The 72,089-nt window shown below is 35.7% G+C and overlaps 5 protein-coding genes, 2 long non-coding RNA genes and 1 pseudogene across 7 annotated transcripts; 3 read left to right on the top strand and 5 right to left on the bottom strand.

Annotated features, from left to right (window-relative positions):
- The first annotated feature begins 4,029 nt into the window (after positions 1–4,029).
- Positions 4,030–5,894, top strand: LOC112743064 (sugar transport protein 14-like; annotated as a pseudogene).
- A 79-nt stretch (positions 5,895–5,973) lies between these two features.
- LOC112743063 (sugar transport protein 14-like) lies at positions 5,974–6,968 on the bottom strand. Its single transcript, XM_072215926.1, has 2 exons — positions 6,642–6,968; positions 5,974–6,204 (listed from the first exon to the last, which is right to left on the bottom strand). Exons 1-2 carry the CDS (start codon positions 6,966–6,968, stop codon positions 5,974–5,976), a joined length of 558 nt encoding a protein of 185 aa, XP_072072027.1.
- Positions 6,969–16,001: 9,033 nt separating this feature from the next.
- Positions 16,002–17,840, top strand: LOC112743895 (uncharacterized). The gene is made up of 3 exons (XR_011871207.1): positions 16,002–16,085; positions 16,726–17,495; positions 17,735–17,840. It is a non-coding gene; the product is annotated as an uncharacterized lncRNA (long non-coding RNA).
- A 21,156-nt stretch (positions 17,841–38,996) lies between these two features.
- Positions 38,997–39,485, top strand: LOC140178698 (sucrose transport protein SUC1-like). The gene has a single exon (XM_072215925.1). It carries the CDS (start codon positions 38,997–38,999, stop codon positions 39,483–39,485), a length of 489 nt encoding a protein of 162 aa, XP_072072026.1.
- Positions 39,486–47,274: 7,789 nt separating this feature from the next.
- Positions 47,275–49,972, bottom strand: LOC140178335 (uncharacterized). The gene is made up of 3 exons (XR_011871206.1): positions 49,469–49,972; positions 49,274–49,353; positions 47,275–49,171 (listed from the first exon to the last, which is right to left on the bottom strand). It is a non-coding gene; the product is annotated as an uncharacterized lncRNA (long non-coding RNA).
- Positions 49,973–52,272: 2,300 nt separating this feature from the next.
- Positions 52,273–52,782, bottom strand: LOC112743061 (sucrose transport protein SUC7-like). The gene has a single exon (XM_025792287.1). The coding sequence runs from the start codon at positions 52,780–52,782 to the stop codon at positions 52,273–52,275; it is 510 nt and encodes a 169-aa protein (XP_025648072.1).
- A 12,101-nt stretch (positions 52,783–64,883) lies between these two features.
- LOC112743059 (sucrose transport protein SUC1-like) lies at positions 64,884–66,209 on the bottom strand. Its single transcript, XM_025792286.1, has 2 exons — positions 66,116–66,209; positions 64,884–65,731 (listed from the first exon to the last, which is right to left on the bottom strand). Exons 1-2 carry the CDS (start codon positions 66,207–66,209, stop codon positions 64,884–64,886), a joined length of 942 nt encoding a protein of 313 aa, XP_025648071.1.
- An 812-nt stretch (positions 66,210–67,021) lies between these two features.
- LOC112743058 (putative sucrose transport protein SUC6) lies at positions 67,022–67,519 on the bottom strand. The gene has a single exon (XM_025792285.1). It carries the CDS (start codon positions 67,517–67,519, stop codon positions 67,022–67,024), a length of 498 nt encoding a protein of 165 aa, XP_025648070.1.
- Positions 67,520–72,089: the final 4,570 nt, after the last annotated feature.

Here is a 72,089-nt window from a genome sequence, read left to right as displayed (position 1 = left end):
CTCATAGCCAAAAGGGTGAGAATTCATAGTAAAAGAGAAAATAAAAGCAAAAACTAACAAGAAGCAAAGAGAACAAAATCCTATAACTAACAAAAACTAACAATCAAACCAAAAAAAATCAAGCTATTCACAATATGTACAATAGCCAATAACATAGCACCATTGCAATTCCCCGGCAATGGCACCATAAATTTGATAGCAAGAATTGTGTTGGTTAGGAATTTTTCAATGAAATCTCGTTGCAAGCATAGCTCCAAACCAACTAACAACTCTCACATCAAATTTAGTTTTGGTTTTGTCACATGTACAAACCCCAATAAAAATTTAACCGAAGTATTTAAACCTCGGATCGTCTCACAAGGAATTGCAATGAAGTGGTCAATTATTGGTTATGAAGGAATATGGGGGTTTGATTTGTAAAAGGGACGAGAAATTAAATGGGCAAGAAAATTAAATCAAGTACGCAATTAAAAAAAGCAATCAATAAAGAGAGACATTTATGGCAAAGATTGATAATATAGGCTTTCTATCCTAGTCATACAATGATTAATTCATCCTATTTAGTCAACTCCGGCAAATGGAAGAAGGTATCATGTCATCTTCACATAGGAAGAACGTCATACAAGACTAGTTAATCATATCACAATAATAAACAAGAATTTATCCTATTACGTCATCCCCGACGATGGAAGAAAGTATCATATTATCCTCACACTCGAAGAAAGTCTAATAAGACTAGCTAATCTCAATCCAAAAGTCCTAATCAACTTACTAATTGAATTAGCAAAAAATTAGCGTCATTGGAAACAATATTAGCTAACAACTCTATATCACCAACATAGATTGGGTTTTCATGACTCAAGATTGCCTAATTACTCTTTCCAAGCCAAGAATGCTCAAAGAGCTACTCTAACATCCAACCAAACATTTTGTCAAACACTTGGAAGGCATAAAAGAAAAGCATGGTAAATGTGCAAGAAATAGTAAAATCTACCAACTACCAATTGCAAGAAAAGTAAATTCACAACTCAAATCAACAATAAAAGAGACATCAAACATCAAATTTCATTAAAGGAGATTCAAGTCCAACATGAGTACATGAACATAAAAAAGGCATGAAAGTAAAATTAACAAGAGAACCAAGAAGAATTGAAGCATTAGAACAAGAAATTTTAAAGGAAACAAGATGAAATCAAGTAATCAAATGTAGATCTAAGAGAAATTAACCTAATACTAACCTAATTCTAGAGAGAAGATGGAGCTTCTCTCTCTAGAAAACTAACTAAAGGCTCATCATGACTAAGTGCTCCCTCCTTTGTCCAAACTTGAATCATGCATGAAATAGCCTCAGGAATGAGTTGGATTTGGGCCTAGGCAGCTCAGAAATCGCCCCCAACATTTTCACTTTAATGAGGTCACGTGCGAGTATCGACGCGTATATGTGGGTCACGCGTACGCATCGCTTGGCATTTTTCCATCCACGCGTACACGTCGTGTACGAGTACGCGTTGCCATGCGACTTCATATCTACGCGTGCGCGTCCATGAATGCACACCAAATCCTTATTTTTTCATGAGTTCTCCACTTTGTATGCTTTCCTCTTCACTCCTTTGATCCATTCCTAGCTCTTTTCAACCTGAATTCACTAACAAACACATCAAGGCATCTAGTGGAATCAAAGGTGAATAAAAATTACCAATTTAAGGACCTAAAAAGCATGTTTTTACACTTAAGCACAAATTCAAGGAGAATTACAAAAGCATGCTATTTCATTGAATAAATGTGGCAAAAGGTGATAAAATCCCCCCAAATTAAGCAGAGGATAAACCACAAAATTGGGGTTTATCAAACCTCCCCACACTTAAACTAAGCATGTCCTCATGCTAAACTCAAGAAAGAGACAAAGGGTATCAACATTTATTCAATGTAAACTACCTAGATGCAACTTATCTAAATGAAACTATCTATATGAATGCAATCACTTGGTCAAAACAAATCACTTCCAAGGAAACATATGTAAGCATAAGGGCTAAAGCACTAGGAATCAATTCAAACCAAACCAAACCCACAATTGTATTGAATTATCAAAAAGATTTTACAAACTTGCATGAAGAAGAATGATCATGGTGAAAACATGTAATTGAGCAATCGAACCCTCACTGGATGTGTATCCGCTCTAGTCACTCAAGTGTTTAGGGTTGTATCACTCAATTCTCCCCTAATCATGCTTTCCAAGATTTGTTTTTTATCTAACAATCAACAATTATTCAATGCATGCATACAAATATCATGAGGGCTTTTCCATAGGTTGTAATGGGGTTAGGGTCAAGGTAGGGTCATATATGGTTAAGTGGACTAGAATTTGAATCTTTGATTAACCTAAACTTCTCACCTAACCTATATAACGACCTATACAATTTAGAAGCTAACCTAACTACCTATTCTTCAGTTTTCTACACACTCATGCATTCTCTTTTGGATTACAACTCATATGCATTGATTCTTATTGAGCTTTACCCGGGGCATTTTGTCCCCTTCTTATTGCTTTTCTTTTTCTTTCTTTTTTTTTTTGATATATATAATTTTTTCTTTATTTTGTATTTTTTTTTTTGCAATAAAGTATATACAAAAGTATCAATACATATGGTTTTACATTTAATGCATGTGTATGTACCCAATTCCCAAAATTTTGACAAAAAATGCAAAGATACACTTTCATCCCAACCAATATTCCCAACTCTCCCAAACTTGAATGATAAGCACTCTCACTAGCCTAAGCTAATCAAAGATCCAAACAAGGGACATATATTATTTTTTACTTAAGGCTTGTAATGTGCTAACATTAAGAACAAATGGGTTAAGCATAGGCTCAAAATTGGTTACAATGGAAGACAAAATGTAGGCTATTTGGATAAGTGAGCTATTTGAAACAATGGCCTCAATCATATAAGTGCATGTATACACAAAATAATAGACATATAGAATCCAACAAATCAAAGATTACAATTATAGAAAGAGAATAATGCACACAAGAATGAAAATAAGTGGTTATATGATGTAACCACACCATTAGGCTCAAATCTCACATGCTTGTGTTCTTAGCTCAAAAACATGATCTACAATGTGTATAATTCAAACAAGTTTTAAAAATTTTTTTAATCAATTGGGGTGCCTAAAGATGAATTTCTTAGAAAATATCATGATTTTGACTAAGCTTAATATATATACATATGCAATGCAACCAAAAATCCTAAAAGACCTAAAAATGAGATGCAAAAGTATTGGGATTAGAAATTTGTCACCCAACAAATTGCCGAGTGGTCGGACGACCTCCCCACACTTAAAAGTTTGCACCGTCCTCGGTGCATTCAAAGAGGAGCAAGGGGTATGGTAACTTTCCTAGTTGCCACCTTCAGCTGGTGGGTCAACCGGTTGCTGCGTGTTCTTCTCCGGCATCCATTTTTGCTTATGGGGACTCCTCCATAAAAAATAGAAAGGAGAATAGTAAGAAAAATAAATGCAAAAGTAAGGAAGCGTAAATTGTTGGGATGAGGTAAAAAACACTAGAATGGAGTGAGTGAATTATTGTGACATTAATGAAAAATAGGTGTGTGGGTCCTAGATTGCATGCGGTTTAGAACTCATACCCTAGTATTTAAAAGCTATGTCACAATTATACAAAAGAAAGCATTCGCTTCACTCATTCTAGTGTGCTTGAGATACTTCAAAAGACTTGTAAGTTAAGATAAGCAAACAATTAATGAAGAAGCATGAAAGCATCCAAGCAATTAATCAAGCAATTGTGAAATGGATAACAGATAGACATTGGTTGATGTGTAAGTAAACTTAGTGAACAAAATGGTATATGAAACTTACACAACACTCAATGACACATATTGAAGTTGTTGCAACACCTAAGTGACATAAGGGTGGAAGACATGGGTGCTATGGAACTTAGAAAAAGAGACGTAAGAGTTAAAATCAATCACATAGCAGGCATGGTCCACAAAGCTTGAAAAGCTCAAAAATATGTCACCAGGTAAGCTTTTGATTCGATTTTACAATTCCAAAATCTCAATGCATGAAATAGGTGATGTTCAATCCTAAACAAGCACCCTAAAAAAATGCATTCATAATGTACAATTGCCTAACAATGGATGATGAATGCATGGTGGCCAAAACATGCAATTCAAAAGAGTTAAGAAGTTTAAAGGCAATGTAACATGTATTTGGTATTCACAAATGTTGAACATGAAAACTCAAAACCAAGTACCTAAATGTGTCCTCAACAAAGAAATCCAACAATGAAAATTAAAAACAATGATGTTAAAAGAACATCTCATCAATAATCAGCAGCAAGAAACAGTAACAAGATTAATAATCCAACACTTATAATGAAAAATAGAAAAATAACAAAATTAAACTAAATAACTACTAATCAACTAACTAAAAGAAATGGTTATAGGTGGTGTTTAGTAGTGTTGGATGATGGTTGAAGAGGAGAAAGAATAGAAGAAAAGAAAGAAGAAGGCAAGAAATGGAAAGAAGAGAAGAAAAGAAGAAGGTTGATGCAGGGCAATCCACACGTACGCGTAGAGGGACGTGTGCGCGTGGTGAGGTTAAATGGAATCGACGCGTACGCGTAGGTCACGTGTACGCGTGGTGTGTTATTCAGAAAAAATGACGCGCACGCGTACGCGTGGGTAGAGTTGTGCCTCAGGCACAAAGTTGGCATGAGGTGGGGGGCATAGCTCTCGGTTTCATGTATGGAGGGGTGAAACTTCTGAATTCACGTTCCTTCAGAGATTCCCGTTGCCAAACTCAATGCAACTGCAGAGAACATTGCAATGCTCATCATTGGCAGGGTCCTTCTTGGAGGAGGCATTGGCTTTGGCAACCAAGCTGTACCCTTGTATCTTTCTGAAATGGCTCCGGCAAGGAATCGAGGAGCAGTCAACAGACTCTTCTTTCAGTTCACAACCTGTTTTGGAATCTTGGTTGCAAACCTCATCAACTATTTTACTGACGAAATACATCCCCATGGATGGAAAATCTCGATGGGCTTGGCGGCTATTCCGGCACTTCTGATGCTTGTTAGAGGTATTTTCTGTGCCGAGACACCTAACAGTCTTGTGGAACAAAGAAGGTTCGAAGAGGCAAGAAAAGTATTGGAGAAAGTAAAAGGGACTAAGAATGTTGATGCCGAATATCAAGATCTTGTTGAAGCCAGTGAAGAAGCACAGGCTATCACTAGCCCCTTTAGGACACTCCTGAAGAGGAAGTACAGACAGACCCCAACTTGTGATAGGAGCCTTGGGATTCCGACATTCCAGCAGCTAACTGGCAATAACTCCATCCTCTTTTATGCTCCTGTCATTTTCCAGAGTATTGGGTTTGTTTCTAATGCTCACTGTTTTCATCTTTTATCACCAATGGAGCTCTCCTCGTCACCACAGTCATCTCAATGTTTTTAGTCGACAAGTTTGGTAGAAGGAAATTCTTTCTGGAAGCTGCTTTTGAAATGATAATAAGTATTATTGTTTGTTTATGCTGCTGTCCTAGTTGTTTATGCTGATTAATTGCTTATTGGACCCTCTGGTTTGATCGATTTTCATATTGCTACTGTAGCTTTGGCTCTGGATTTTGGACATGGCAAAGAACTTTCTAAAAGCGTCAGTTACTTTCTTGTTATTGTGATATTCTTATTTGTGTTAGCTTATGGAAGATCTTGGGGTCCACTAAGATGGTTGGTTCCTAGAGAGCTCTTCTCATTGGAGATAAGATCAGTGGTTTACAATGTTCTACAATGTTCTTCCAAAACCAGTGGTTTTCAAAGAGGAGATAAATTTCCTCAAGTGGAACTTGCTTTGTTTTCGGCAAGAGGAAGAAGATAAACATACTTATGAAGATAATTAAGCCAACAAACAGCAAGAAGATCCCATATTTGAGGTGGCAAAGTGACATGAGAAACAACTATGCCACAAGTGCAGTGAAGATCGTGTTGACACACACCACTATACTCTGTGCTACTGATCTTATCTTCAATGGGAAGAGCTCTCTAGGAACCAACCATCCTAGTGGACCCCAAGATCTTCCATAAGCTAACACAAATAAGAATATCACAATAATAAGAAAGTAACTGACGCTTTTAGAAAGTTCTTTGCCATGTCCGAAATTCAGAGCCAAAGCTACAGCAGTAGCAATCTGAAAATCAACCAAACCAGAGGTCCAATAAGCAATTAATCAGCATAAACAACTAGGACAACAGCATAAACAAGCAATAATACTTACCATGCAGCATATCATTTCAAAACCAGAAAGAACTTCCTTCTACTAAACTTGTCGACTAAAAACATTGAGATGACTGTGGCGACGAGGAGAGTTCCATTGGTGATAAAAGATGAAAACAATGACGCATTAGAACCAAACCCAATACTCTAGAAAATGAGAGGAGCATAAAAGAGGATGGAGTTATTGCCAGTTAGCTGCTGGAATGCCGGAACCCCAAGGCTCCTATCACAAGTTGGGGTCTATACTTCCTCTTCAGGAGTGTCCTAAAGGTGCTAGTAACAGCATGTGCTTCTTCACTGGCTTCAACAAAGATCTTGATATTCGGCATCAACATTTTTAGTCTCTCTTACTTTCTCCAATACTTTTCTTGCCTCGTCGAACCTTCCTTGTTCCACAAGACTGTTAGGTATTTCGGCACAGAAAATACTTCCAACAAGCATCAGAAGTCCCGGAATAGCTGACAAGCCCAGCAAGATTCTTCGTCCATGGGGATGTATTTCGTCAGTAAAATAGTTGATGAGGTTTGCAACCAAGATTCCAAAACAGGTTGTGAACTGAAAGAGTTGGTTGACTGCTACTCGAATCCTTGCTAGAGCCATTTCAGAAAGATACAAGGGTACAACTTGGTTGCCAAAGCCAATGCCTCCTCCAAGAAGGACCCTGCCAATGATGAGCATTGCAATGTTCTATGCAGCTGCATTGAGTTTGGCAACTTAGTCGGGAATCTCTGAAGGAACGTGGCCAAGAAACCTAGCACGCTTCCCACTGCCATGAAGAATGCGAAGAGCGTGTTTGCTTGTCGGATTTTTTGTTGGTTCGCTGACGACAAGGTCACCAAAGAAGGCTCAACTGGGGACCTGGATCATGTTGATTGACGTGTCCAACATCAAGAACCCAATCATAAAGATGGCTGTGGTGTGTGGCCGAGGTTCCGTATAGGAGAGGGAGTCTTAAAAGGCGTAGCCGATGTCTGCGGAGAAGCTAATCATCAAAAGAGCTCTGGTGAGGGTAACGGCACCGGCAAGGATAAAAGGACGGTGGCGCCTGAGTTTACAAGTGCATCGTCTACTCTAGTAACGGAGGATGGGCTCGAGAACCAAGCTGAAAATGGGGCCGCCGAGCTAGACGAGAGAGATCCATCTTATCAGGTACTCCGAAAATCTAGTAGGTAGATATTAGCATTGATAGCTCTACAGCCGAGACAAAGTAGATTCCGCGGCGATGATGGCCACCATGACTAGCTTACAGACTAGTAGGGGTGGAAACAGGCCAGGCCAGGCCAGGCCAGGCTTTGCTCTTAACAGGCCTGACCTGTCATACAGTTGATTGGCCTGAGCCTGGCCTGCAGCCTGTTATAGGCTCTTTATAAAGTACTAGGCCTGGCCTGTTATTCAGCCTGGCCTGGCCTGAAGCCTGTTAAAAGGCTTGCTAATTTTTTTTTACAAAAATAAAAATATTATTTAAAAAATTATTTTTTAATAAAAATAGTTATATGTAATATGTCATATATTTAATATTTGTAAAAAATTTTAAACTTTTAACATATTTAAAATATATAAAAATATTTATAATAAAATATAATAAATTTAAAATATCTCATACTTTTATTAATAATAAATAATTATTTATATATTTAACTATATTTTAACAGGCCCAGGCAGGCCTGACAAGCCTATAAGGCTAATTAGTAAGCCTGGGCCTGGCCTATTAATGTATTAAGGCTTTTAAAAGAGCCTGGGCCTGTACCTATTTTATAACAGGCCAGGCCAGGCCAGGCCAAACACAGGCCAGGCTGCAGGCCCCTGGCAGGCCGCCTGGCCTTTTTCCACCCCTACAGACTAGGCTTGGTTGCACCGGTGGTGACCCCAATTCCAGCTGCGCCGGTAGAGACCCTTATTCCGGCTGCGCCGGTGCAGACTCCGATACCAATTGCGCCAGTGAGCTCATGACTATGTAGTGTTACATTCGAGGGACGGAAAAAGTGATTGACAGATAGCGCATTAGAGGGATGCTAAGAGAGCGTTCAAGGGATGGAAAGTGTGTTTGACGGAGAGAGACAGAGGTGTTCGTGTTCTTCTTGTAAAACACTAATTGGATGGGAAAGGAGGTATACGGTGGTAACCTAAGGATGCAGCGTATAACATCAGTGTGTGGTATAGAGCTCAGGGTCTTTTGATAAATTGGGTGTTTATGGGTGTTATGTCTTTGGGTGTGGATCCCATTGGGTGTGCGCTTGGTAGCTCCAAGAACGTTTGGAAAATTCTCAATTTTATCCTTGATGGTGGCTTTTCATTCTCCATAGCAGTAAGCACGCTTCCTACTACCATAAAGAATGAGAAGAACACGTTTGCTAGTCTAGTTTTCGGTTCGTCAGTAGCGGCAAAGTCCCCAAAGAATGAGATATCTACTTGTCCTGGGTGCAGGACAGAGCCACACCTATCAAGAATAGTAGAAGAAGATGCAACCTTTCAAGTTTGGACGGAACTCATCGCACACTTCTGTTAGCCATTGCTATTTTCTAAATTTAATATATCCATTGACAAAATTAAACATCCAAATTTAATTGGCAAAAAGAGCAAAACAGAGTAAGCATAGTCCAAGAATCTATTGATGTCATCCCTAAACTCTTGGATATGTCTGGGTAAACTCATCCAATTCTTGGGAAAACCTAATTGTTCATAGTGATATTATTATTAAACTAAGAATCTAGGTAGCAAAAATAATGTAATTTTTATGTCCGCTAACAACACCTTAAAAGAATATTAATAGATGAATGAATTCTATTAATAATTTAAAGATAGGCAAATATTTCATCAAAAGAACAATATACATAAAAAAAAGTGCAAAAGAATAATATAAACATATAAAAGCAAATAAGTATAAGATAGAAATATCTTACGAGATCATGACGCAACAATTTGTTATATATGCACAATTTGCATTTAGTGTTCACCAAAGATCCGTAAATATTTTTTATCAATCTCCTTTAAGAGAAAAAACAAACAAACACCAATATTAACAATTAATAATAACTAACTATATTAGAATAAAACAGCAATACCTAATGATAGTAGTTTGTTTTAAGAGGACAAGAAAAAATAATTAGCATAAATTCTTTTGGAGCAGCTTGATTTTTTAGCCAAAAAACAAGAAGGAATAATCAACATAAATTTTTAGAAAACTTAATATTTAAAATAAAAGAATAATTTACCTAACATAAATAGTATACTTAACATACTGAATGTAAATCAAAAAAAGAAAAAGGAGAGAATGACTCACAAAGTATAATTTTGTAGATATACACTTACATTATCTACTATAAATGTAGACAGCTTAAATTAGTGGTAATTGTAAAATATAATTCCTTGATAAGATTCAAAGTTATCAATGACGAACTAATTAACAATTTTGGTGTAATACAATGGTCCTAATCCTAAAATTATAGCTATGACAATGACGTTTGTTAATGACAAAATGGATTAAATTGTTCCATTGCTAATAATCATTGCACGTTAGAAATTAACAAGTTTAGCACAATTCATTTAGCAACAACCAGAATCTATGAAACAGAAATCAGAATTGTAACAAACAAGAAACATAATTAAATCATTCAAAGACAGTAAATTTTCTGTTATTATTTGCTATTTCATTTTTAGAATTTTAGGAATAAAAAAGTGAGAATAGTTGTTTTCTAATTTTATCACCTATTTTTAATTTTTCTTCACAAAATTTTGAAAATAGAACGCCAAAGATAAAAATAAGAAACAAACACAAAAATCAAACTGGATATAATGTTGACTTCATCAAAACCAATAAGGTTGGAATACGATTTCACACGACAAAGAAGCATTCTCTTATAGAAGAGGAGGGTGGTCCTATCTAGCTAGTGACTTCTTAAACTGATATTTTATTTTTTCTAAAGGTAAATATTTAAAAAGTATATTTTGAATTAGTCTTTAATAAATTTTAACATATTTTAGTTTTTAATAAACTTTCATTACTTTACAAATTTAAAAAATTATTTTTATTATATTATAAATTTTATTATAATATAATTAGATTCCTGCAAATATTATTATAAAATACATTAATTTTTTCTATAAAGAGATTATTTCATCTCAAGAATCTTTAAAGTAATAAAAGTTTGTTGAGTATGCTTTAAAACTATCTAAGTAATTAGAGACTTTGTTGGTTTCTGTTGCGTGAAAAAAATGAGCAACAAAATTATTCATAGAGATAAGTAAATGGATATGAGAGCATGAAAAATATCGGTTTAATTTTTAGGTAGGGTTGGAAATGGTATTCTCTGTTTCTTAAATCTTAAGGTATTATTTTTTTCAAAAAAAAATTGATATTTGTAATGGTCATTTCTCACCTGGATAGGCTTGGGATCAAATGAAACAACCACTCCAGCAATCTGTGATCCTTTGAAAAAAGAAACATATAATTAAATAATATTAGTTATAACTGATTTTTGTTATATTAAACTAACTTCGTTATACTTAGTTAACAAAAAGATTTGGATATATAATATTATTTTACTTTCTTTTTTTTAGATTATTCAATGTATTTAATATTAATATTATTTTTTTAATAAATATAGATAAATTAAAAAGACAATCATATTTATTTTGCATATAATGATTTTTTTAGTTCTTTTTTATATAATAGTATTTAAATATAGCATGAACATATCGTTTTAAAAATATCTTTATAATATATTATTGAGATTTATTTTTACTATATCATTTTAAATAAGAAAAACTAAAGAAAAAAAATCTGGTGGTAAATGTTAAATAGATCTCTATAATTAAAAATAATTTTTTTCTCATTCTTTTTAAATTTTTTGTTTCTTTGCTTTTGTTTTTCTACTTATTTATAATATATTAAAGGTGAAACTAAATATTATTATCTTGAAAAACTAATACATAATATAAGTAAAAAATATTGCACATACATCTTAATAGTAAAGTTGACATATTTTTTTTTATTCAATATTTCCTTCGTTCATCTTTAATTTACTAATAATATTAGGATCATTTTCGTTTCGTTTACTTTTTTTAATTATCATAGGGTATAAAAGAAATTAATAATAATACTTATTAAAATCTAAATTAAAAGATAATTATTCTAAATAGTTTCTAAAAAATCACAACAAAAAATTTCATATGTGCTCATTTGTTTCTTTCATAAGAATTACCATTATTTTTGAAAATGTTAAACTAAATTTTATCATAAAACAAAATAAGAGAAAAGATTTAAAAACAAAAGAATATTAATTTAGCACAATTATGATTCTAAAATTTTTTATCTAATCAAATTATAAGTAGCATAAGTAGTTATCCTTAACTTACAAGTGTAAGCAATTAGTTAATATAATTTAACGATAATAGATTTAATATTAATATTAATTTTTTTATTAAATGGTTTCTTATACAAAAAAAAATAATTTATTATAGCTTTACAAAATTTGCAAGTCTATAATTCTAGGGTTTTTTTTTTAATTTGACTTCTGATGTCTTTCACCTAAAGATGTTAATTAATAACTTAATATTTTAATTTTCTTAATAAATATTCTTCACCAATAATGTTAACGATGCACAAAATTTATTATTTATTTTTTCTATAACCCCTTATTATTTATTTATTGTCAATTTCTAAGTTATTTCTTGACAAATTATACCCATAAAACTATCCATATCACTATTCTATATCATAATTTAGTTAACAAAAATTATGAAATTAGTTTTTTTCCAAAGACTTGTCATTAATTAATTAATTAAAAAATATTTCAATAAATTTATTTCTTTAGTTAATGAATATGAGATAAAATTAATTTATTGTGAAATTATATATTACCCTTAAAAATTTAGCGCAATAAATTTAATACTTATACTTTGAAATGTGTTTAGTCGATAAAACTAAAATATAAGTAATATTGTTTTTGCACAAATTTTTGTTAATACTATTACAGAGCAACTAAATTTAACTTATACTAATATTAAAATTGTCCTATTTATTGTTCTATTAATTTAAAGAAAAAATATATTTTTTTAACTCATTTTACATTCGATTAATTAAATTAAAAATATATTGTGACAATTCCAGTTAATATATCATATTTATTTTTTTCTAATAAAACAAATTAATAACACTTGCCTTACTAGTAGAGTATCATTTTCTATTAAGCAACTTTTTTTATTAAGCAAATATGTAAGCTCATTTTTTAGAAAAGAATAGAAATCTTACAACAAAATCAACAGCTTAACTCACTGAGTGATACAGTTTTAATATATATCTACTTAAACTAGCTTGAAGCTACTTTGAATAAAAAAGACATTTCAAGTCAAATAAACTATCCAAAGGATGTAACGGTTGCATGTCTACCATACAATTTCTTTGTGAATATCCACAAAAAAAATTTTTCTTAAATCTAGACCATTTGTATTTTTTTATATTAAATCTGGTTGGTTACAAACAATAAAATAGTCATATTTCAAAGAGTACACGAGAACAGGTGAAAAGCTTCCTATATTATAATTATACTTTTCATGTGTGGTTTCAAGAATTGAGATTCCTACCAGACAATTTTTTATTAATTTCTTCTAGTTCATAGTATCAAACACTTTGATTATTTATACAGTAGTTAAAAAAATTAAATCAAGAATTAATTACAAAATTGTTTATTCAAGTATGCTTTTTAAATAATTAAATATTATAAATGCTTTTTTATTGTACTCGATATTGTGTAAAAAATAAAAAAAAAAAGGTTGATAAACACTCATAAATTAAAATATATATGCGGTAGGTGAATGATGAATGTAATTTTTTATCATAGTCATATAGGTATTGACTATTAATGAAATAAATTAAGGAAAATTCAATCCACACATGAGTGGACAATTGGGTAAAGACAAAACAAATTACTAAGAGTTAGCAATTTGAGGTAACATAAAATGCAATAATAGATGCAAGCCTAGCTTAAATTGAGACAAACTCAAAGAGAAAGAAAAACAAAAAAGGGTTAAAAAAGTTCATAAAAAAAGGAGATTAAAAAAATTAAAAAAGAAAGGAAAAGAAAGTTGGATTACCTGTGGTCCAGGGAAGCCACCGGTGGCCAGGTCTTTCTGTAACAGTATATTCTTGCTCAATACCATACCTGCCACCAAATTGTTACTCATTTTTATTAGTAGATATATTATTTTATTCAACTTTTTTATATTTCTTGTCACTTAGTCGAGCAATTAGTAGATATATTATTTTATTCAAGTTATCCAATTTCTTTATGCCTTTAGATCCTTTGCTTTTTCGTTTCTAGTTATTCGTGAAACCTGTTGAACTATCTCTTAAAATCATATATGGGGTCTTTCATCATTGTAATTGTCGAGGAGAATTTTTTAACTTAATCTGTATAAGGATCCATCAACTTTATCTTACTGAATGAGGATCATATCTTATTTGAAAGACATCCCTTTATGGACCTTGTCATAAAAAGATGTTGAAAGTTTTTATTGGGATTGCTACTATAATTAGTCAGACATCCCTTTATGGACCTTGTCATAAAAAGATGTTAAAAACCAATATAATCTTCTATTTCATTTACGTAGCATTTTTTATTATTAAAATTTTTTTCAGCACAATAATAAGCCATATCTAAAGAATGGAGTTTAATTAATAGTTTCTATTACTTTTTCATAAATTGAATTCCCATTCAAAAACCAATCTGCTTTTCTATGTTATTTACCTTGCAATTTGAGAAACACATTTTAGATATGGCTTTAGATATAGCTTCTCCAAGGTTGAAAATCATTTTGCACCATAATTATACATGGTTAAAGAATGAAGTTTAATTAATAGTTTTTTGTCCTTTGTACACCATTCTATAACTCGCGTTAACTATTATGAATAGGCTTCCCAAGCATCACACAAATGAGAAATAAACTCTAAAGAAAAGTGATATTTTGGATTACTTGACTATATCAATAGTCGTTGTCAATATGTAAATAGTCCTTGTAAATTAGAAACTCCCATTTAGGAGGTTAGTTGTATTTAATATAATGTCAAATTTGTGTTAACTTATAATCCATCACGTAAAAAATAAGTTCTAACATCAATTTCTCTGTGTTCCAATTTTGTAAGGTATTACTCATCATGGATTATGTTTAAGACATATATTTTCATACACCATAACATAATATTATAAATCATATATAATATAAGTCTCATTCAAAATATATTCACGATAATACATTGTTTTTTGGATATCATTGCACATAAGCAAGTCTTCTGATCCCCAAATATAAAACATCTTTCAAAACAAATAGTCTATGGTTAAACAAATACAATCAATATTAAATAGCTTTGTCAACTTTAGTTAATACTTAATTATCCGCCTCAGATGTTTGAGACTTTAGTTTTTTCCCTCCCTTTCGGGTGAACCTATTTGTTGAAAGCTGGCATTCTTCATCAACAACCGAACCATACTTCAAACTGCCGGCAATTCTTTTAGCTGGTGTTTTGTATTTGAGGCTTTCAACACAGTCTTCCATAGAATCCTACACAAAGACATGCATGACAGTTCATTTAGAATAATTTCAAAACCTAAATCACGTTTTTTTATATATTCAAAACATGTGCATATACTTACCACAGTAAGCTGAGGATCATTATCATTCTTAAGATTAACAACATGTCCGGACATCTCCAGCGTGTTGCTACCTCTATTCTCCTATTTAAAGTGAAACCCTACTCGTAATTAGATATTAATGTACATTTTGATAAAAAAATATAATTGTATGGTCTGGAAAAACATCAACTTATTAAAGTGGAATAGGTATACACGTACAGTGATGTTCATAGATGTGCTAACGTCCATTTGCTGAGGCTTGTTCTTTGCAACTGTTTCTTCATCATCACACACTTTCATGACTGTGTAAATCTGATCATAGTGTTTTATGTTACCACTTTTCACATTGATTTTGAAAAGCACCATTCTATCCATCATGTTGTCTAGACTTTTAGGGTATTCATCCTCTTTAGCATCCTGAAATCCCAATCAATAATTAGATGTATTTGTGTGTATATAATTTATAATATTTTGAAAAACAAAATTATAACTTTAATCCCTAATAGTATAAGGATTTGGTGTGCTATATACATCCTCTTCTACAATTTTTTCAGCTGCTTTCCCACACAGCTGGTTGGTTTCTCTGTCCCACAACAACAATGTAATGCTTCCGGTACCATCAAAGACCATGACCTCAACCTTATATCTGTTGTTTCACGTGATAATAGCAATAATAGTTTTAGTACAGAGATCACAAATATCAAGTAAAATGAAGATGCTAATTGTTAATAATCACTCAAATTAAGAACACACACCTGAGTGCTGCACAACCATGGGTGTGGCCACACTTTGCACATTCGTACCTATTCCCAATAGGAGTTTCCACTTTTTTTGGACATCGCCTGCATGCTTTATAAAACCAATCATCCTTCCCAGCATTGATTGAGACAATAGTACCTGCAATCCAGGTTGGCCCCTCCTGGGAAGCATTACACACATTAAGACCTTTTACCTAATAGCTCATCTGATTTTTGAAACAGCATTAAAATTCATAATTACAATAACTTTTACCTCAACAGACTTTAAAACTTGTTCGATCGTTTTCACAATAGCCGTGCCATTGTTGAGCTCATCAGTCCCAACCCATGAACTTTGGGTCGATTGATGGCTAATCCTCACTGAAGTTGACTCAGAGCCGCTCATTAGGCTGCAATTCACGTGTTAAATGGTTAGACAACATACTGTTACCAAACCAAATCTCTGTGTGTTACCAAACCAAATCTGTGTGTGTTTGAATTATTTTCAGAATGTTTATATATTGATCTATCTTTTAAATAGTATATTCGACATTTTAATGTGACTTAATTATCTAGGCAGCATTAGTTTAAAGGAATGTAAACTAAATCCAATGCATAACCACTGAAAAGTTGAAGCTGGAACATTTTTGCATTTTTTTCAAATTTGAAAGGATAATTTTGGATGCTCAATCATTTTGTATATTTGGTTTGACAAAATATCTGTTAATAGTTAAAAGATAACCTTTTTTAACTGGTTATCTTATTTTGGAAGAACTTTATGGGAACTAAATATTCTTTTTCATTTTGTTCAACAAAAAAATGCGTTACATTATTAGAAAATTTTATTTTAAAATATTCTTTTTTTCATTTTGTTCAACAAAAAAATGTGTTACATGAATATAAAATTATATTTTAAAAGGTAAATTTGATAAGCTAGTAGCTTCGAATAAAAGGCTGCAGAATCTAAGCTTTTGATAACCTACCCTTGAAAACAATGTTATATGACCACAAAACATTCAACTTCTTTTTAAAATGTACTGACCTTTTTTTGAATGACATAACTTCTTTTAGTTCTGGGTTGACATGGACCTTGGACAGTTCAAAGTGGCTCTGCACTGAAGTTTTGCCATTCCATCTGGTTGCTTTAAAATATTGGAGGATCACAATAAGTGGTTCAAGTCGATCTTCATCAAGGTGAGGGAGTATCTGGTCAACAGTTTCGCCAAAGAGAGTACAACTTAACCTGTTCTTCCTGTCATCAGCCCCAGGAATTCAAGCTTACTATATAAATAAAAAAACCAAATAAACAACATACATCTCTTAATAAAAACACATAGAACTTACTCCAAGTCTTCCACAATAACAACCAAGCGCTTAGTCTCTATTCCCTTGCTAGTTACTAATTCTCTTGGATCTTCCTTTCCAACAATTTCTCCAATTATATCTACAAAACAATAAGACACACACTTTTAGATATGGCTTTTCAAGTGGTTATAAATTTCAAACATGTCTATATATCATTACATATAGTATTAGACTCACCAAACAGTTCAAGATCCTCTACTTTCTCGACTGTATGCATCTCTGCAAGGTTCCTAAATCGAAATGCTTCCAAAGGAAAAGTTGGATTCTCTATATGTTCAACCCTTGTTCTATGTGAAAACACAAGTACCCACCTACTAACACCGTTTTTTTTTTTGGTCATGTTGTCAACAACTATGAAGTTACTCATAGTATACATGTGGAACTCAAGAATAACACTAATGTATTTCTTTGCCAGTGATCTTGGTATGGTTGCATAAATCCTGCCACCCTGTGACAACGAAGTGAATACTTAAAGAGTGAGTATATCTTTAACATGTTTAAGTCACAACAATGACATATAAAGCACAGTTATGTTTTTGTAATAAATGCTCCTACCTGTTTATCTTGAAGTACCATTTCGATGGAGCCAATCTCGTTGACATTGAACTTGTTTGGAGTTGTCCACACCCTTATTACAAATACTTTGAAATTCCATGCAAGTTTTTTGGCGTTCACATCTGATACTAAATCAAAATGTTCATCCATTGCGTTTCAGGTCTCCTACCAGGTTGAGAAGTAGTGGAGAGTTTCAGGTCTCCCGCCAGGATTGTTTAATGACAAAAAGTGGATATTTGAATTATATATATGACTGGTTTACTTCATGTGCATTGTAATGTCAAATTTACCCATTGTATGTTGCTTAAATTTCTTACTTACCCTGCATGCCACTTGTCATTCAAGAAACTGCTACACGTGTCGAGCATAGAACCATTACTTGTCTCCTATTATATATTAATAGATGTAGGATATTCTATTAATTGTTTAATTTTGATTTTATGATAAAATTATAAAATTAAATAAAAAAAATTTTTAGATTTAAATAGGATATTTTAAATATTAAAAACAAAAAATATGATTACGTCTAAATATATGAGATTAATTTAGTATTTTATCCTTTTATATAATTAGATAAAAATTTAAGTATAATTAATTTCTCTTAAAGTTGTTAGATGAAATCGTTAAATAATTTGATTAATTTAGTTAAATTTTTATCTAACGATTTTTAATTATTAATTTTACGTCAAATTGACAAATTGATTACACTTGAATCTATATTTTAAAGGCTTTAAGAAGCTGTTTATTCCACTAATAGCACTTCGATTTTTTTTTTTTTTTTTGGACTTGTGTTTGTCTTATTTCGTTCACTTCAAATAATATAATGCAAATGGCGGGGTTGAGATAATGAGATATATATTCCATATTCTATATTTAGCAAGATTCTCTTTTCTGTAGGTTCTAGCTAAATGATGATAATTGATCATGGACTAACAGCACGCTAACCCACCAAGAAACAAAAGCACCGACATGATAGTGATTTGATATTAACAAGTGAACTGAAGGATATTAAGCTGCGTTTGTTTATAAGAATAGGACATCACAAGATACTAAAAATAGAATAGGATAAGATATTAATAGATAGAGATATAAAATTTTGTGTTTTTATATTTTATTTAGTGATAAACTAAAATAAATTATAAAAATTTAATTTATTTTATTTTTTTTATTTAAAAAATTTGAGATGAAAAATATAATAATAAAAAATATAATTATAAAAAATTAACAAGAATAAAAATAATAAAAAAAATAAAAAATAAGTTGTATCTTTTGTTAATGTCTCCGTATCCTTCCTGTAATAATAGACACAAAATACACTAATTCAATGTTTCTGGACATATTATTTCTATTTATGTCTCATCTGTCAAACACAATTTTATGTCTCCATCTTAATCTAATCCTTTAATAAAATAACACATGTAAGTGTATGTTAATATTCAAATCGACAGATATCCATATCATGAAATCATTTATTATTATTATTACTGTTGTGTCCAGATCCCCTCAAATAAAGCAAGTTGGTTTCATTGGTAGTAAAGCTTATTAGAGATTCTGAGAATACATGCATGGTCCCCTCAATTTTATTTTATTTAAAAAAAAAACTCCATATGTATAGAAATATTATCATATAAGTATAATTAATAAGTATGAGTATAAATATAAAAAAAGATGACATTACAATTGAACATTATTATATATTTGATAGCTGCGTTTTGTGCTAATTGAAGAAAGTGCAAATCTCGTGACTCACTAGATAGCTTAATTTGGAGTCCAAAATAATTATGAAGTCAGTATCACCTACCTTGTTTCCTTTGCTTATGAACAGTATAGTTTAGGAGCTTCTTCATTGTTCTTTTTTTTTTTTTTTACTGAGTTTCTCTTTTAGATTTATGTTCACAAAAACAAAAAGATTAATAAACCTTTATGTTAAGATTTATGTTCAACTGCAAACATTTTCATATACTTTCAAGTTCCATAAAGAATGCACCTCAAAGGCACCGTACCGTATAAAACATTCAAAAAAAAAAAAAAAAGAACTAAATTGTGACTTTTGTATGAAATTAGGATTATCTTAGATGAAAAAAAATATTTGAATTTTTAAAGAACCAATATAGATGATGAAATTGACATTATTAATGTGGGAGCTCTTTTATAAATATAGATTTTTAACATCTTTATTGTATAAAATTATAAACCCAATTTTTATCATTAAGAATCTAAAGTTTAATAATATGGACAATAGAGTAAGTTTTATACGCAAAATTCTGCTCCCCAAAAAAAAAATCTTACAATTATATTTTTTATGTTTTAAATTATAAATTTTTAACCCTACTTTTTAAATTATAAATACTAGACTCTAAAAGTAGTTAATATTGATATATTGGTATATATTATAAATTCTTAACCCTACTTTTTACAACTATATTTTTATATGGATATGATAAGTATTTGATGTATGAATTAATTAAACCTAAAATGTATAATAACAATAAAACAATATTATGTGTAAAAAAATTAGCTACTAAATCAATTATTCATATAAAATATTTATTAAAAACAAATTAAATATCACGTATATTTATATATAAATATATAGTGATTGATTTGTTGATTAATTTTTAGTTTGTACATAATATTTTTATTATAATATATGTATTTGATAATTGAAATCGTTAAAGGGATAATAAATGTTTTTCTTTGTATTTCTCATCTTTTTCAAAAAATGTGGATCTGATGGTAGAAATGTTTTTATCATCTCTATTGTCTTCACATTTATATGTATTGAAGGAAATAGTGTTTTTGAAAGAAAAGAAAATTTCCTATGCTCACTTTCCTTTTTTGTGTTTTAAAGTTTGGGGGTTCCTGAATTTTCCTTATTAACATTTTGAGCAGCAAAGCCCATACCAATGACCTAACTTGTTCATGTTATTGTGTCGGCTGATACTTCTTATTGTGAATAATTCTCTCCACATTCAAATCCAAAATCACTTGGACTTTCAGGACTTAGAAATAGTATATATTTATTAACATGGTAGACTAGGTAGTAGTTCTTCCAGTTCTAGATATAACGTCCTAATTAAATTCCTAATTGATTTAATGAAATTAAAGTCATTTTCACATTTCAGATTCTATTAATTATTTTTCTTTCTTTTGTTTGAGTTCTTTCATTTCGTACCTTGCATTAAATTAAACCTAGAAAAGACAAGACTGCACCTCTCCAATAATGCCCACCCTCTCCTAACCAATACATCATGTTTATCGTTTGAATAATTAGATAATATATATTAAATACAATAAATATATAATTATAGGTGTTATAGCTAGGCGACACAAAATTACAGATATTAAATTTATTTTAGATTATTATCTCAATTATTACCAAATTAATTATACATTCATATAAAATATATATTAAAATATAAAATTTATATTAAAAATTGAAAAAGTCTAGAGGACTAACAATTTTGTTAAAATTTAGCCAGCACTTAACTATCAAAAGTAAAATGAGTAATCCTCCACCATTGGATATTCCACCGTTAAACACATTTATGATAGCTAATTAATGGCTATATATCATAATTTTTGTTGATCCCCTAACACTCCTCTTAAAAATACACAAAACAATATATATAATAATTACTTTAATAACTGATTTTTTATAAAAACACAAAACTTTGTTTATGGTCCTATAACAAATAATAAGTGCAAGTACAAGTACAAGTACAACCTTAACCGTAGTTTAAAAATTACGCAAGGATCTATTGTTGTGCTGTGTGGGGACCAATCACCCTACCACTTCACACTTCACACTTCACATATCCCCAATATGCCCTGCATTCTCATTTCATTACACACATTATTCATCATCATCACTTACCATCGTATTCATTTCATTTTCATTAAAGAATAATATATCATGTACGTACAACATACAATCTAATCAAAGCTACTTAACTCCTCCTTCCAAATAAAATAAGGTGCCTAAATATTATTATAAACTACGTAGGATATGTATTCTATAAACCATGCATGTACATGCACCTTTATATATTATATATCATCACTTTAGAATAATTTAGATATATGTAATCAATGTATAGGAAAAGTATTCTAGAGTGTAGACATTATAATTAACTATAAAGCACGAATAATTAGACACGATATTTATTGGTATTTATTCGATATATGTGTCTATTGTATCTAATCGTATCTTAATAAAAAATAAAAAATTATTTTTTATACATATTTAAATATACTTAAATATTATCACATGCCACTATATTTAGTTTTATTCTTAATATAAATTTTTAAAATGAGTTTAGAAATAATCTATTATTATTTATTAAAAAATATTTTAAATATGTTATATAATTAAAAAAGATATTAAAAATAATTAAAAATTATTTTATATACTTTATATTTTATTGGATTATTGACATCTTACATCTATCAGCTTGCGGGGTATATTAAGCTATTCTTCCACCTTAACCCATGACAATAATAAAGAAATCTCGTATCCCACAAATTCAACCCAACAAAATACATAAATTCAATTACAATTTTAGTTTTTATTATTTTATCTTATCTTATATTTAGTTGTTCTTATCTTATATTTATTTGTTTTTATCTTTTTTAGGCCAATACTCTATATATATTTAATTTTACATTAATAATATAATTCAATTCAATCAATCAAAAAATACAATCTTACAAAATATAATATTCTTCCTCGCTCTCTTCTTTTCTTATTATTTCACAATTTTATCATTGAGCTTTAGTAGTTTAGCAGATTTTTGCTTACCTGATTAAGAAGACGTGTTAGTGAAGGAGAAAGAGGAGGAAACATCCTCGCATGTTCTAAAAGCTGTTATTAATAGAAACAGAAACTTAAACTTGTCTTTCATACTAAACTAACCAATACAAGCATTGCAATAAGCACTAAGCAGTCGAAGTAGTTTAGTCATTAGTTAGAATCTGCAACGAACTATATGGGTTGTTTTTGTTTCGGTGGTGGTGGAAAGAAGAATGCTCAAGAGAAAGTAGATAATAAGAGAGATGCACGTACAACAAAAACTGCAACTACAACTAATTCCACTACTGCTCCAAAACCTAAATCTCATACAAGCGGTAGCCGCGGAACCAAATACGGTGGCTTAGTTATTATGACAGCTTCTGCTTACGGTGGAGGTCATGGCGGTGGTGGTGGAGGTTGTGGTGGTGGCGGCGGTGGAGGAGGTTGTGGCGGAGGAGGTTGTGGTGGTGGCTGCGGTGGTTGTTGAAGTTTTATTTTGAATAGGTGAGGTTAGGCTAGTCCGCCGGCGGCTATGGTACCGTATGGCCGACGGAGAACGTGGGTTTCAGTAGCTGATAGGGTTCAGTATGGGTCTGTGTCTGTCTTTCATTTTTTCTGTCTCTGTATTTTGAAATTGGTTTCAAACTTCCTTTGCTAGCAAAGGAATACCAAACTATATATTTATGTTTGATGCGTCAAGCATAAGAGTCTTAGTATGGATATGAGGTGTTATAATATTTAAGATATAGTATAGTATATAGTCTGTATACACTTTAATAATTTGAATGAAAAATATATCCCTTCAAACTTCAAAGTACCATGGTTTTCTGTTGGTTATATTAATGAAGGAATTATTAAATTGACAAGTTTATATGAAATTAGTGTTAATTTATGCGGTTTTAAAAATTGTATAATTAAAATTGGTTAAATTATTCTACTAATTTTTATAATTTTATCAAATTTATAATTAGATATTTATATTTTTTTTAATTTAGTATTTATACTGTTTTTAATTTTATAATTAGATTATTTTTATGTCAAAAATATTAAAATTAATAGAATATTTTTTTAAAAAAATATGTGATTAAAAATCTAATTAAATTTTTAATTGTGGATACTTTTAAATTTATGGATAAATAGTTAGTTATTTCTAATATTTTTTATACTAAAAAAAGACCTAATTACAAAATTAAAAATAATATTGAGATCCAATTAAAAAATATAAAAATCTAATTATAAATACAGAATAATTAAACCATTAAAATTTAAAGAAATGGACAATAAAATAAAAGATTTGAAACAACAGATACTCTCAATTTATATGGAACTTATATTTTAAATGAAATTGAGATTTAAAATTTAAATATTTAAAGAATATTATTCACTTTTATTTGCCATTACTATTGTCGCTAAATCTTAAAACTTTTTTAATTATACTCACTCTTTTAGAAATAACTTATCCATTTTCTAAAATTTTAAATTATTTTTACTAATAATTATTATTATTGTACATAATATATAAATATACTAAAATTAATTACTACAAAATGAAATATTTCATTAAATTCAAAATATTTATACAAAAGTTTCTCTTGAAAAGTAATAAAGCATAATACAAATTTAAACAACACAAATACTACAAATATGTTACATCAATCATTAGCACATAGCTAATGATCAAAAGTAAATGAGTATTTCAGCTTTGAAGGAAGGGCCTAGGACAATGTCGTACCACCGATCAGAAGGTGCAGTGTTAGACTCTTCTTTGGCTTTGTTAGCCATCAAGGACCATGAAGGAGAACAAATTCAGCAACCTGCTGCAAGCCCATTTGGAACAACAAGTTTGAAGTGAATTGAATTGAATTCAAAATAAACAAATTTGATAATAAAGATTATATCCTAATGTCAGGAATATATGAAAAATTAAGCATAATTTAATTATATTGTTAATTTTGGTGTCCTGAAAGATCAACCCAATTAGAAGTAACAAACATGTATTAAAAAGATGAGATGAATCAAATGGCAAGCTAATTTACAATTTTACAATAAAAAATATCCCAAAGCTATAGTTGAAACTGAAGAACACAGCAAAGTACTAGGTAAAACTTCTGTTTACCTAAAGCTGAAGACATACTAGTGACCTCATATACATTAGTCCAAGAGAAGGGCAAATCTTTCCTGATAATATGTGGATTATGTCCATCAACACATGTGCTTGTGTGAGAGCATGAATGCACCTATTAAGGGGAATAAATAAAAGTACTAGCATTATCGAAACATAAGAATGCCGCTAAGGGGTCAATTGAACAACAATGTTCTCTCACAAATAGTACAGTTGTCTGCAACATATTTGTGCTCAGCAGTTCAGCTTAAAAGCTTCAACACAAGAAGTAAAATAAAGTTACCAGACTTCACTCCACAGGAATGCATTGAAGGGGACACTAGTAGTCTCATGCACAAACAGAGAGCTCAGGGATGTCAAAACATTTCACATTACAAAGACTACAACAGCATAAAAATCAAGTAATGTACATGAAAGAAAACATACTCAACAGCTGATTAGAATGTAAGCAAACTAAGAAATGCCATATACCTTACGAGGGAATGCGTTACTCTTAATAATTTATACAACTTTGATATTTTCCTTAATTGCATAGAAAGAGGATTTGGTATCCTTTATTCAAACACCCCCTCTCAAGGATAATCTTAACAAGCCAAAAAAAAGCAGTTGTGCAAATTAGAAGGAATATATAATTTAGAAGGTTGGTCAAACTGAAGGACAGAAGAAATATAGCAAATAGCAATTGAGATTAGCATTTATTTTGCCATTTCCTTTTCATTGGCCTCATACAACAAATAGTATGCAGTTGTGCAAAGATGAAATAACAACTATTCTTTTCCGAGAAATCAACAATCTCAGCTTTTTCAATATCACTTGGTAAAAAGCAATTTTCCTGAATTCAGCTAGATAAAAGTAGGAAATGTTTACCCAAAGGGAGCTCCATCCAGATCAGTTGAGATAGTACTGCAAAGAATCAAAGAAATGCGCTTAAGAAATATAATTTGAACTTTAGACTTCGAAACCAAACAGTTAAATGATAGAGAACTGACTAGACATAAGGCAATTTCCTTGATCTCAGTGTGAAAATGGTCAAGTATTTTGAGGTATCATCATAAATTTTTTCATCAATGTAAAAGACGATGACATATGAGAGACCTGAACCAAAACGTCATCGATTTTCAATTTAAGATGGTCAATGCACATATGTTTGTCATTACTCATAAGTGATTGCACATAAAAAACAGAAACTCAACAATAATTATACTTTACAATAAAGCATATACCAACACAAAAGGGTGTAATAAATCATATAGAGTATGAGATAAAAGAAATAATTAATCAGAGAATCACAAAAACCTTATTTGGACATTCCTCCTAGGAACTTGTTTAGTGTGGCAAGCAATGCAATGAGGGATATTGAAAGGGTATCCTGTGAAACCAAGCCAATTTCTGATCTATGTAGAGCCTGAATTGTATTGTAAAGGGTGGCAAGAAAGTTGAAACTTTTAGTGCAAGCTAAAGAGGAGGATCACAAATTCACCACACTCACTACACTATAGCATTATTTAAGGAAACAATAAAGATTGATTGAATAGAACAATATAGAGAATATTAATAACAACGCCAATTCCCGATAATACCCTTTAGCAATAAACATTGCAACTAATAAGGGGCACTCCGGACACTCTATCTGCGACCCATTCAGGCCCTGCCGGGATTCATTGTATCCCCTCCTATCTCATTTATTGATTCTGATCCCTCAATCTTTTCTGTTTCACCCCCTATCTCATTTCAACTAATAATTAAATATTTTTAATTTTTAGTGTCTTTAGTAAACCTTTAATAGTAAAATTAAAAAAAACTAAAAAAATAAAAATAAAAACATCTTTTTTCAAAAGTTGCCATTTATATCTTTTTTCAAAAAAAATTTTGTTTTACCTTAAAATATATGTTTTAACATTATAAATAAAAAAAACTTTTATATTATTGAATCTGATCCAAACATAACTAATAAATAAAAAGATATTTTTATATAAAATATCTAAACATAAAATTGCTATTATTTTTTTAAAAAAATCTTTTAAAAAAATTACTTAAAAAAATATATATTTTTAGAAGTTCACACAAAAGTGTTTGGATTTGTTTCTACTAGAAATAGAGGTAGTTAAAGAGAAAAAAAATTTGCAAAAGAATTAAGATTATAAATTTATTCTCCTATATTTAAAAAAATAGAACTATTGGGTGGCCACATTAATTTTGTAACAATATATAGCTAAACATCTCCAAACATGTTTTCTTTCTTATCTTACGCGATTAGTTTTTAGTGTATCTTTTTCTTCTTCTACATCTTTTTCCTCCAACTTCCTCTTCTAATCTACTGTGTTTTTTCCTTCTTCTCTTGGGTGGATCTTCTATTCTTCTTCTACGTTTTCTCCTGCAACGAACTATATGGATTGTTTTTGTTTCGGTGGTGGTGGAAAGAAGAATGCTAAAGAGAAAGTAGATAAGAAGAGAGATGCACGTGCAACAAAAACTGCAACTACAACTAATTCCACTACTGCTCCAAAACCAAAATCTCATACAAGCGATAGCCGCGGAATCAAAGACGGTGGCGTAGTTATTATGACAGCTTCTGCTTGCGGTGGAGGTCATGGCGGTGGTGGTGGAGGTTGTGGTGGTGGCGGCGGTGGAGGAGGTTGTGGCAGAGGAGGTTGTGGTGGTGGCTGCGGTGGTTGTTGAAGTTTTATTTTGAATAGGTGAGGTTAGGCTAGTCCAGCGGCTATGGAGAACGTGGGTTTCAGTAGCTGATAGGGTTCAGTAGCTGATAATATTTAATTTAATTTTTTATTTGTAAGCGAATTTTAATTTAATGCTGAAGTTTAATCAACTCTATTTACTCTTTAAATTTTGTGAATTAAATTCACATTAGTCCTTAGACTAATTTTTCGTGTACAAACTTAATAGAAAGTTGAGTAGAATGTAAGTGATATTTATTAAATTGTTTTTTTCTTAAACAAATGATTTCACATTAATTTTGGACTATTTTAATGATATTATTTTATAAATTTTAACATAGCATTTAATTGTCTATGTCGCATTTTATTAATTTTTTTTACTAGAAATTATTCTAAGAATTAATGTGAGTCATGCTTGCAAAATTTAGAATCTAAAAAAATAATTAAAATTTTATTAACTAAATTAAAACACAGATACAAATAAGAGACCAAATTAAATATTAATTCGTAAAAAAATTAAAAAAAAATGTATCATATATAATATCCAAAAAAAATAAGTACGTGCACTTGCACTCTTTTTAGGAATATCTGCATAAGTATCAACGTAAGTTCCAAAATACCCAAGTTAAATAACATTATATGCTTAGTTTATTTTTTTCTTTCTGTGTATTTTGAAATTGGTTTCAAACTTCCTTTGCTACCAAACTATTTATGTTTGATGCATCAATCATAAGAATCTTAGTAAGGATATGTGGTGTTATAATGTTTAAGATAAAGTATAGTATATACTTTTGTATACACTTTAATAATTTGAATGAAAAATATATCCCTTTAAACTTATAGCTTCTGCCGCCGTCATCGTCCATTGCGCTCAGGAGCCACCGCCACAGGGAGTAAGAAACTGCCTTCGTTCGCCGCGTTGTCGTCCTGCTCCAAGTCTCCCCCTGTTCCCTCTCATGGTCTCACCAATCGCAGCTTCTTCCTTCTTTTAATTAGCCCGCTTTATATGGCTGTCCGTGGTAGCTTCGTGTATTGTGGTAACTAAGAATATTATAGTTCCACTTCGATATGATGTGTTGGTTGCATGATGATGCGGAATTACATAGATACGAATTTTGTCTCACAATAGCATTTTCAAATTAAAATAAAATGATTACAATTAAATCAAGAATTAAGAATATCTAATTACTAGTCATTAGAAACTTTAGACTTTGGATTTTGAACAATTTTCTATTAACTAAGCCAGTGATAGTGACCCTTTAATTTCTTTCATCTATCAAGGAGTTTACTTGGAACTATTATTTGACGGTAAAACTCACTTGTAGTCGACTTTACATTAAGTTATTTTTGGATAGATGACAAGTGTTACTATTTGCACAAAATTCATCTGTCACATTAACTAAACTCATTTATTTACGTAAAATTTATTTATAGACTGTAAACTTATTTATGTTTTAATACGATTTAAATTGTATTAGTATATTTTTATTTTTTAATCAATTTAATTTTATTTAAATAACTATAATTTTAAATTATAAAATTTATATTAATTTATAATTTAAAATTTAAATAGATATAATTTAAATTAATAATTTATAAAATTGTATATATTCGTATTATTATACTCATATAACTAATTATATTTATTCGATTTTTTTAAAAAAATAACGGTTGTTAATGGGTATCAGTGTACCAGTCAAATACATTGGTACATATAAAAACTAATGCATGCAAGTTAAAAAATATCTCATCTGGTTGCTAACTTGAGGAACATTATACAGAAAATATCTTGTGACAAAATATTCTCAACACACACTCTCTCTTTTTCTATCCTCCAATTTTTCTATGATGGCTACTCTGTGTAGAAATAATGTTTAATGATATTGATATTTTTTAAATTTCTTTATACCCGTATCAGGTATATTTTATATATATAAGTTAAGCTAAACTCTATAATATAAAAATATAAAAATTAATAAATTTTAAATATTTAAAATTTAATATAAAAAGAAATTCAATAAAAATTCGACACTAAATGATAGACACTATAAAATTGGTGATATAATAAATTCATTTTAAATTTCAGCAATATAGGGGTTTGAAGTATGATTTTTTTTAAGCAGCTTATTATTACCCTCCATCTTTTATATTTATACCGATAGCGCATATATTTTGTGCTGCATATTTATTTCTCTTTTGTTCCACCACAAACGTCCACAACAATAACGATGCATACTTTCATGATCAAAAAGAAAAAAAAAACATTTTCCGGTAAAATAAAACAAAGATGATAAATACAATGGGGCCTCAAAATGATAATGCATATTTTTTAGGTGATTTTAGTAGGCCAAATACAATGAAATAATGAAATAAAGGTCAACCGCGGCTTACAATGTGGCCTCAAAGAATAATTAGGACTAACCTAAGTATGCAAAAAAAATATTATGGGTTGACTCGTTTATTTTTTTTTCTAACAATACAAAAAAATAAAATAAATAGACCGTTCCATTTAATTTATATTTTTCAGTTCATTTAGTTTTAAAATTTAATTTTAGAGACAAAATTATTAGTTGTAACAAAATTAAATTTGAAGTTTGAAAATCAGTTAGGAAATGAGTTTAGAATTTTGAAATTTTGGATAGGAACTTGGTAACCACCCTCAGTTTGAAATTTAAAATATCCCAACCACCCCATCCCCAAATGTATATAAATAGGGGAGCACCATAGGAAGAAAATCACTTCTCTCAAACACTTATCCTCTCCCTTCTCTCTCTACAAAGAAATAACATTCTGTGGGCAAATACAAGAGGCAAGCTCAAAGAAACGTTAGAAAAGAAGGTAGGGAATTATGCCTTTCTTACTTATGTTGGCATGTAGTATGCTTTATTTTGTTTTCTTCCATCCATGCATGGCTACCACCTTTCATGTATTTTATGGCATGAATTATTCTTTGCTTATCTCTCATCTACATTGAGCATGATTATCTATTTCGTCAATTATACCCTCTTGAATCCATTAATATGTATCCCATACCTTTTCTATGTGCATTTACATGACCCTTTAATCACTATTCCTTTTATGTTGAGAGTATATGCCCCTTTATAACGTTTTATTAAATTATTTAACATTTCCTAATTTTACTATGTGCCCTTACATGACTTTTGATACCGTTACATTATTATTATTCCTTTTATGTTGAGAGTACATGCCCCTTTACAACGTTTTATTAAATTATTTAACATTCCCTAATTTTACTATGTGCCCTTACATGACCTTTGATACCGTTACATTATGGAACCCTATTTTATTATACGCAACTAAATGACCCCTTATATCATTATTGCTCCTTTATTTTAAAGATCAAGGGTACATACTTCTTATAATATCTAATCCAAGTATTTCAAATACTCACTTTCTTACTATATGCACTTAGATTATACTTTTTACATTATATCATTAATATCTTCTTAGGGCCAAGAGTACATGCCTTCTTATGTCTTGTTCAACATTTAGGTATATGTGTGATCTCTTACATGGTTATATTATTATTTATAATATTTTAATTCAATTATTTAAATTACCCTATTTCATCATGTGCATCCATGTAACCTATTATACCAGTATGTTATCATCATTCCCTTAAAGTCAAGAGTACATGCTTTCTCAAATATTTTATTTAAAAATTTAATCCTATGTGCATCTATGTGATCTCTTCTATCATTATTCCTTTAAAGTCAAGAGTACATGTTTTTCTTCAAAATATTTAATATTCTTATAATGTGCACTTATATGATTTTTCCCTTGTGTACGTTTAAAACAACCTAAATGTAAATTAAACTGAGGGAATGATCCTTCGGTAAGGGAAGGTGACCCCCAAAGACAAGATATCGAGATGATCCCTCAGTAAGGGAGGGTGATCGATCGAGATGATCCTTCGGTAAGGGAAGGTGATCGAAAAATGTTTGGGATAAGAACCTTCGGTAAGGGAAGGGGACTATCCCATCAATTTTATATAATAATATATCTTTTTATATGACTCTCTTCTTGTGTATGTCTAAATAACCTTGATTGTAAATTAAACTAAGGGAATGATCCTTCGGTAAGGGAAGGTGACCCCCAAAGACAAGATATCGATATGATCCTTCGGTAAAGGAAGGTGATCGAAAAACATTTGGGATAAGAACCTTCGGTAAGGGAAGGGGACTATCCCATCAATTTTATATAATAATATATCTTTTTATATGACTCTCTTCTTGTGTATGTCTAAATAACCTTGAGTGTAAATTAAATTGAGGGAATGATCCTTCGGTAAGGGAAGGTGACCCCCAAAGACAAGATATCGATATGATCCTTCGGTAAGGGAAGGTGATCGATCGAGATGATCTTTCGGTAAGGGAAGGTGATCGCCAAAACGTTTGGGATAAGAACCTTCGGTAAGGAAAGGGGACTCCCACTTATACCGGTTTGAGTTCAATACCCTCCATATAAGTTATAAATTAAGAAAGAAAGAAGGCACGAATGAAAGCTTGAGTTCTATGTTTTCCTTAGATTTAATTATGATTATGTTGATGTTATCCTTCTATTTTCCTATATGTTTTCCCTTTCTTTTACACACATGTTTTACAAAAAAGAAGATGCATATTACATGCCATGTTATACGCTTGTTTTTAAAATCCCGCACGTGGGCTGGAGATGGATATGGAGGTGTTACATAGCACTCCTACTGAGACGTTAGGTTCTCATTCCCTTTCTTTTCCCATACTATCTCCAGAGGAACATGGCATAGCGGATAGAGACGACGCAGTGCCCCCCGAGGGTAACTTCTGAGTATGACCCCTCGAAGCACGCGTGGGTAGTCGCGACCACTACTACCATACTCCAAACTATCTACTTAGGTCGAGAACTCGTGGAAGAAGAACCCCAGCTGCCCGTCATAACCTTCCTAGATAGGGACGCTTCAACATCTAGGAAGCGGTCATCCAAGGTGGTACACCTTGAGTCCGACCCCGAGACCGAAGAAGAGAAATCCGACAACCCTGGCCAGAAGGAAGACACTATGGAGGAGGACCCAGAGGAGAAGTTGAACCCTTGTGGAGGCCCAAAGGTGGAATACGTGCCCTACTCCCCCATTTCGGCACCCCGTCGAGTTTTGGTTTATCCCACGCAATGGAACCAGGTCTTCACTGCGCGAAAGGGTGTTGGAGGGAGACCCCTGGTACCTCGATTCGTGAATAACTAAAGACTCCTGATCAAGGATAGGATAGGATGCAAGTAGGGAAGCCTCTTCGACGAGATTAGTTTAGGTCGTAGTTAGCTTCTTTTCCTGTTTTAGTTCCCTATAAGTATTTTGAAACGTACTCATGGTTAGGATGTTTATTTCACTCTAATTCAAATTCCAACGTTTTAGCACTACTCGTTTTCCGCTCTACACGTATTTACTCCTGCCTCGCGTAACGATTTAGTCATTTCTTTGCTTAATCAAGTGTGGCACCTTATTTTAAAAACCTCCACGATAGTATAAGAACTTAGGGTGTTACATTAGTCTAATGAGTTTAGTTCATTTTAACGACCTAGCAATAGGTATTAAATAGAGTAGGATGGAATCGTTTAAATTTCACCCTAATTCTGCTTGCAAATTAAATTTTTTTTTAAAACTCAATTTTATCTTATTTACGAATTGAAAATCTCTTAACTCTAATTCTATCTGTACTCTAGAAGATATTTTTTACTAAATAAACTGATTTTTGAGGGTAAGAGAATTTGTCACCAACAAATTTTAGAGACAGCTAGTAAATTAGGTAGCGTTTGTTTTGAGGTACTGAGACAGAGACTGAGAGACTGAGATTCAGTATCGTGTTTGTTGGTTCAGAGACTGGTACTAAAATTTATGTTTCTGTCTCCAAAATTTCAGTATTTCAGTACCTCCAAAAAGTAGGGACACAGGAGACTAAAATTTTTAGAGATAGAGACTAAAACTTTAATAACATTTTATACCTAAAATACTCTTATTTTAATTAATTAATTCCAATTTTATCCTTTGTGCAAATTAAATTAGAGTTTCATTCTTATTTCAATTCCTGTCTCATATTTTGCACCAAACAGAATACTGAGATTTATTTCAATCTCTGTCTCTTAGTCTTTGTCTCTCAGTCTCAGTCTTTCCATCTCTGTCTCTCCACCAAACGCTACCTTAGAGAATGACTTTCAAGCACGGAAAAGAGAAGAAAGATGAAGCGCCTAAAAAATATTTTCTTTCTTTTTTTATGTGTAGGAAAGACTACATTATCCTTTCATAAAGCTCTTTTTTTTTTTCTTAAGCATGTCCTTTCTTTTTTTTAGTGATATTATATTGATGTTTTTAAGGAAAAGCCCATTATGAATCTTGTAAGGAGCTCATCGTGGACCATCTATAAATTTCATTCAATGAAATGTTATCTTTAGAAAAAAAAAAAAAAAAACCTCTATCTACAATCTAAAGTTCACTACCCAATCCTACCGATTCTACTGGCAATAAATTATATTTCAATCAAACACAATATTTAATTATTCTATATTTTATAAATATACTAATAAAAAATACAAAATAAAATTTATACTAAAATTAAAAATAATAAAATTGATGTTAAAATAAAATATATATTAAAAATAAATTAAATAATATATATTAATATATAAATATATAATAACTAATTTTAATAGTTGATTTTGGTGTATATTTAATATGATAAATTAAAATCAACTAACAAAATTAATTACTAACAAAAATTATATATTAAAATATAAAATATAAATTAAAAATAAATTAAATAATACATATATTTGGTGGTAAGCTTTTTTTATCGTTTAAATATAAAGATGAGAATGTAAATTATTGCAAAATAATGAATGAGAATTACAATGTTATCTGATAATAATAGTATTAATATAAAATTAAATAAATATATATATTTTTTCTTTTGCAAATAGCATATAGCTAATTGAAGTTTGGAGTTGTTTCATTCATTATATGTTTTGGTGGTCGATGCATGTCTATGATATTGAGCATCGACGTAGTGAAAGGTAACAAGTTGTTTGTTCATCATCTATGGCATACCTGAAATCAAGATGCAAAAATGGAAGTATTATTATTAGTTTATGTATGCTTTTGCTGTGCTTGGATTCTGTGGAGTCCAACGATGGCGATGGTGAAGGTGCATACAAATGTCATGGGCTTTCTAAAAAGGTAAAAAAGATGACCAATTCATTTGGTGAGAAATTAGGATTTTATTACGAGATAAATAAGAGAACTTTGATTTATGAATTCATGCCAAATGACTCTTTAGATAAATTTATCGATGAAAAAGCATCAAAATTATATTGGAGCAAACTCTACCAAATTATAATTAGTATTACTATGAGAATTAGAATATTTACGTTGGGATGTAATATTAAGATTTTATATTTTGATATTAAATTTTAAAATATTCTTTTGAATATAGATTTCGTCCTAAAATAGTTAATTTTGGATTAGTTAAAATATACATAAAAAAAGAGAGTATTGTATTTCTACAGTATGCAAGAGGAACAGCAAGATATGTTGCACACTTGTACCAAAAGTATATAATCAAATATACCGTGGAATTTTTTTGGTTTCTCAAAAATATAATGTGTACAGTTATGGAAAGTTGATTCTTGAAGTAATCGAATAAAAAGAGAATTATAATGGTAAAAATACACCTATCAATAAAATATACTTTACAGAGTGAATTTACAAGGAACTGAAGAAAGATAATTTTTCAACAAGATGCCTGACAAACACAGAGAATAAAAATGATTTAGTAAATAAGATTATTTTGGTAAGCATGTGATATATACAAAAAAATCTATTAGACATCCATGAAAATAGTGATTGAAACGTTAGAAGGACGACTTGATTCTATCCCACTTTCTCCGAAGCCAATGTGATTTTTTTCCCAAGGATCAAAGTTGCAATCTCCAGAAATAATTTATGACAATACACATGAGGCAGATTCATCAACTTTAGTGCAAAATGAATCCATCAATCCAAATGAGTTTGCCTAAGGTAACAAAATTTATGTAATTGTTGTGTAACATATTTCTCATTATATTCTTGACACCACTCTTGTACGGTATCTCTTTTTCTCAAATGGTATGTTTTGTGGAGCTATAACAACTTGTTGACGTGAGAAAAGTGAAGCTTCTCATGAGCAGTGTGTTTTGCTTTCTTGATGCCTTGCTATATAAGTAATATGTAATAATCGTTTCTTTCGTTTTCTTTTCTTCTTCTTGTTTTTACTTCAACTACAAGAATCAAATCTCTGTCTCACTGTGCAATCTGTCACAAAGAGAACTTTAATATAGTTTGTTTTAGTTTGATTTTGATTTTACATCATTGATATATACTCAAATTTCTTCATATAATACGTAAAATGAATAATATTACAATTTTATTCTGTATTTAAATCAAGTAAACTATCCGAAACATTACTAATATTTTCTCTTTCATTGAACGCATTTAACAATTTTATTGTATCTTACAGATTATGTCTTGAAAAGTCGAAAAAAAATATTTGAGTCATTGCTATCTTATACTCTAGTTTTTCTATTCAATTTTTCTATGATGGCTACTCTGCTTGTTATGTAAAAATAATGTTTAATGATATCTTAAAAAATTACCAAAATAGGTTGAATATTTGAATTCCTATATATTCTTATTACATATACTCTATATGTAAGTCAAATTAAACTCTACAATACGTTTATAAGTCTCACTTACTATCCTTTTCTTTGAAATTTCATATCTTGCAGTATCCCTTTAATCTTGTTTAACTATCTTATTCATTTTGCCAAGTTAATTAAACACAAACACTACGATCCTCAGCTATTTGCACTTAATGATCCTCTTGATAATGATTCAGATTCCTCCTTACTTAAGCCCCAATGATGATAACCATACAAGTTGTGCTAATACTCGCTATGATTGTGGGAAGATTAAACTGAAAGGTTTTATAGAACCACTTAAAAGATTCAGAGAAAGAAAAAAATAGTAAGCTCAGCTCTATGAGAAAGAGCAGTGATAGGTTTGGAAGGAAAAGAAAAATTAAAATAGAGACAAAAACTAGTAAAGAGAGTGTAATCAAGTTTCATTTTATTTCAGAATCACATACTTGCTAAGCCAAGTTTGCTATACATATATATACATGGCTAGTGACTATTGAAGCTCAAGACTTATCAAAAAGGACGCTAGTCACTAATCAAGAAAGACAGCAATACAAAGAAAGACAACAATGCAGTTTTACACACTGCTCTTGTACACTATTACTCTCTATCCTTAATACCACTAAGACTGCTACTTCCATATTGCTAATTGATGAAGTGTTTAAACTGCATAGCTATAAGCATTTCACAAGATTATTATGTATTATCTAAGTATTAATCTTGTCTTTAATTTTACCATGTCTAAGTTATTGATCTTTTACATTTTAGGATCATCTTCAAAGTGGAACTGGCGGCTTTTTAAGACTGTTGTAGGTAAACACTAAAGTTAATTAAATTTCTCTTTATAATTATTATCATCATCTCATTGTTAACGTGTATAAAAAAATAATTTGTTACCAAAAATCTTTTTTTATAATTATAAGTGTTCTTTCAATATATATATATATATATAGGGGGATAATGTTGTGTACAAAGGGAAGTTATCTGATGGTCATCTTGTTGCAGTGAAAGTGATAAATGAATGAAAAAGGGAGTGAAAAAGAATTCATAAATGAAATTGCTAGTATTAATAGAATATTTCATGTGAACATTATCTTTTTTTTAGAATTTTGTAACGAGAGAAACATAAGAGCACTCATTCATAAGTTCATATTTTAATAGTTCATTGGATAAGTTCATTTATGAAAATGGATCTCCAACTCCTACTTGCAATTTGGATTGGAACCAAATTGCAATTGGCATAGCTCGTTGATTAGAATATTTGCATTGAAGATGTGGTACAAGAATTTTATATCTTGATATTAAATTTTAAAATATTCTTTTGGATGAAGATTTTTGTCCTACAATTTTTTATTTTGGATTAGTCAAGATATGTCAAAAGAAAGAGAGTATTGTGTCCATATTGGGAAGAAGAGGAACAATTGGATATATTGCACCTGAAGTATTTAGTCGCATTAATGGTAGTGTTTTGCACAAATCTAATGTATATAGTTATGGCATGTTAATTCTTGAAATGGTTGGAGGAAGAAAGAACTACGAGAATAGACGGTCAAATTCCAGCGAAATGTACTTCTCAGATTGGATTTACAAAGATCTTGAATAAGGTAACATACTATCTCATATTCACTCACTTGTGACAGATGAAGAAAATGATCTGATAAAAAAAAATATTTTTAATGAGTTTATGATACATTCAATTTCAAACAAATTCATCACATAGACCATCAATTAATAAAGCAGTAGAAATGATAAAAAGATCACTGCACTCAATACCATTTCTTCCTAAGCCTTTCTTGTATTCTACTTCAAGTCTACGCTTACAAATTTCACGTATATCTTCCAGCAACATGGATGATGAGTCCAATTCAATGACCACGGTAAAAGATGGCTCCCTAGAATCAAATGAAGCAAAAGAGAGAAAGGTTGTGATAATTGGTGATGATTTTGATCCTTGATGTTTGATTGAGATGAGAGATAATTGATGATATTAAATTTGTTGGCTACAATTATCCAAGTGTGAGGATCTATAAATAGAACAGTTATGTAAAGGATACTTATCCTATTTAAACATATTTATTTAAGACTTTTTTAAGAGAATAATTTGTTCTTTTTATTTTATGAAGCACTAAATTATCTAGCATATCTATTATTTTAAAGCCCAATATATCACTCAAGTTTATGTTAGTGCATGCATTATGAGAACGACTATGTTATATGTACACTAAAATCAGTTATTAAAGTCGGCCATCAATATAAAATATATATTAGAATACAAATACTCATTGAAAATAAATTAAATCACACATGTATAATATGAATAATATTGTTGTTATGAATAATATTGTTGTTATGAAATCTGTAGAAATACATGATCTTCACGTGCAGGCTTGCATGCGTGGTAGAAGATAGCGGGCACAAAGAGGAAGGTATTCGAAAGTGGGCACAAAGAGAAGAAGCTTTGGAGGGAGGTAGTCCTTGGCTGGACAAGAGGTGAGTTAAAATAAGAGTTTGTTAAACTAAAGCTTTGGTTGAAGAAAAATAAGGTGATGATGATTTATTTTAACCCACCTCTTGAGTAGCAGAGGACTACCTCCCTCCAAAGCTGCTCGTCTTTTTGCCCACTTTCTAATACCTTCCTCTTTGTGCCTGATACCTTCTACCTCCCTCCAAACTCTCTTCTTTGTGCGCAGTTACATACCTTCTTCTTCAATAGCCATGAGTTCACCGACAGAATCAGGCTCCACACCGGCGGAGCCAATCTCAATGTGGAAGCTTGTTTTGGTGGCCTCCATTGTTGTCAGGATCCTCCTTGTCAACGCTGTCCAGATAGCATAGCTAATACCAATCTTTGTGGAGTTCAGAATACCGGATAAATGGATCTCTTTGGTGTGGCTCATCGGCGCCGTTTCTAGCTCTGAGTTCCATCCCTTACTTAGTTCAGAACACCTGTAAACTCGGGTGGCAGCACCGTCCTTTTATGTTTGCGGGTGCCGTTGGCCCCACCATAGCTTTTTTGACAATTAGATTCGCCAAAGACATTGGGCACGCCTTTGGAGACAACCTCTCCGAGTATACTCAGCATCGCGCCTTAATCATTTTTGGGATCGGATTATAGATGTTGGAGATTTCGATCAACATGATCGATGCCCGCTGCAGAGACTTCCTAGATGATCTTGCTAGCAGAGACCAACCAAAGATCAGACTGGCATACCAATTCTTCTCATTCTTCATGGCAGTCAGAAATAAACTGGGTTACTTGGCTACCTTATTTAGCATATTCGATGTTTTGTTGGCATTCACCGTGACAAAAGCATGTGATAGGTTCTGCGCAAATATGAAAAGCATATCAATTCTCTCAATCCTTCTTCTACAGTTATTGACGGCTGTGGTTGTGTTCTGCGTCCAGAAAAAGCTAGCATTACCTGAGAAGGAGTCAAGTGGGAGAGAAGAGGATGATGACAGATGCGCACAAGTTAAATGCTTTCGAGAAATGTTTCGGACCATGAAGAGGCGGAATAAAACCCAACATGTTATTCAGCCTCTTCATGGTCCGAAACATTTCTCGGAAGCATTTGACTCCTCTTCCCTCTTCCCTCACACTTGACTCCTCCTTAGGTAATGCTATCTTGTTCTGGACGCAGAACAGAGCCACAGCCGTCAATAACGATAGAAGAAGGATTGAAAAAATATATATGCTTTTCGCATTTGTGCAGAACCTATCACATGCTTTTGTCATGGTGAATGCCAACATAACATCGAATATACTAAATACTGTGGCCAAGTAACCCAGTTCATTTCCGACTGCCATGATGAATGAGAAGATGTAACAACCCAACCTTCAATACGTCATGATCGTACCAAAAGTAAGGTGTTACTAACCTATTTTCCTTACTAACTATTTAATATTGAGCTTTTAGTTCGAACTCGCACTTCAATCTTTAATAAAATGCTATAAAGTTGTTTATAACTCATTAAAAATCATATATCAGGCATCACCAATTAACAATAATTATATAATTACTAATAATAATAAATCTTATACAAGTAAAGCAAAATAAAACTCAGATACAATACCTATCCCTCTGTATAAAATAAAAATCTTAAGCAACAAGCGAGGGAACTCTATGAAGTAACACAACGCATAGATAAAGTCAATAATCGCCCGCAGCTTCAAACTGAGTCTTCGAACCTATCACTGAAAGGGTGGAAGATATTGGGGTGAGAACAAACCACACGTCCTCAGTAGGGAAGGGAATACCATCAAAGCAAAGAAATACTTGCAAATAGAATTAATTTCTTCATAAAACAGTTTATCCGTGAAATAACCTTTTTGAAAAGTTTGGTACAAAGCTTACTTTGAAAGGTGTTTAAAGAAATCCCTTCAATTTACAAATCAGTAAGATGAATAGTTTAAAGAAGCAAAAAGGATAAAATACGTGCCTAGTGACTTCCTATCCAACTTACCTCGCTCGCTCCTATCCAAATAATACATACATTAGGATACTCAGGGAACACCTAGTCCACCTACTTCAACTTTCATTACCACAAACAAAAAAAAAAACATCTTCATCACATCTCCTCTAAAAAAGGTCTCTCAGATAAACATACACATACAGGACAAACAAGAAAATCACAGATAAGATTCAAGTACAGCAAGTAAAGCAAGTAGCAGATAAACATGGCTAAGCAATTAGGCAAATCAAAACAACTGCACATTCAATCAAAACATACAAATGCATATGGTGCATGCTGTCCTATGGCTGATGAGGCTCATCTGTCGGTTATCCAGCCAACCCGACAAGTCTGAATTGTCCTTAGACTGTCCCCCGACGTGCATCCCCAAGAGTCTATGCATAGCTTTTTCTCAAATAATCAATATTGCTCAATAGGGGTAACATTTCCGGGAATTTATATAGTGCCCGGTCACACTTACGTCGTAGGGTCAACAAAGTATCGAGTCTCAACCTGGTACACATGGTGGCAAGCCACGGTACTTTACCCAGGGAAACTCGTATCTCAGATAATTCAAATAAATAAGTCATATGAATATTTCAATCATAATTCTTCAATATCCACATCATTCTCAACCATGTTTCATTCATCACAAATCTTGTCATCAATATCATGACCAACATTATCAATCACAGTCATCACTCCACACTACTATAATTATCCAGCACTATAATTATCCAAGATCATCACCAGACCTCAAACAACTCAATTGTCATTAAATTACACCTCAATTTCAAAGACAACCTTTAAATAACTCACTAAACTCGCCTCCAAATTAACACCACATGTTTTTCTTCATATCTCTTAAAATAACTTTCTTCCTCTTTTTCATTAAAAACCTTAGACTTCCTTTCCTTTCCTATTCCCAAACCCTTGAATTTATACTCAATTTACTATTTTAAAGTATTTTTCTAGTTAATCAAATCTCTTTTCATCATTAGAAATCACATGAGTTTTAAAACTACAAGTTAATCAAATCATAAAAATCCAAGTCTCTTCAATAATCTTTAAAAACATTCAAACATACTTCTCTCATTAAAGATGCTTAAATCAAAATCATTTTTGAAATCACATCCAAAATTACTTCGAAATTCTTAGAAAAATTTCGACAGCACCTCCCCTAAAAATTGGAGTTTGTCACCCATTACGGGTCCCCTCTTTTCAACTTCGGCCCAATCAAAACCAACATTTCAAATCAACATTTCCAAATCCATTTTGCATAATCAATAAAAACCACTTTCAAACAAAGGTTCAACATCAACATATTCAATAATTTTTTTGCCATAAACTCAAAAATTTGATAAATTAATAATCAATTCAGCCACAATTTCAATCACAGCAGAAAATCATTTCAAGTACAGAAATTAATTCACTTGCATTAATCTACTAGACTCATCAGGTATTCAATCCCAAAATATTTTAACTTTTGAATAATCCCCTACCTCAATTTAGTTAAACCCGCGTAGATTAAATGTGACAACTCCCTTCCCTTTTTATTTCATGGCAGCAGCGGCAACAATTCCACGATGATAATGGTAGTTACAGCAGAATAGAGAATCCAAATAGAATAGGTATTGAAAGTGAACACAGCCCTGAGAATTTCAAAACAGGGCATATACTAGAATTAAATCAAAACAAGCGTGGCAATGACAATAAAATGTGCAAATGGAACATAATCAAGGAGAAGAACAAACCAGAATTGAAGTAGCAATATCAAACTCATCAACAGCAGCTCTAACAGTTTCTTGTTGGCCTCAACACCACCATAATGGTCCTAACAACCAACAGGGAAAACAGAGTGGCAGTACTAAACAGAGACATAGGTTCCCTTAGCTAGAACAGGAGAAAGACAGGAAAAGGATGGAATCAAGGCAGGGATTAAAGCTTACAGTCTCAACAATGGAGGAATTGGAACCGAATCAGCCACTTCCATGACAGCTCTGGGAACATAGCAACGATTTTGACCCCAATTGACTGCAATGGCTAGGGCTCCAATTGGCAGCAGGACTGGGCGGCGGCTGGCAGGAGTGGTACGATGGAGCTCCCACGAAGCCCCCTGTTCTCTCTCCATGTGTTTCTTCTCAGCTCAGACCGGCGGCGGATACGGCTCCACTAGTGACAGCAAGGGCTCCCGCCGAGGATGACGATGGCGAGCCTTGAGGCGACGGCGGCAACCTCGTGCAGCACAACGATGGAACGCAACTTTGACATCCCTCACGAGCGCGCTTTCTCTTTCTCCACCGCGGATTTTCTCTCCCTCTGTCGCCTCTCTCCTCATCTGTGACGGCATAGCCGCAGTGACGCGACGGCAGTGGGCTCGGCGGCAACAACGGCGCGCGACGGTGGCGGCGGACCCAATAGCGCCGGCCAGCTCCTTCCTTTCTTCCCTCTCATTCTCCTCCGTTCCCCCCTGCTTTCTCGAATCTCCCTCTCTTCTCTGTCCCTTTTCTTTCTTCCTGCTTTTCTTTCTTTCTTTTTTTAGTGAATGGGTGAATAACTGGAGGTTATAGAGGTTAGATGGCGGTGCTGATAGTATTAGGGAGGTTAGGGTTTAATTTGGGGATAATGGGTTGATTAGGGTTTAGTAATTTTAATCAAATTAGGGTATATTTTATTAATTCGAAATCTAATTTAATCCCTTAAAATTACTTTAAAAATATTACTTAATTATCAATTTGTTAATTAAATTTTAATCAAGTATCTTAATTTAAAATTAGAGATGATATAATTTATTTTCCTTGCTTATGAAATTAAAATATTAAATTCTAAAATCTCAATTATTTAACCTAAATCATATAAAATTCATATTCTTTTACAACTGCTAAATTTTATAATTTAAGTATAGAAAATTATTCAATAATAATGAAATTAAGTAAAATTTATATTTTAATTATCAAAACCTGATTTAATTATTTTCAATGAAATAAATTCTGAAAATAAAATCTCTAATAAATAAATAATTTTGAAATTGGCTAATAATAAAATTTTTCCAAAATTTCTGGGTCTTACACCTTACCCTACTTATAAAAATTTTCGTCCTCGAAAATTAGCATATTACAGAAAACATTATATGTTTTTAACATTTTATGAAAAAGCAAAGAACCTTAGCATTCATATTTATATAGTTTTAAATACTTTGATTATCATATAGTATAAAGATATAAGGGTAGGAGTGTGTCTGCAAGGCAGAAATTAATAAGCAAGTTTGATGCAAATGATGACATGGTTCAAATATGTAATGGTAGAGCAAGGCGGCGAAAGGTTATAAAATAGGCTGGGCTTAAAACAACATGCTTAACATTCACACACTGATCTCGCACCAATTTCAGATATTCAACTATTCAAACTTCAATATAACTTATCTCTACCATTCTCAACTGTACTTCATTAAACAACTCATCCGAGGGTTTTCAACTTCGTCAAACATTTTGCAAATCTAACTACTCACAAACGTAACTTCAACAAAACTCTTTCGTATAAAACAAAGCTCCACAGCATTCTATGGCATCGCACATTTACCAATTTTACCTTTCGCATTCACTAACTGTGTGCTAAGAACTAATGTATCGCTTGCTATACCTAAAGGTCGCACTGACATTAAAACAAATCTCGAGTTTACTTAGAAGGACACAAGACCTCAGAAAAAGAAGGACAAGTGACAAAAACAACCCTTGCAAATATTTGAAGAACTACTAAGATCACAAGTAAATAAGGATATACAAGCAATGAGATTACTGGAAAGAAATAGATTCAAACTGAATCGAGGAAGTATGAGATTTTATAAAAGAAGAATGGTTAAGGACAATAGTGATGCATTGCAACGGAAGAACTTCAGACAACCCCAAGGGTTTCATAGCTCATGATAGAATATAAGATCAATAATTGTTTTGCAAGAGTTTTAATATAGTTAGAAGTGTAAACAGATCAAGATATGCGTATGGTACAAATTATGAAGCAAAAAAATATAAATTACATCTCAAAAAAAGAAAAAGGGCAAACAACACGCAAATTACACGGCACGATTGGAACATAAGCCAATATGGCCGGATTAAAAGGAACACTTAACATTTTCAAAGATTCAAGGATCGGTGTTGTACGAAGTTAATTTTAATGTCATGTCAAAGAGTATAGGATTTATATAAGGAAGTGTAATGACCAGGATAGGTACTCATACAGTTTCAAATAGTATTTTATAAAAATAAGAGGCGGATGTATGAAGAGTTCAAGGAACTTCAATAGAGACGATGAGAAGAAAATGGTACATTCGTTAGAATTGAATTCAAACTGAATTTAAAGTATAAGACTCATAAGAAGAGAATGACCAAAGTCAAGGACGTCGTTTACAAAATTTAAGAGAATGTTTAGGAACACAATTAAATGGAATGTCCGTAAAGAATATTTGAACTTAAGAGGAAAATTATGTTACTTTGTAAAAAGAGAAGATATGAAATAAATATTTAAAGAAATTAACAAAAGTATAGATGTTTGCTTTGCTTCAAAACATACCTGGGTTGAAATATATTACGTGAGGTTCGTAAAATGAAGGTTATGTAAAATAGAAACAAAATCTTCCTTCAAGAATCTCAAAGTATGCTTAAACATATAATCAAACAAAAATACGCATAAAATTGCAATAGGATTAGAAGGAAAATCAAGTTCTTTTAATTCAAAATTATTCTTAAAGTAAAGATAGAATATGTGAAGTTTGAAAGATGAAATTTAATTAAGCTAAAAACCAAAAGTAATTTCTCAAAAATTCATAAATATTTAGTCAATTAGAGATATGTAGTGAAATTGCAATAAAGTTGAAAAGAATCCAAATTTGTTTCAAAAAGGGGATTTGAGGCAAGGTCTCAAAATACATATGCTTTCAAGAACTCATATGAATAAAAGCATGCTAAATTCAAAACATCTTTATCAGATTTAAAAGAAGGCTATGGACACAATCAGGCAAGAAAAGATTGACTTGAAATTTCTTTAAAAAGACCTAAAACCAAAATTCCAAGGGTATTCTTGAAATCGCAACCTCATAAGGATATTCAAGGACATTGAGATGCGCTAAAAAGGAGAATCAAATCGTATTTCGAATAAAAAATTTAAATCAAAAGAATTTGATAGGACCAACAAAATGAAAAACAATACAATATTTTGAAATGAGTTCAAGCTAAATCAAAAAAGCATGAGATTTGCAGAAAAGAATATCTTAAACACAAAAAAAGGTTCACAGAACTCAAGAGTACGATTAAAAATATTTTTAAATGCATTATTCATAAAAGAATGGAAAATTTGCGAAAAATTTATTTCGCGGTCTAAAAGAAAAGATAAGCAGCAAACATCCTTCAAAAGAATAACAAGAACTTAAACGTGGCTTTATTCCAATATAAATTTAATTTGAAATAAACTATGCAAATTTTGAAAAGAAAAGATTTAATTTGGGTAAGGGCAAAATTATATTTTCTCAAACACTCCGAAAGGTATTTAAATACCGACTAAACAAAAGCATGCATAAAACTGCACTCTAGCTAGAAGGAAACCTGAGATAAAATTGTACTCATAAAAAGGAATAGAGGATGTATTACAAATAAACAAATTTAAACCGTACACAAAAATTTTCAAAGTTTAAGGTAAAGAAATGTAGGCAAAGTCAAAAACGATTTTATTAAAATTTCAATAGATGGTTATGTCGCACCAAACCAAGTTTAACTTACAGTAAAGGGATACACCGTTGAAGTAAAAGAATGCAAAATCAATAACAACTTGCACAACAATAAACCAAAAGTTCTTTAAAAAAAAAATTTAAAACAAGAGTGAATAGGACACTTAATATCACAATCCTATAAAGATTTTCAAGAGGATTGAAATATGCAAAAAGGAAATCAGTTCACAGAATATGACAATTCAAACAAATTTGTAGCTAATTCAAAAAGAATGCAATACTCTCAAGGAAAACAACTTAATCGATAGCAAAATCGCAAAGATCTCAATGATCACTCTGTTATTTCAAAGTACACGAGTTAAGAAAAAGAGTTTAAACAACATAAAGCAAAAAGCATATAAACGAAGGGATAGGGTTGGAAAATAGTCAAACTATTTTTCAAGAAAGAAATCTCAAATAAGGACTTCAGGGCACATCAAGGAGGAACAAGTCGCATGTCCTCAGCAGAATTTCGAGACATATAACAAAGTAACCTCAGGAATTAACCCCTAACTTTCCCAAATCGTGTTATAAGCGTTACCTATTACTTCTATTTCATCTATGATAACCCGTTAACTTTCGCGTACACATAAATTAACAATATTAAGTTGGCCAGACTTAATATCAACAGATATGCAACGGTAAGCTAGCAGTGTTAATCAATAGACAGTCATGTACATAAAGCTCTAATTCTCGTCATTCAGACAAGACCTATAACATGACAGACACTCAGAGTATACAATAAAGTATAGTCAGTCCATTCTCAAGACTCTAATCAGGATGAACTGCTCTGATACCATAATGTAACAACCCAACCTTCAATACGTCATGATTGTACCAAAAGTAAGGTCTTACTAACCTATTTTCCTTACTAACTATTTAATATTGAGCCTTTAGTTCGAACTCGCACTTCAATCTTTAATAAAATGCTATAAAGTTGTTTATAACTCATTAAAAATCATATATCAGGCATCACCAATTAACAATAATTACATAATTACTAATAATAATAAATCTTATACAAGTAAATCAAAATAAAACTCAGATACAATACCTATTCCTCTGTATAAAATAAAAATCTTAAGCAACAAGCGAGGGAACTCTATGAAGGTAACACAACGCATAGATAAAGTCAATAATCGCCCGCAGCTTCAAACTGAGTCTTCGAACCTATCACTGAAAGGGTGGAAGATATTGGGGTGAGAACAAACCACACGTCCTCAGTAGGGAAGGGAATACTATCAAAGCAAAAAAATACTTGCAAATAGAATTAATTTCTTCATAAAACAGTTTATCCTTGAAATAACCTTTTTGAAAAGTTTGGTACAAAGCTTACTTTGAAAGGTGTTTAAAGAAATCCCTTCAATTTACAAATCAGTAAGATGAATAGTTTAAAGAAGCAAAAAGGATCAAATACGTGCCTAGTGACTTCCTATCCAACTTACCTCGCTTGCTCCTATCCAAATAATACATACATTAGGATACTCAGGGAACACCTAGTCCACCTACTTCAACTTTCATTACCACAAACAAAAAAAACATCTTCATCACATCTCCTCTAAAAAAGGTCTCTCAGATAAACATACACATACAGGACAAACAAGGAAATCACAGATAAGATTCAAGTACAGCAAGTAAAGCAAGTAGCAGATAAACATGGCTAAGCAATTAGGCAAACCAAAACAACTGCACATTCAATCAAAACATACAAATGCATATGATGCATGCCTGTCCTATGGCTGATGAGGCTCATCTGTCGGTTATCCAGCCAACCCGACAAGTCTGAATTGTCCTTAGACTGTCCCCCGATGTGCATCCCCAAGAATCTATGCATAGCTTTTTCTCAAATAATCAATATTGCTCAATGGGGGTAACATTTTCGGGAATTTATATAGTGCCCGGTCACACTTACATCGTAGGGTCAACAGAGTATCGAGTCTCAACCTGGTACACATGGTGGCAAGCCACGGTACTTTACCTAGGGAAACTCGTATCTCAGATAATTCAAATAAATAAGTCATATGAATATTTCAATCATAATTCTTCAATATCCACATCATTCTCAACCATGTTTCATTCATCACAAATCTTGTCATCAATATCATGACCAACATCATCAATCACAGTCATCACTCCACACTACTATAATTATCCAGCACTATAATTATCCAAGATCATCACCAGACCTCAAACAACTCAATTGTCATTAAATTACACCTCAATTTCAAAGACAACCTTTAAACAACTCACTAAAATCGCCTCCAAATTAACACCACATGTTTTTCTTCATATCTCTTAAAATAACTTTCTTCCTCTTTTTCATTAAAAACCTTAGACTTCCTTTCCTTTCCTATTCTCAAACCCTTGAATTTATACTCAATTTACTATTTTAAAGTATTTTGCTAGTTAATCAAATCTCTTTTCATCATTAGAAATCACATGAGTTTTAAAACTACAAGTTAATCAAATCATAAAAATCCAAGTCTCTTCAATAATCTTTAAAAACATTCAAACATACTTCTCTCATTAAAGATGCTTAAATCAAAATCATTTTTGAAATCACACCCAAAATTACTTCGAAATTCTTAGAAAAATTTCGACAGCACCTCCCCTAAAAATTGGAGTTTGCCACCCATTTCGGGTCCCCTCTTTTCAACTTCGGCCCAATCAAAACTAACATTTCAAATCAACATTTCCAAATCCATTTTGCATAATCAATAAAAACCACTTTTAAACAAAGGTTCAACATCAACATATTCAATAATTTTTTTGCCATAAACTCAAAAATTTGATAAATTAATAATCAACTCAGCCACAATTTCAATCACAGCAGAAAATCATTTCAAGTACAGAAATTAATTCACTTGCATTAATCTACTAGACTCATCAGGTATTCAATCCCAAAATATTTTAACTTTTGAATAATCCCCTACCTCAATTTAGTTAAACCCGCGTAGATTAAATGTGACAACTCCCTTCCCTTTTTGTTTCATGGCAGCAGCGGCAACAATTCCACGACGATAATGGTAGTAACAGCAGAATAGAGAATCCAAATAGAATAGGTATTGAAAGTGAACACAGCCCTGAGAATTTCAAAACAGGGCATATACTAGAATTAAATCAAAACAAGTGTGGCAATGACAATAACATGTGCAAATGGAACATAATCAAGGAGAAGAACAAACCAGAATTGAAGTAGCAATATCAAACTCATCAACAGCAGCTCTAACAGTTTCCTGTTGGCCTCAACACCACCATAATGGTCCTAGCAACCAACAGAGAAAACAGAATGGCAGTACTAAACAGAGACTTAGGTTCCCTTAGCTAGAACAGGAGAAAGACAGGAACAGGATGGAATCAAGGCAGGGATTAAAGCTTACAGTCTCAACAATGGAGGAATTGGAACCGAATCAGCCACTTCCATGACAGCTCTGGGAACATAGCAACGATTTTGACCCCAATTGACGGTAGTGGCTAGGGCTCCAATCGGCAGTAGAACTTGGCGGCGGCTGGCAGGAGTGGTACGATGGAGCTCCCACGATGCCCCCTATTCTCTCTCCATGCATTTCTTCTCAGCTCAGACCGGCGGCGGATACGGCTCCACTAGTGATAGCAAGGGCTCCCGCCGAGGATGACGATGGCGAGCCTTGAGGCGACGGCGGCAACCTCGTGCAACACAGCGGCGGAACGCAACTTTGACATCCCTCACGAGCGCGCTTTCTCTTTCTCCACCGCGGATTTTCTCTCCCTCTGTCGCCTCTCTCCTCATCTGTGACGGCATAGCCGCAGTGACGCGACGACACTGGGCTCGGCGGCAACAACGGCGCGCAACGGTAGCGGCGGACCCAACAGCGCCGGCAAGCTCCTTCCTTTCTTTCCTCTTCTTCTCCTCCGTTCCCCCCTGCTTTCTCGAATCTCCCTCTCTTCTCTGTCCCCTTTCTTTCTTCCTACTTTTCTTTCTTTCTTTTTTTCAGTGAATGGGTGAATAACTGGAGGTTTTAGGGGGTGGATGGCGGTGCTGATAGTATTAGGGAGGTTAGGGTTTAATTTGGGGATAATGGATTGATTAGGGTTTAGTAATTTTAATCAAATTAGGGTATATTTTATTAATTCGAAATCTAATTTAATCCCTTAAAATTACTTTAAAAATATTACTTAATTATCAATTTGTTAATTAGATTTTAATCAAGTATCTTAATTTAAAATTAGAGATGATATAATTTATTTTCCTTGCTTATGAAATTAAAATATTAAATTCTAAAATCTCAATTATTTAAACTAAATCATATAAAATTCATATTCTTTTACAACTGCTAAATTTTATAATTTAAGTATAGAAAATTATTCAATAATAATGAAATTAAGTAAAATTTATATTTTAATTATCAAAACCTGATTTAATTATTTTCAATGAAATAAATTCTGAAAATAAAATCTCTAATAAATAAATAATTTTGAAATTGGCTCATAATAAAATTTTTCCAAAATTTCTGGGTCTTACAGAAGAACTGGTTTGCCAGTCTATTCTTTGGTTGGTCTCTGCTGGCAAGATCATCAAGGAAGTCTCTGCAGCGGGCATCGATCATGTTGATCGAAATCTCCAACATCCACAATCCGATCCCAAAAATGATTAAGGCGCGATACTGAGTATACTCGGAGAGGTTGTCTCCAAAGGCGTACCCAATGTCTTTGGCGAATCCAATTGTCAAAAAAGCTATGGTGGCGCCAACGGCACCTGCAAACATAAAAGAATGGTGCCGCCACCTGAGTTTACAGGTGTTGCTGTAATAACTAAAGGATGGAAAATAGAGCTAGAAACGGCGCCTACGAGCCACACCAAAGAGGTCCATTTATCCGGTATTTCGAACTCCACATAGATTGTTATTAGCCATGCTATCTGGACAACGTTGACAAGGTGGATCCCGACAGCGATGGAGGCCACCAAAACCAGCTTCCACATTGAGATTGGCTACGCCGGTGTGGAGCTAGATTCTGTCGGTGAACTCGGTGAACTCTTAGCTAACAAAGAAGAAGGTATGTAACTGGGCACAAAGAAGAGAGTTTGGAAGGAGGTAGAAGGTATCGAACACAAAGAGGAAGGTATTCGAATGTGGACACAAAGAGGAGAAGCTTTGGAGGAAGGTAGTCCTTGGCTGGACAAGAGGTGGGTTAAAATAAGAGTTTGTTAAACTAAAGCTTTGGTTGAATAAAAAGAAGTGAGGATGATTTATTTTAACCCACCTCTTGACCAGCAGAGGACTACCTCCCTCCAAAGCTGCTCCATTTTGTGCCCACTTTCTAATACCTTCCTCTTTGTGCCTGATACCTTCTACTTCCCTCCAAACTCTCTTCTTTGTGCGCAGTTACATTCCTTCTTCTTCGATAGCCATGAGTTCACCGACAGAAACAGGCTCCACACCGGCGGAGCCAATCTCAGTGTGGAAGCTTATTTTGGTGGCCTCCATCGCTGTCGGGATTCACCTTGTCAACGATGTCCAGATAGCATAGTTTATACCAATCTATGTGGAGTTTGGAATACCGGATAAATGGACCTCTTTGGTGTGGCTCGTCGGCGTCGTTTCTAGCTCTGTTTTCCATCCCTTACTTAGTTATTACAGTAACACCTGTAAACTCGGGTGGCGGTACCGTCCTTTTATGTTTGCGGGTGTCGTTGACGCCACCATAGCCTTTTTGACAATTGGATTCGCCAAAGACATTGGGTACCCCTTTTGGAGACAACCTCTCCGAGTATTCTCAGCATCGCGCCTTAATCATTTTTGGGATCGGATTATGGATGTTGGAGATTTCGATCAACATGATCGATGCCCGAGTATACCATTTTCTCTCATTCTTCATGGCAGTCAGAAACGAACTGGGTTACTTGGGCGCCTTATTTAGTAGATTCGATGTTTTGTTGACATTTACTGTGACAAAAGTATGTGATAGGTTCTGCGCAAATATGAAAAGCATATCAATTTTCTCAATCCTTCTACCGTTATTGATGACTGTGGCTGTGTTCTGCGTCCAGAAAAAGCCAGCATTACCTGAGGAGGAGTCAAGTGAGAGAGAAGAGGATGATGACAGATGCGCACTAGTTAAATGCTTTCGAGAAATGTTTCGGACCATGAAGAGGCGGAATAAAACCTAACATGTTATTCAACCTCTTCATGGTCCGAAACATTTCTCAGAAGCATTTAACTAGTGCGCATCTGTCATCTTCCTCTTCCCTCACACTTGACTCCTCCTCAGCTAATGCTATCTTGTTCTGGACGCAGAACAGAGCCACAGCCGTCAATAACGGTAGAAGAAGGATTGAGAAAATTGATATGCTTTTCGCATTTGCGCAGAACCTATCACATGCTTTTGTCATTGTGAATACCAACATAACATCGAATCTACTAAATAATACGGCCAAGTAACCCAGTTCATTTCTAACTTCCATGATGAATGAGAAGAACTGGTTTGGCTGTCTGTTCTTTGGTTGGTCTCTGCTGGCAAGATCATCAAGGAAGTCTCTACAGCGGGCATCGATCATGTTGATCAAAATCTCCAACATCCACAATCCGATCCCAAAAATGATTAAGGCACTATACTGAGTATAATCGCAGAGGTTGTCTCTAAAGGCATACCCAATGTCTTTGGCGAATCCAATTGTCCAAAAAGATATGGTGGCGCCAACGGCACCCGCAAACATAAAAGGATGGTGCCACCACCCGAGTTTACAGGTGTTGCTGTAATAACTAAGTAAGGGATGGAAAACAGAGCTAGAAACGGCGCCGACGAGCCACACCAAAGAGGTCAATTTATCCGGTATTCCGAACTCCACATAGATTGGTATTCGCCATGCTATCTGGACAGCGTTGACAAGGTGGATCCCGACAGCGATGGAGGCCACCAAAACCAGCTTCCACATTGAGATTGGCTATGCCGATGTGCAGCTTGATTATGTCGGTGAACTCGGTGAACTCTTAGCTAACAAAGAAGAAGGTATGTAACTGGGCACAAAGAAGAGAGTTTGGAGGGAGATAGAAGGTATCGGGCACAAAGAGGAAGGTATTCGAAAGTGGGCACAAAGAGGAGAAGCTTTGGAGGGAGGTAGTCCTTGGCTGGACAATAGTTGGGATAAAATAAGAGTTTGTTAAACTAAAGCTTTGGTTGAAGAAAAAGAAGGTGATGATGATTTATTTTAACCTACCTCTTGACCAGCAGAGGACTACCTTCCACCAAAGCTACTCCTCTTTGTCCCCACTTTCTAATACCTTCCTCTTTGTGCCTGATACCTTCTACCTCCCTCCAAACTCTCTTCTTTGTGCGCAGTTACATACCTTCTTCTTCGATAGCCATGAGTTCACCGACAAAATCAGGCTCCACACCGGCGGAGCCAATCTCAGTGTGGAAGCTTGTTTTGGTGGCCTCCATCGCTATCGGGATCCACCTTGTCAATGCTGTCCAGATAGCATAGCCAATACCAATCTTTGTGGAGTTCATAATATCGGATAAATGGATCTCTTTGGTGTGGCTCATCTGTGCGATTTCTAGCTCTGAGTTCCATCCCTTACTTAGTTATTACAGCAACACTGTAAACTCGGGTGGCGGCACCGTCCTTTTATGTTTGCGGGTGCCGTTGGCGCCACCGTAGCTTTTTTTACTATTGGATTCGCCAAAGACATTGGCTACGCCTTTGGAGACAACCTCTCTGAGTATACTCAGCATCGCGCCTTAATCATTTTTGGGATAGGATTATAGATGTTGGAGATTTCGATCAACATGATCGATGCCTGTTCCGAGGGTTACCTGAAACTGGAGGTCGATCTCGGATGAGATCTTCTGTACTGGTCAGAGATGACATGTCCGGCTGGCTGATGACGGCCAAAACTGTTGGGTCCGACTCGTTGGACTTGCTGCACTGCTGATCCTTGGCCACTGGAGGGTGGGGGGTACCTGCTAGAGACTCCGATGCTTAAGTTAGCACGGGTATTAAGTAGGTTTTTTATGTAGAATCAGAGTATGAGTTATACCTGGGTGCTCCAGTGTATTTATAGTAGCGTGGGCTGACCTTTCAGATAAGATAAATTAGTTATCTTATCTTATCTTATCTTATCTTCAGTGAAGTCAGCTTATCTTCAAGGGAACCGCCTTTATCTCTATAGGCTGGGATTGCCTTTGAATTCTGGGTCGTGTTCCTCTATTTGGGCCCTTTTATTGGGCTTTGCTGTCGATTTGGCCGAGTTCTTCGTAAAGAAGTCGGTCCGCTTGACCTGAACAGGTCGGTCGCTTCGCTACTGAACATCCCGGTTCGGACAGCTCGACCCCGGGTATGAACAGTGCCCCTGCTTGAGCTCGGTCTTCCTTTTGAGGTCGAGTTCTTGACCTCGGTCCTTCTCTAGTGAAGCCGAACTCAAGCATTTTGTCGATTCCTTTGCAGAAGCTTTTTTGAATGTAGAACGTTTTCCTTCTAAAAGCGCGCCCTTTTGTATTAGCACTTTGTCTTGGGGAACGTGCGAGGGTTTAATACCCTAATTAATTAGTATTAATTGCTCCGTTTTTCCTTTGGCTCTTTATTTTGATTTTTGAAAGCTCAGAGACGGTTTCTCTTCTTTGCTCTTTTGTAACTTCTTCACCATTTTCCTCCGTTTTTCTTGTTCTCTATTTTTCGCCTTCGTTTCCTCTTTTCCTTCGTGGCGGCGTCGCTTGATGATTCTCGGGACAACTTACCTCTCCTTCTTTCCTTTGAAGCTTTTCTCTTCTCCAGGTGAGTTCCATTCGCATTTTCTTTCTTTTTCGCTGCTTTTGGCCTTTTGTGATTAAGTTGCGATTTTGCTTTGAGGGAAGTTTGGATCTTTCTGCTTCTACTGTGCCTAGTTATAGTCGTAATGCGTGCTCTGAATCTTTTTCGCCTTTCCTATTGCGTTAATGTGCTTAGGGCTTCTGCATGTTGTTTCTCGTTTGTGCTTTTGATGATAATGCGTCTGATTCTGGAAAAAAGGCTGGTGTCTTTGATGATTTCTTGTTTGGTATGCTTGGTGTTGGTGCTTGCTTTTTGCTTGATTTCGAAAAAAGTTTGCGCCTTTCCGCTTGGTTATTTTTACTAAACTGTAGAAATAGTGCTTTCTTCTGATAAACTGTATGAGGGTGATCCTTTTTGCATTTTTGCTTTCTTTTGTTTTCTTTCTGAGAGATGCCGGGGTGCAATCTGTAGATTTTTCCTAGAAACTTTGCCTGATTATTGCCTCCAAAGGATGCCCCAAGATTTTGGTTTGAGTCTTGGGGTTTTCCTTTTCTGTGTGATCTCCTGCATCGTATTGAGTTGTTTTTTCCTTTGTCCAAGATGTTTTTAGTAATCCCCTCTTCTTTTCTTACTTGTAGGATTTAGTTGGCCTCATGTCTTCTCGCAATAACATTGTAGAGATGTCTTCCAGAGTTCCCGAGGGGATGTCCGATTGGCTGGACTCCCTTGTTTTGTTGTGTGTTTCTATTGTGGATGCTGAATTTTGCACAGAGCTGAGGAAGCGCCATAGGATTTGTACTAACAGTTCCTGCGAGGGTGATTATGAGCTTGTTGCTCCTGATTCTGATGAGAGAGTTTGTTTTCCGACTTCCGTCGAGGGGGAGCGTCCCTCTTTCTATGCTTATGAATACTTTTTCAGCCAATTGAACGTTACTTTCCCTTTTACTGCCTTTGAAACTGATTTGTTGTGGTCCTGCAACATTGCCCCATCCCAGCTGCATCCAAACTCCTGGGGTTTTATCAAAATATTTCAACTTCTTTGTCAGGAGTTGGATATAATACCTTCTGAAACTCTTTTCCTTTATCTTTTTGTCTCGGCCAAACCTGAGGGTTCCTCCAAAAAGAAAGCTTCCTAGGTTTCTTTCAGGTCGGCCCAGGGGCATAAAGTTTTTGCCATGTATGATGAGTCGTTTAAAGATTTTAAGAACTATTTCTTCCGAGTCCGTGCCATTGAGGGGGTTCGCCCCTTTTTTCTTGATGAAAATGATGAACCTGCTTTTCCTCTGGAGTGGCAAAAGAATGTAAGAGTGCCACGTTACACGTGGGAAATTCTTAGTGAGGTTGAGCGGGCCTTTGTGGTCGTTCTTGAAGATTTGTGGGGGAAGCCACCCCACCTGGATACGAAGAGGTTTTTGAGTGATCCATCTTTGGTTCGAGCTGTTTTGGGTATTGCCTGATTTGTTTTTATACTTGCTCCCGGGCTTTGTTTCTCCTGTGTTGTAACTTGTCTTTGTTTTTTGTGTTTTTCAGAGATGTCAAAGAATAACGATTCTATGAGAGCCTATAAGAAGGCGAAGAAGGCGACCGCAGCACTAAACCTCTCGGCCAAAGCGGCCGGAGAGGGGTCTTCTCAGCCTCTGGTTAAACCTCCTATACCGAGTTCTCCCGGGCCGAGGAGAGCAATTCCTACTCCTCGGGTCCGTCAGGTCGATCCTCCCCAATCTTCCGTTGCTGCTTCCGGTCCCCCTGCTAGTAAGAAGCAAAGAACAACTGAACCTTTCAACCTTGATGCTCCTGACTTTGATGCAGTTGAGTTTGTAGATCAACAAATCGGCCCTTATGGTGTTCTTCCTATGGATGACGTGTCGATTCTTCATCATTTTGATTATATCACCCGGAGTGGTATCAAGTTGGCACACATGGGGGCGGCCCTTTATCAGACTGCTCAAAGTCTTCCTCTCCATGCCACTAAAGCTTTTATGGAGGAGGCCAAACAGGAGTTTGATCGGATGAAGGATTTGAAAGGGGAGCTTGAAGTAAGGGTGGCCAGGTTGGAGAAAGATTTGGAAAATGAAAAGGCTATTTCTACTTCCTTGGCTGGCTCTCTGAAACTGGCCGAGGACACGGCTATGCGGCATAAGAATAGTTATCTGACGTCTTACCGGGAGGTGTTGCGTCTAAGAGAAGAGTTGGAGAATGCCCGGGAGAATTATTCCGAACTCCAAGGTCACCTTGTTGGCAGTGTAACTGCTGCCTATGAGAACCTGAAGGAACAAGTTCGGGTTATTGCTCCCGAGGCTGACCTGAGCCTCTTTAGCTTGGAGAACGTTGTAAGGGATGGCAAGGTTGTCCCTGATGACGAGGATGAGGATGACGTCGATCCTCCCCCTGTAACCTCTTCCAAGGTGTCGACTTCTGCTGCCCCTGCCGAGGTTGGTCCTCCTGTTTCTGATCCCGACTGCCAGATTTTGAATCGGGATGACGGTACTGTAGATGCAGTTCCTCTCCAGACTCGGCCTCCGTCTCCTCGGCCTGATGCTGCTAAAAAATCTTCTGACTCTTAGCTTTTTATTTTTATTCTGGACATGTAGTTGGCCCGGCTTGTGGGCTTTTTAAAACTCTTTATGTTTTGCTGATACTTTCTTGTTGCTTGCCTAGCAACTTTTGTTTTTTATAAAAACAAATGGTAGCATGCCTCTACTTTTTGCGGTAGGTTTTGGTTGCCTCCGAGGCTTGTTAACCTTGTGGATGATAACTTTGTCTTTGTGCTTGACTTGGTATTTCTTTTTCTGTGAATGTTGAAACCTTACAGCTTAACCTCTTTTGGATTGCTTTTGTATTTTGTATTTTGAATCCTTTGTGGTTGTGGCTAGGTAGGTCTAACTAAGAATTTTTTTGGTTCGTTCTCGTTCTGTTTTATTTCTGACGATTCGTAACCGATTCCTTCAAGTTGGTCTCCGAGTTGTTTTCACCGTCCATTTCCAAGTTATATTTGTAATCCCTTTCCTGGATCTTTGTCAGATCTCTTTCAGGAACTATTTTGATAACTTGTTTGTAGTGGGAGTCCGACTTGGTTATATCGATCTCCTTTAAGTTATTTGTAGTCCTCTTTCTTGAATCTTTGTCAGATCTCTTTCAGCGACTACTTTGATAACTTTTAGTAGTAGTAGGAGTCCGACTTGGTTATATCGGTCTCCTTTAAGTTATTTGTAGTCCTCTTTCTTGGATCTTTGTCAGATCTCTTTCAGGGACTACTTTGATAACTTTTAGTAGTAGTAGGAGTCCGACTTGGTTATATCGGTCTCCTTTAAGTTATTTGTAGTCCTCTTTCTTGGATCTTTGTCAGATCTCTTTCAGGGACTACTTTGATAACTTTTAGTAGTAGTAGGAGTCCGACTTGGTTATATCGGTCTCCTTTAAGTTATTTGTAGTCCTCTTTCTTGGATCTTTGTCAGATCTATTTCAGGGACTACTTTGATAACTTTTAGTTTGGGCTGACTTTGTCATGTCGAGCCCTTATGAGTTAAAGTAATCCTCTTTAATAGGGTTGGCCAGACCTCTTTCCAGGGTTTACTTGTAACTCGGGTTGACTTGGTCCGACTTCTCAACGTCGGCCAGTCTTAAAGTTATTATTTTAGTGATCCGTAGGACCTCGTCAGGTTCTTTTTTAGATCACTTTCGATAACTTCTTACATTATCCTGTGTTCATCTTTGCCGATTTGTAGAAAGTGGTTGTCATCTCTAGATCGTCCTTTGGGTGAATCGCATTTTCACCTTTATCGGACGGTTTGTCTTTACCGTGATCGTGCAGTGAAATTATTTTTCACTTTCTGCCGATCTGTCGCTTTATAATCGGACGATGAATGCTTCAGATTAATGTGTCTTGAAATCTTTGTAGAATATCTCAAATATATTTTATTAAAAGAAAAAGTAGAAATACATATGAGATTGTCTGAGTCTCAACTTGGTGCCTCATTAAAAAACCTTTTTAGGAAAAAGAGTGCATCCAATGATGAGATCTTTTATATCCTCTTTTCTAACTGTAGTACCTTCTGAGGTTGCAGGCGTGCCATGACCTGAGAAGCTCTCGTCCGTCGAGTTCGGACATTCTGTAGTAGCCCTTTCCAAGTACTTCTATAACTTGATAGGGTTCTTTCCAGTTTGCGGCCAGCTTTCCTTCTCCCGGTCGAGTTGTTCCGATATCATTTCGGATTAGGATAAGATCATTCTCCACAAAACTTCTCGGCACTACCTTTTGATTGTATCTGGAAGCCATTCGGCGCTTTAGGGCTTCTTCCTTGATCCGAGCTCTTTCTTGGATTTCGGGTAACAAGTCGAGCTCTTCTCTTTGAAGTTGGGAGTTTGCTCCTTCATTGTAGTGAACTATTCTTGGCAATCCTTCCTCAATTTCTACTGGAATCATCGCTTCCGTTCCATATGCTAATCGGAAGGGGGATTCCTTCGTGGTGGAATGTGGAGTTGTTCGATATGCCCATAGGACCTGTGGAAGCTCTTCTGCCCAGGCTCCCTTTGCATTTTGTAATCTCCGTTTTAGCCCAGCTAATATGACTTTGTTAGCCGCCTCGGCCTGTCCATTGGCTTGTGGATGCTCAACGGAGGTGTACTGGTGCTTTATATTTAAGTCGGCTACTAGTTTTCTGAAGCCTGCATCTGTGAATTGAGTGCCATTGTCTGTAGTTATCGAATATGGAATCCCGAATCTCGTGACAATGTTTCTATATAAGAATTTTCGACTCCTTTGAGCGGTGGCATTAGCTAGGGGCTCTGCCTCAATCCACTTTGTAAAGTAATCTACTCCCACTATGAGAAATTTAACTTGTCCTGATCCCTGCGGGAAGGGGCCGAGAAGATCGAGTCCCCATTTTGCAAATGGCCAAGGTGAAGTCACGCTGATGAGCTCTTCTAGTGGGGCGATGTGAAAATTGGCATGTTTTTGACATGGTGGACATGTCTTTACAAATTCTGTGGCTTCTTTCTGTAGAGTTGGCCAATAAAATCCTGCCCGGAGTACTTTTTTGGCGAGAGCTCGCGCTACGAGATGATTGCCACAAATGCCGCTATGTATTTCTTCTAGCACTTCCTTAGTGTTGGAGGTCGGCACGCATTTTAGTAAGGGTATTGAGATTCCTCTTTTGTACAGGATGTTGTTTATGATGGTGTAGTACTGTGCCTCCCTTTTTAACTTTTTTGCCTCCTTTTCTTCTGCGGGGAGTGTTCCTTCTTTGAGGTAGTTGACTATGGGGGTCATCCATCCTTGGTCCTGACTTGTTATGGCCAGGACTTGTTCTTCTTCCGAGATTGACGGGCTTTGCAACATTTCCTGGATGAGGCTTCTATTGTTGTCCCCTGGTTTGGTGCTGGCTAGTTTTGAGAGTGCATCAGCTCGGGCATTTCGTTCGCGGGGTATGTGGCAAATCTTATATTCCCCGACTTGTCCGAGTAACTCCTTGGTTTTGTCTAAATATTTTTTCATGGTGGGGTCTTTGTCTTGGTAGCTCCCTGTTATTTGTGATGTGATCACTTGTGAATCGCTGTAAATGTTGAGTTTTTGGGCTCCGACCTCTTTAGCCAGCTTCAAACCAGCTAATAGTGCTTCATATTCCGTTTGGTTATTGGAGGCCGGGAACCTGAACTTGAGGGAAAGCTCAACTTGGGTTCCTTGGTTGCTTTCTATTATCACGTCTGCGCCACTTCCAGTTTTATTTGAGGAACCGTCCACGTAGAGATTCCATTCTTCGGGAGTTTCCGGGGTATCTGTGAATTCTGCGATGAAGTCGGCCAGATACTGTGATTTGATGGCCGTCCGAGCTTCATATTGGAGGTCAAACTCTGATAACTCGACTGCCCATTGTAGAATTCTCCCTGCTAAATCTGTTTTTTGCAGTATTCCTTTTATGGGCTGGTTAGTTCTAACCTTAATGGTATGAGCCTGAAAGTATGGGCGGAGTCGTCGAGATGTTAGGATGAGAGTATAGGCAAATTTTTTATTTTCTGGTAGTTCAGCTCGGATCCCTGTAGTGTTTTGCTAATGAAGTAGACGGGTTGTTGCCCATTTTCGTCTTCTCTGACTAGTGCTGAGGCTATCGCCCGGCTTCCTACTGCGAGATATAATATAAGTGGTTCTCCTTCTTGTGGTCGAGATAGGATAGGTGGCCGTCCTAAGAACTCCTTGAAGTCTTGGAAATCTTGTTCACATTCTGTCGTCCATTCGAACTGTTTTCCCTTTCTTAAAGTAGCATAGAAGGGGAGAGATCTTATCGCAGCTCCTGCTAAAAATCGGGATAGGGCGGCCAATCTCCCGTTGAGTTGCTGTACCTCTTTGACACAGGTTGGGCTCTTCATGTTGAGTATAGCTTGACATTTGTCTGGATTTGCTTCAATTCCCCTTTGTGTGAGCATGAAACCCAAGAATTTGCCTGCTTCAACTGCGAAGGTGCATTTTGCGGGGTTGAGTCGCATGTCATGCTTTCTTATAGTGTCGAATACTTGGGACAGGTCGGACAATAATGTATTTTCGTTCTGTATTTTTATCAACATGTCGTCCACATAGACTTCCATGATTTTCCCGATGTGATCTGAGAAGACTTTATTCATTAGCCTTTGATAAGTAGCTCCTGCGTTCTTGAGGCCGAAAGGCATCACGATGTAGCAGTAGTTCGCCTTTGGTGTTAAGAACGACGTTTTTTCTTGATCTGGTGGATACATGGGGATTTGGTTGTATCCCGAATAGGCTTCCATAAACGAGAGGTATCTATATCCAGAGGAAGCATCTACCAGAGCGTCAATACTTGGGAGTGGATATGGATCTTTTGGGCAGGCTTTGTTGAGATCAGTGTAATCGGTACACATGCGCCACTTCCCGTTTGACTTTTTCACCAAAACGATGTTGGCTAGCCATAGTGGATACTTGACTTCTCTTATGAATTCTGCTTCCAATAACGCTTGTACTTGTTCTTCCACAGCTCGGGATCGTTCTGGTCTGAGTTTTCTTCGTTTCTGCTGCACCGGCCGAGATCTTGGATAGACTGCTAACTTGTGGCACATTAACTTGGAGTCTATGCCTGGCATGTCTGCGGCTTTCCATGCGAAGAGATCGACATTATCTCGCAGGAATCGTATCAGTGAGTCCTTTGAGTCTCCTCTTAGGACCGTACCGATATTAGTCGTTTTATCTGCGGTGTCTCCAATCTGGACCTTCTCTACCTCACCTTCTGGGTGCGGACGGAGTTCTTCTCGACGCTGAGCTCCGCCAAGCTCAATTGTATGAAACTCGTCTCCTCTGCCTTTGAGGTTTAAGCTCTCGTTATAACAGTGACGTGCCATCTTCTGATCTGCCTTTACCGTGGCTATCCCCTCTGTAGTTGGGAATTTCATGCATAGATGTGGAGTTGAGACTATTGCGCCGAGTTGATTGAGTGTTGTCCGTCCTATGAGAGCATTATAGGCTGAACTTACGTCGACCACAATGTAGTCTATTTTGAGGGTCCTAGATTGGTTCCCCTTTCCAAAAGTAGTGTGTAGCGATACGTATCCCAACGGTTGTATCGGAGTGTCTCCTAGTCCAAACAAATTGTTCGGGTATGCTCTTAGTTCCCTTTTGTCTAAGCCGAGTTTGTCGAAGGCTGTTTTGAATAAGATATCGGCAGAACTCCCTTGGTCTACTAGTGTGCGGTATAAATTGGCGTTTGCCAGTATAATTGTGATGACCATGGGGTTGTCGTGTCCCGGGATGATGCCGGATGCGTCTTCTTTAGTGAATGTTATCGCCGGGATGTCGGATGCGTCCTCCTTTCCCTCAACGTGGTATACTTCTTTAAGGTATCTCTTTCGGGATGATTTGGAGATCCCGCCTCCTGCGAATCCGCCATGTATCATGTGGACGTGTCTTTCTGGTGTCCGAGGTGACCGTTCAGTTCGTCCATCATCTTCGTCTCTCCGTCTTTTTCTTTGGTCATCATCCCGGGTGGCCAGAAATCGATCTAATTTTCCTTCTCTTACCAATTTTTCTATGATGTTTTTCAAATCGAAACATTCGTTGGTAGAGTGTCCCCAAACTCGATGGTAGTCACAATACTCCTTCCGATTTCCTCCTCCCCTTTTGCCTTTGAGTGGTCGCGCTGGGAGAATTTTCTCAGTATGGCAAACTTCTTTGTATATGTCGACCAGGGATACTTTGAGAGGAGTGTAGTTGTGGTACTTTTTGATTTTTTCACCCTGTCAATCTTCTTTTCTTTTGGAGTCCTTGTCTTTGTCTCGGTAGGAGGCTCCAGATTTTGAGGTTTCTCCCAACCGAGCGTTCTCTTCCATGTTGATGTATTTTTCTGCTCGCTCCTGTACTTCGTCTAAGGAGGCGGGATACTTTTTTGATATGGATTGGCTGAAAGGTCGTAAGCCATTGATAAGCCCCATGATGGCGGCCTCTGTTGGTAAACTTTGTATGTCCATGCATGTTTTGTTGAATCTTTCCATGTAGTTGCGGAGGCTTTCCCGATCTCCTTGCTTGATCCCTAGTAAGCTGGGTGCGTGCTTGGCCTTATCCTTCTGGATGGAGAATCTGGCCAGAAACTTTTTGGCCAGATCGTCGAAGTTTGAGATGGACCTCGGAGGTAAGTTGTCGAACCATCTGATCGCCGTTTTTGTGAGAGTTGTTGGAAAAGCTTTGCAGCGAACGGCATCCGAGGCATCAGTAAGGTACATCCTGCTTCTGAAATTGCTAAGATGATGGTTGGGATCTGTAGTGCCATCGTACAAAACCATATCCAGAAGCTTGAAGTCCTTTGGAATTTTGGTCTTCATGATTTCCCTGGTGAATGGGTCATGTTCTTTGCGTGATTTTTCTTCAGGAGTGGTCCGAGGAGCTTTTGTTTTGAGGTCGGCTTCTAATTGCTGTAGTTTTTCTTCTAGTTCTCGACGTCGCCGTACTTTTCTTTGTAGATCTTTTCCGATTTCCCGTTGTTGCTGGGTTTCTTTCTCTAGCTACTTCAAACGATCTGGGAGTGCTTTCATGGCTCCCGGATTTGGTGAGTTTTTGTCTCCCTTGGATTCCGGGGTATCCTTTAGCGTAGTGTCCGCGTTCTTGTGCGGCATTCTGTTCTCCAGATTTGAATCGTGGTCGTTGTCATGGCCGTCCGCCATGGTTTTGGGATGACTTCCAGGTTCCCCGGCAACGGCGCCAATGTTCCGAGGGTTACCTGAAACTGGAGGTCGATCTCGGATGAGATCTTCTGTATTGGTTGGAGATGACGTGTCCGGCTGGCTGATGACGGCCGGAACTGTTGGGTCCGACTCGTTGGACTTGCTGCACTGCTGATCCTTGGCCACCAGAGGGTAGGGGGTACCTGCAAGAGACTCCGATGCTTAAGTTAGCACGGGTATTAAGCAGGTTTTTTATGTAGAATCAGAGTATGAGTTATACCTGGGTGCTCCAGTGTATTTATAGTAGCGTGGGCTGACCTTTCTGATAAGATAAGTTAGTTATCTTATCTTATCTTATCTTATCTTGAGTGAAGACAGCATATCTTCAAGAGAACCGCCTTTATCTCTATAGGCTGGGATTGCCTTTGGATTCTGGGTCGTGTTCCTCTATTTGGGCCCTTTTATTGGGCTTTGCTGTCGATTTGGCCGAGTTCTTCGTAAAGAAGTCGGTCCGCTTGACCTGAACAGGTCGGTCGCTTCGCTACTGAACATCCTGGTTCGGACAGCTCGACCCCGGGTATGAACAATGCCCGCTGCAGAGACTTCCTGGATGATCTTGCCAGCAGAGACCAACCAAAGATCAGACTGGCATACCAATTCTTCTCATTCTTCATGGCAGTCAGAAACGAACTGGGTTACTTGGCCACCTTATTTAGCAGATTCGATGTTTTGTTGGCATTCACCGTGACAAAAGCATGTGATAGGTTCTGCGCAAATATGAAAAGTATATTAATTTTCTCAATCCTTCTTCTACCGTTATTGACGACTGTGGCTGTGTTCTGCGTCCAGAAAAGCCAGCATTACCTGAGGAGGAGTCAAGTGAGAGAGAAGAGGATGATGACAGATGCGCACTAGTTAAATTCTTTCGAGAAATGTTTCGTACCATGAAGAGGTTGAATAAAACCCAACATGTTATTCAGGCTCTTCATGGTCCGAAACATTTTTCGGAAACATTTAACTAGTCCGCATCTGTCATCTTCCTCTTCCCTCATACTTGAATCCTCCTCAGGTAATGCTAGCTTGTTCTGGACGTAGAATAGAGCCACAGCCGTCAATAACGGTAGAAGAAGGATTGAGAAAATTGATATATTTTTCGCATTTGCGCAGAACCTATCACATGCTTTTGTCAAGGTGAATGCCAACATAACATCGAATCTACTAAATAATGCGGCCAAGTAACCCAGTTCATTTCTGACTGCCATGATTAATGAGAAGAACTGGTATGCTAGTCTGATCTTTGGTTGGTTTCTGCAGGCAATATCATCAAGGAAGTCTCTGCAGCGGACATCGATCATGTTGATCAAAATCTCCAACATCCACAATCCGATCCCAAAAATGATTAAGGTGCGATACTGAGTATACTCGAAAAGGTTGTCTCCAAAGGTGTACCCAATGTCTTTGGCGAATCCAATCGTCAAAAAAGCTATGGTGGCGCCAACGGCACCGGCAAACATAAAAGGATGGTGCCGCCACTTGAGTTTACAGGTGTTGTTGTTATAACTAAGAAAGGGATGGAAAACAGAGCTAGAAACGGCACTGACGAGCCACACCAAAGAGGTCCATTTATCCGGTATTCCGAACTCCACATATATTGGTATTAGTCTTGCTATCTGGACAGCGTTGACAAGGTGGATCCTAACAGTGATGGAGGCCACCAAAACTAGCTTCCATACTGAGATTGGCTCCGCCAGTGTGGAGCCTGATTTTATCAGTGAACTCGGTGAACTCTTGGCTTAAAAGTGAAGGTATATTACTGGGCACAAAAAAGAGAGTTTGGCGGGAGGTAGAAGGTATCGGGCAAAAAAAGGAAGGTATTCGAAAGTGGGCACAAAGAGCAGAAGCTTTGGAGGGGGGTAGTCCTTGGCTGGACAAGAGGTGAGTTAAAATAAGAGTTTGTTAAGCTAAAGCTTTGGTTGAAGAAAAAGAATGTGAGGATTATTTATTTTAACCCACCTCTTGACTAGCAGAGGACTACCTCCCTCCAAAGCTGCTCGTCTTTGTCCCCACTTTCTAATACCTTCCTCTTTGTGCCTGATACATTCTACCTCCCTCCAAACTCTCTTCTTTGTGTGCAGTTACATACCTTCTTCTTCGATAGCCATGAGTTCACTGACAGAATCAGGCTCTACACCGGCGGAGCCAATCTCAGTGTGGAAGCTTATTTTGGTGGCCTCCATCGCTATCGGGATCCACCTTGTCAACGCTGTCCAGATAGCATAGCTAATACCAATCTTTGTGGATTTCAGAATACCGGATAAATGGACCTCTTTGGTGTGACTCATCGGTGACGTTTCTAGCTCTGAGTTCCATCCCTTACTTAGTTATTACAGCAACACCTGTAAATTCGGGTGGCGGCACCGTCCTTTTATGTTTACGGGTGTCGTTGGCACCACCATAGCTTTTTTTACTATTGGATTCGCCAGAGACATTGGGTACGCCTTTGGAGACAACCTCTCCGAGTATACTCAGCATCGCACCTTAATCATTTTTGGGATCGGATTATAGATGTTGGAGATTTCGATCAACATGATCGAGGCCCGCTGCAGAGACTTCCTGGTTGATCTTTCCAGCAGAGACCAACCAAAGATCAGACTGGCATACCAATTCTTCTCATTCTTCATGGCAGTCAGAAACGAACTGGGTTACTTGGCTACCTTATTTAGCAGATTCGATGTTTTTTTGGCATTCACCGTGACAAAAGCATGTGATAGGTAAAACCCAACATGTTATTCAGCATCTTCATGGTCCGAAACATTTCTCGGAAGCATTTAACTAGTGCGCATCTGTCATCTTCCTCTTCCCTCACACTTGACTCCTCCTCAGCTAATGCTATCTTGTTCTGGATGAAGAACAGAGCCACAGCCGTCAATAACGGTAGAAGAAGGATTGAGAAAATTGATATGCTTTTCGCATTTGCTCAGAACCTATCACATGCTTTTGTCATGGTGAATGCCAACATAACATCGAATCTGCTAAATAATGCGGCCAATTAACCCAGTTCAGTTCTGACTGCCATGATGAATGAGAAGAACTGGTATGCCAGTCTGTTCTTTGATTGGTCTCTGCTGGCAAGATCATCAAGGAGGTCTCTGTAGCGAGCATCGATCATTTTGATCAAAATCTCCAACATCCACAATCCGATCCCAAAAATGATTAAGGCGCGATACTGAGTATACTCGCAGAGGTTGTCTCCAAAGGCGTACCTAATGTCTTTGGCGAATCCAATTGTCCAAAAAGATATGGTGGCGCCAACGGCACCCGCAAACATAAAAGGATGATGCCGCCACCCAAGTTTACAGGTGTTGCTGTAATAACTAAGGAAGGGATGAAAAACAGAGCTAGAAACGGCGCCGACGTGCCACACCAAAGAGGTCCATTTATCCGATATTCCGAACTCCACATAGATTGGTATTAGCCATGCTATCTGGACAGCGTTGACAAGGTGGATTCCGACAGCGATGGAGGCCACCAAAACCAGCTTCCACATTGAGATTGGCTACGCCAGTGTGGAGCTTGATTATGTCGGTGAACTCGATGAACTCTTAGCTATCAAAGAAGAATGTATGTAACTGGGCACAAAGAAGAGAGTCTGGAGGGAGATAGAAGGTATCGGGCACAAAGAGGAAGGTATTCGAAAGTGGACAAAAAGAGGAGAAGCTTTGGAGGGAGGTAGTCCTTGGCTGGACAAGAGGTTGGTTAAAATAAGAGTTTGTTAAAATAAAGCTTTGGTTGAAGAAAAAGAAGGTGATGATGATTTATTTTAACCCACCTCTTGACTAGCAGAGGACTACCTCCCTCCAAAACTGCTCATCTTTGTGCCCAATTTCTAATACCTTCCTCTTTGTGCCTGATACCTTCTACCTCCCTCCAAAATTTTTTCTTTGTGCGCAGTTACAAACCTTCTTCTTCAATAGCCCTGAGTTCACCGACAGAATCAGGCTCCACACCGGCGGAGCCAATCTCAGTGTGGAAGCTAGTTTTGGTGGCCTCCATCGTTGTCGGGATCCACCTTGTCAACGCTGTCCAGATAGCATAGCTAATACCAATCTTTGTGGAGTTCAGAATACCGGATAAATGGACCTCTTTGGTATGGCTCATCGAAGCCGTTTCTAGCTCTGAGTTCCATCCCTTACTTAGTTATTACAGCAACACCTGTAGACTCGGGTGGTGGCACCGTCCTTTTATGTTTGCGGCTGCCGTTGGCGCCACCATAGTTTTTTTTACTATTGGATTCGCCAAAGACATTGGGTACGCTTTTGGAGACAACCTCTCCTAGTATACTCAGCATCGCGCCTTAATCATTTTTGGGAGCGGATTATAGATGTTGGAGATTTCGTTCAAGATTATCGATGCCTGCTGCAGAGACTTCCTGGATGATCTTGCCAGCAGAGACCAACCAAAGATCAGACTGACATACCAATTCTTCTCATTCTTCATGGCAGTCAGAAACGAAATGGGTTACTTGGCCACCTTATTTAGCAGATTCGATGTTTTGTTGGCATTCACCGGGACAAAAGCATGTGATAGGTTTTGCGCAAATATGAAAAGCATAACAATTTTCTCAATCCTTCTTCTACCGTTATTGACGGCTGTGGATGTGTTTTGCGTCTAGAAACAGCCAGCATTACCTAAGAAGTAGTCAAGTGAGAGAGAAGAGGATGATGACAGATGCGCACTAGTTAAATGCTTTCGAGAAATGTTTCGGACCATGAAGAGTCTGAATAAAACCCAACATGTTATTCAGCCTCTTCATGGTCCGAAACATTTCTCGGAAGCATTTAACTAGTGCGCATCTGTCATCTTCCTCTTCCCTCACACTTGACTCCTCCTCAGGTAATGCTATCTTGTTCTGGACGCAGAACAGAGCCACAGCCATCAATAACGGCAGAAGAAGGATTGAGAAAATTGATATACTTTTCGCATTTGCGTAGAACCTATCACATGCTTTTGTCATGGTGAATGCCAACATAACATCGAATCTACTAAATAAGGCGGACAAGTAACCCAGTTCATTTCCGACTGCGATGATGAATGAGAAGAACTGGTATGCCAGTCTGTTCTTTGGTTGGTCTCTGCTGGCAAGATCACCAAAGAAGTCTCTACAGCGGGCATCGATCATGTTGATCGAAATCTCCAACATCCACAATCCGATCCCAAAAATGATTAAGGCATGATACTGAGTATACTCGGAGAGGTTGTCTACAAAGGCGTACCCAATGTCTTTGGCGAATCCAATTGTCCAAAAAGATATGGTGGCTCCAACGGCACTCGCAAACATAAAAGGATGGTGCCGGCACCCGAGTTTACAGGTGTTGCTGTAACAACTAATTAAGGGAATGAAAACAGAGCTAGAAACGGCGCCGACGAGCCACACCAAATAAGTCCATTTATCCGGTATTCCGAACTCCACATAGATTGGTATTAGCCATGCTATCTAGACAGCGTTGACAAGGTGGATCCCGACAGCAATGGAGGCCACCAAAACCAGCTTCCACATTGAGATTGGCTACGCCGGTGTGGAGCTTGATTCTGTCGGTGAACTCGGTGAACTCTTAGCTATCAAAGAAGAAGGTACGTAACTGGGCACAAAGAAGAGAGTTTGGAGGGAGGTAGAAGGTATCGGGCACAAAGAGGAAGGTATTCGAAAGTGGGCACAAAGAGGAGAAGCTTTGGAGGGAGGTAGTCCTTGGCTGGACTAGAGGTGGGTTAAAATAAGAGTTTGTTAAACTAAAGCTTTGGTTGAAGAAAAAGAAGGTGGTAATGATTTATTTTAACCCACCTCTTGACCATCAGAGGACTACCTCCCTCCAAAGCTGCTCCTCTTTTTGCCCATTTTCTAATACCTTCCTCTTTGTGCCTGATACCTTCTACCTCCCTCCAAACTCTCTTCTTTGTGCGCAGTTACATACCTTCTTCTTCAATAGCCATGAGTTCACCGACAGAATCAGGCTCCACACCGGTGGAGCCAATCTCAGTGTGGAAGCTTGTTTTGGGGGCCTCCATCGCTGTCGGGATTCACCTTGTCAACGATGTCCAGATAGCATAGCTAATACAGATCTATGTGGAGTTCGGAATACCGGATAAATGGATTTCTTTGGTGTGGCTCGTCGGCACTGTTTCTAGCTCTGTTTTCCATCCCTTACTTAGTTATTACAGTAACACCTGTAAACTCGGGTGGAGGCACCGTCCTTTTATATTTGCGGGTGTCGTTGGGGCCACCGTAGCTTTTTTTACAATTGGGTTCGCCAATGACATTGGCTACGCCTTTGGAGACAACCTCTCCGAGTATACTCAGCATCGCACCTTAATCATTTTTGGGATCGGATTATGGATGTTGGAGATTTTGATCAACATGATCGATGCCCGCTGTAGAGACTTCCGGCATGATCTTGCCAGCAAAAACTAACCAAAGATCAGACTGGCATACCAGTTTTTCTCATTCTTCATGGCAGTCAGAAACGAACTGGATTAATTGGGCGCGCTATTTAGTAGATTCGATGCTTTGTTGGCATTTACCGTGACAAAAGCATGTGATAGGTTCTGCGCAAATATGAAAAGCATATCAATTTTCTCAATACTTCTTCTACCGTTATTGACGGCTGTGGTTGTGTTCTGCGTCCAGAAAAAGCCAGCATTTCCTGAGGAGGAGTCAAGTAAAAGAGATCAGGATGATGACAGATGCGTACTCGTTAAATGCTTTCGATAAATGTTTCGGACCATGAAGAGGTTGAATAAAACCCAACATGTTATTCAGCCTCTTCATGGTCCAAAACATTTCTCGGAAGCATTTAACTAGTGCCCATCTGTCATCTTCATCTTCCCTCACACTTGACTCCTCCTTAGGTAATGCTAGCTTGTTCTGGACGTAGAATAGAGCCACAGCCGTCAATAACAGTAGAAGGATTGAGAAAATTGATATGTTTTTTGCATTTGCGCAGAACCTATCACATGCTTTTATCATGGTGAATGCCAACATAACATAGAATCTACTAAATAATGCAGCCAAGTAACCCAGTTCATTTCCGACTGCCATGATGAATGAGAAGAACTAGTATGTCAGTCTGATCTTTGGCTAGTTTCTGCTGGCAAGATCATCAAGGAAGTCGCTGCAGCGGACATCGATCATGTTGATTGAAATCTCCAACATCTACAATCCGATCCCAAAAATGATTAAGCCACGATACTGAGTATACTCGAAAAGGTTGTCTCCAAAGGTGTACCCAATGTCTTTGGCAAATTCAATTGTCAAAAAAGCTATGGTGGCGCCAACGGCACCCGCAAACATAAAAGGATGGTGCCGCCACCCGAGTTTACAGGTGTTGCTGTAATAACTAAGTAAGGGATGGAAAACAGAGCTAGAAACGGCACCGACGAGCCACACCAAATAAGTCCATTTATCTGGTATTCCGAACTCCACATATTTTGGTATTATCCTTGCTATCTGGACAGCGTTGACAAGGTGGATCCCGACAGCGATGGAGGTCACCAAAACCAGCTTCCATACTGAGATTGGCTCCGCCGGTGTGGTGCCTGATTCTGTCAGTGAACTCGGTGAACTCTTGGCTTAAAAGTGAAGGTATATTACTGGGCACAAAAAAGAGAGTTTGGCGGGAGGTAGAAGGTATCGGACACAAAGAGGAAGGTATTCGAAAATGGGCACAAAGAGGAGAAGCTTTGGAGGGAGGTAGTCCTTGTCTGGACAAGAGGTGGGTTAAAATAAGAGTTTGTTTAACTAAAGCTTTGGTTGAAGAAAATGAAGGTGATGATGATTTATTTAACCCACCTCTTGACCATCAGAGGACTACCTCCCTCCAAAGCTGCTCCTCTTTGTGCCCACTTTCTAATACCTTCCTCTTGTGCCTGATACCTTCTACCTCCCTCCAAACTCTCTTCTTTGTGCGCAGTTACATACCTTCTTCTTCGATAGCCTGAGTTCACCGACAGAATCAGGCTCCACACCGGCGGAGCCAATCTCATATGAAGCTTGTTTTGGTGGCCTCCATCGCTATCGGGATCCACCTTGTCACGCTGTCCAGATAGCATAGCTAATACCAATC

The sequence above is a fragment of the Arachis hypogaea genome, chromosome 14 (assembly GCF_003086295.3).
Source record: "Arachis hypogaea cultivar Tifrunner chromosome 14, arahy.Tifrunner.gnm2.J5K5, whole genome shotgun sequence".
Classification (NCBI taxonomy): domain Eukaryota; kingdom Viridiplantae; phylum Streptophyta; class Magnoliopsida; order Fabales; family Fabaceae; genus Arachis; species Arachis hypogaea.
The sequence above is the reverse complement of the archived record's forward strand: the minus strand, read 5'-3'. Positions and strand labels throughout refer to the sequence as shown.

Coding starts and splice junctions, on each gene's coding strand:
- LOC112743063 (XM_072215926.1), bottom strand. CDS start 6,968: ATGCTCATCATTGGCAGGGTCCTTCTTGGAGGAGGCATTGGCTTTGGC. Junction 6,205..6,641: donor CAAGAAAAGTATTGGAGAAA/GTAAGAGAGACT, acceptor GTTGATTTTCAG/ATTGCTACTGCTGTAGCTTT.
- LOC140178698 (XM_072215925.1), top strand. CDS start 38,997: ATGTTGGAGATTTCGATCAACATGATCGATGCCCGCTGCAGAGACTTC.
- LOC112743061 (XM_025792287.1), bottom strand. CDS start 52,782: ATGTTTGCGGGTGCCGTTGGCGCCACCATATCTTTTTGGACAATTGGA.
- LOC112743059 (XM_025792286.1), bottom strand. CDS start 66,209: ATGGAGGCCACCAAAATAAGCTTCCACACTGAGATTGGCTCCGCCGGT. Junction 65,732..66,115: donor CATGGCTATCGAAGAAGAAG/GTATGTAACTGC, acceptor TGATAAAATCAG/GCTCCACACTGGCGGAGCCA.
- LOC112743058 (XM_025792285.1), bottom strand. CDS start 67,519: ATGTGGAAGCTGGTTTTGGTGGCCTCCATCGCTGTCGGAATCCACCTT.